The sequence below is a fragment of the Eulemur rufifrons genome, chromosome 6 (genome assembly GCF_041146395.1).
Source record: "Eulemur rufifrons isolate Redbay chromosome 6, OSU_ERuf_1, whole genome shotgun sequence".
Taxonomy (NCBI): Eukaryota; Metazoa; Chordata; class Mammalia; order Primates; family Lemuridae; genus Eulemur; species Eulemur rufifrons.
In genome coordinates, this window is record NC_090988.1 from 88,164,380 (window position 1) to 88,235,812 (window position 71,433).

The 71,433-nt window shown below is 49.2% G+C and overlaps 1 protein-coding gene across 1 annotated transcript; it reads right to left on the bottom strand.

Annotated features, from left to right (window-relative positions):
• Positions 1-1,603: 1,603 nt before the first annotated feature.
• On the bottom strand, positions 1,604-44,035 carry SYT13 (synaptotagmin 13). The gene is made up of 6 exons (XM_069469863.1): positions 43,853-44,035; positions 13,370-13,595; positions 10,627-10,761; positions 8,803-9,104; positions 3,697-3,826; positions 1,604-1,908 (listed from the first exon to the last, which is right to left on the bottom strand). The coding sequence occupies exons 1-6, from the start codon at positions 44,033-44,035 to the stop codon at positions 1,604-1,606; spliced, it is 1,281 nt and encodes a 426-aa protein (XP_069325964.1).
• Between the last annotated feature and the right edge of the window lie 27,398 nt (positions 44,036-71,433).

Sequence of the window (71,433 nt, forward strand, 5' to 3'; positions counted from 1 at the left end):
CTCACTTGGCAGGGGCAGGTCAACCTTCACGATCAAGGTTTCCAATTATCTTTCCCATTAAAGAAGGATTAGATATTTTTTCTGGTTCTTCAGAGGATGGATAGAAGCTACATCTAATGCTTTTCTATTTCTATACAGAAAGGAAAAAGAATGACCAAAGGCTCTAAAGCCCCCGATCATATTTTCAGGGAGAGGCCAAGTATGACTTGCCTTATTGAAGAAAAGAAGCCCTTACCCATCTCATCTAGGGATTCTATCTTAGATCAGGGGACCAGGGTGACAACTGAGGGCCCAGAATTTGGATGTTCATATAGAGGATCCCAAATGCAGAATCTATGGTTCTGAAAATGCCTGGGATGCTTCTGGCCCTTTCTGGACATTCTTGGCTGCCAACTTCAAGTAAAAATAGTAACCTAGCTTCACCATGATCTGCCGGTGGCCTCAGAGTTTGTTTTTAGCCAGGGAGTGCTGACAGCTTTTGAACACTATTTCATTTATCATGCCATTCACGTCTGTTTCCACCTCCATAAAGCCAGATGTAACCAACTAAGTTAATAACTAAATTCCCCCTGAAGTGACCAGAATGCTGAGAAGGGATGGGTCTCTCTTTGAGGGTCACTTTGGTGATGCCGGCAGATGTGACAGCTTGCACTCAGAATCCAGCCCAGTGACTAGCAGGGGATCCCACCTACACTTTGTCAGGGAAGGTCTCCCCAAGGATAATATAAACAGATTTTAAAGATAAAAAAAAGTTCTCCAATAAAAAGCACAAAATCCAGTCCAAGAACTGGATCTGAAAAGCACAAAGTAAAATATTAAGAAGTAAAGGAATTAAATAAAAAAGGGAGGCCCCATTTCACACTGATGGTTGAGGTGTCCAGCACTGGGAATGGCTGCCCCATGGTGTTGGGACCCCCTCAAGGACTGTGGTTGAAAACCTATCTGGAATGTTCTAGAAGGAATTCCTCCAAGTGCAGCGCTTCGAGCTCTCCATCAGACCCACCCAGTGCTCGTTAAAAATGAAGGTTCCTGGGCTTCGACCGGGGAGAGTGACTTGGAATCCTCCAGGGGCCCAGAATCTGCTGGTGACTCTTCACACACCAGTTTGAGAACCACTGGGTGACCGCCTCGCACGGGGAGCTCGCCTTAATGCTGGTGACAGTCCCGTCCCACCCCGACCATCTCTAATTCTAGGAGTTAACCCAGCATACTTTTTATTTTTGTCACCATTTTTGAAAAGCTTATTTTTAAAAGAGCCAAATTCTTCTTTGGATCCATTATTCCCCCAATAAAGCTTTCTCTGCCTCTGGCCTAACCCCACCTGTAAAATGGGCACACGAGTTGCTTTTGGTAAGTGTCTCTCTCGATAGCACAGGTGAGCAAAATGCATTCCTTGGTGTGACCCGAATGTCCCGCTTCTGCACACTGCCCTGCGCTGCCTTGCTTATTTCTTAGAAATGGGAGTGTGGTGACAGGAATCGGGTCCTGGCCTTTGCAAACACGCCTGTCTCTGTCTTCTGGGTGTCAGAATGAGGATAGGGCACAAAGAGCAGGTTGCAGAGGACAGCCGGGCTGCCCGAGAGGGGAGGCGGCGCGCGGCTGGCTACATGTGCAGCTGGTGCCACATGGCGATCTGCCGGCGCGGGTTTTTGAGCATCTCCTCCCAGTGGCTGCGCTCGGAGCCCGAGGTGTGCAGGCCCAGGCTGCAGCGGCCGAGCGCGCAGCTCTGCCCCGCCTCGTCCTGGCCCAGCACCTCCAGCTCCACGCTGGACGCCCGCAGCAGGTCATCCGGCAGCTCGAACATGATCATCTCGTTCCACACGGGGTTGATCTTGTGCTTGGCCCGTTTCGTCTGCTTCTTCTTCAGCTTCTGAGCCTGGTGTTTCAAGGTCACCTTGACAGAGACATCTGGGGAGGGACAGAGGGGAAAAAGAGAGAGAAGAGCCGAGAGTGAGCTTCTGGGGTCTGGCGGGCTGGGGTGATGCTCCCTCCTGGGGCTGGAAAGACGGTGTCTCTGGCTCAAGATTCACACTGAGGATCGCTCTCTGCTCCCCAACCAGGCCACGCATTCATTCATTCAGCAACTATTAAGTGCCGACCCTATGGCGGGAACTGTTTTAGACATAGGGACACAGCAAAAGTTCCTGCCTCTCTAGAACTTACACCGAAGTGTGGGAAACAGACAATCCATAACATAGAAGTCTGGGTCATGTTCAAGTGCCACCAGGGAACCACACTTTGCCACAAGCCCCTCCACGTGACTTATCCCCATATGAATCCAGGTCCAGGGCAACAGCCCAGGGGTCCTGCAGATGGATTTTGCACTCGGACCAGAAAAACGAAGCCAGCTCAAGTCTTCGTCCCCTCAATTCTCTGCCCAGGCATTTTTGTCTATTATGAAAATAGTAGGTCCCCTGCTGGGTGAGTTCTTCTCTTCCGTCCTCCTGTTTTACTTGAGGACCCGGACATCATGTGTGGGAGGGATGCAGGCAGACTCCCTGTCCCTTCACCCCCACCCCGGGGCACTGCACCCGTAGAGCTGTCTCCCAGGAAATCTGCAAACGAGTCACCAGAGGAGCTTTCATGTCACATCACAAGGCTCAGACCCGATTCCTTTTCCATTAGTCAAGGTTCCTGAAGCTAATGTGAGAATAATTGTTACTTTGTATTTATTGCTATCATTGTCACGCCCCGGGGGGTTAGTTTGTTATTTCAGCAGAGATATTTGAGAGACAAAGTGTTGTGCTGTAATTGTCCTGACAGAAGCTATAAAAAAAGAGCAAGAGGCAGAGAAGTGTCTGGAGGGGACAAGGAGGGGACAAGGAAAAAGCACAGAACTCTGACTTGTGGCCCAACTCTTCTGATTGCATTAGCCCCAAATCTTTTGCTCAGAGTCTGAATGAGGTGGCAATTCTTTACTTGTATCCTGCTATAAATAGAGATGTATTTATATCCTGCTGTGAGCACTTGGCTGCCAGCGCAGGTACGGTCTGCTAGCTGAGGCTGCCTCCTGCTCTGCTAGGAGAGCCTGCTTTGGTCCCCAAGACTGGGGACTTGTGCTGGGGTATCCGGAAGGAAAGAATGAGGCCTCCAGGATGTTGAAGAGATGCTTATTCGGGTATATGGGGCACAGATGCCCTAAGCCTCAGGCCTCAGCCCACATACCCACACACCTTCTGCCGTCACCCACATTCAGCTGGCATGGGGGTGGCAGTTGGCAAAGGCTGAGAAGAGAGGAGACTGTGCTGGGTGTGGGGAGCGCAGTGGTGGCTGAGACGGGAGAAGAACAACCTGGGCTTCCTGACACCTGCCCCAGAGGTGGGTCCAGCTGGGTTTTCCCATCAGCCCAGGAACACGACTCCGTAGCTACAGTCTGACCCTCAGCTTCCTGGTCAGACTGGCCTGCCACGGTCAAGACCAATTGTGCTCACAGTGGATGTCCAAGGTAGGGAACCCCAGGTGGCTCATATCTGGGTCCTGGTGAGCAGATTGGCCCAGGAGTGAATGCATATGAGCTCAAGGAAGTGAGGGTGTCTTTCAAAGTTGGTTTGTGAGCTGAGGATGGAGGACACAGCTGAGGAAGACTCCATAAATGTGCTCATGTTCCATCTCCCTGCTCACCTGTCCCCATTTGCTCCCAGGTGCCACGTCCCTCTGCACACATTCCCCGGCTCTCTCCTCTCACACCTCACTCACCCTTCCCCAGCAGCTCCTTGGACTGGTTGGCGTGGAGGTTCTTGGCTTTAATCAGCACCACCAGGAGGCGGTTGGCGGCCGGGAGGTAGCTGATGGAGAGAAGGACCTCTCCAGTTCCCGCAGACGGTTCCTGAAACAGAAGAAGAGGCGTGGGAGGGGAGTGTCACTTAGGGGTGGCTTCTGAACCGTTAACTAATGCTGAGGCTGGGGTCGCACCAGGCTTATATCTAACAGGCACCCTACAAACCATGCACCTGTCAAAGCTGGCTTCTCCGCCCTTGCGGAAGGGAGTGAGGCTCAAAGGAAATATGGGTGCATGTGCTTTGTTTTCCACAAAATGTGATTTTTCACATATCATTTATTCAAACCCAATGTATAAAACAGAGCAAAGAGATGCCACTCAGGATGCGTCAGGGACACAAGGCCAGGAGTCCTCTTCACCCTTCACTGCCACCTCCAAGGCTCCTGGGGAACCTCTGAAACTCTAGGGTTTCAGAGAACACAGTTTGAGAATCACAGCACTGCCCCTTCAGGTTCCCAGGGCGGCGGGAAGTGGTAATTCCCTACTTCCTTGGAAAAGATAATTCCTTCCAGCCCCTGCAGGCTGAAAGAGTCAATAAAGTGGAATGATAACGTGAGCAGAAGCTTCCTTCCCCAACGGAGTGGCCGGCACTGTCAACAAAATGCCGGGGGCATGATGGCAGGAGATGTGGCAGAGGCGACTGGCAGGAACCACCCTCGGGAAGAGGCGCTGATGCCTCGTGAGCATCCAAACACATCTACCCCCTGCATGCAACGTCAGAATATCTCCTCTGAAATTCCTGCAAGAGTTTGTTTGCAATTTCAACAAAGCCACTACGGGACAAAGATGACCAAAAGACTCCTCCCAGGAGGTGGGTGTTTGGCCACAATCTAAGCTCTGGGGAGACCTGGCAGGAAAAGGAGGGGAGCGTGTGGGCAGGGGTCATCTGAAGGCCATAAGTCCCTCCTTCTGAGCAGAAAGCAGATGCCCCTGCGTCCAGACCCCAAGGAGGAGGCAGGCTGTGTGGCCTGCAATGCCAACATGGGGGGTAGGAGTGGGGGGAGGGAATAGGGAAGCTTGTCCCCAGGGTGTCACAACTTTCAGTCCTGTATCACTTCCCTCCAGCTTTGTCATTTTTTCCCCAGCTGTGCAATGAGGGTAATTCGGGAAGGTGTCCCTGGCACCTGGCTGGTCCCTGGCTAATGGCCACCCTAGCTCCCTCCCCTCCTGTCACACTCAGCACACGTGATGGTGTCTGTTCACTTCTTCCCTGGACCGTGAGCCCAGGAGGGTAGGAATCAGTTTTCCTTTGCTCGCTGTGGCCTCCCATGAATTCCTTCATTCGGCAAGCACGCATAAAGCACCTACTATGCTCCAGACACTACAATTAAAGCAGTGAACAAAACACAGCCTACAGGAAGCTTGCAGTCACAGGGAAAGACAGACAGGAGGTGATTCCATATATAACATGGGGTAGCGTTAATACTATGAAGAAATGTATTAATAGATACCAGGGGATTAAATGAGAAAATGCATATAGTAAGTTCTCAGTAAAGGTTATAAATGATAATTTTATTTTATTTATTTATTTATTTATTTTTTTGAGACAGAGTCTCACTCTGTTGCCCGGGCTAGAGTGAGTGCCGTGGCGTCAGTCTAGCTCACAGCAACCTCAAACTCCTGGGCTTAAGTGATCCTACTGCCTCAGCCTCCCGAGTAGCTGGGACTACAGGCATGCGCCACCATGCCCGGCTAATTTTTTGTATATATATATTTTAGTTGTCCATATAATTTCTTTCTAATTTTAGTAGAGACGGGGTCTCACTCTTGCTCAGGCTGGTCTCGAACTCCTGACCTTGAGCGATCCACCCGCCTCGGCCTCCCAGAGTGCTAGGATTACAGGCGTGAGCCACCGCGCCCGGCCTAAATGATAATTTTAATGACAACTGTCCAAACAACAATTATTAATAACCCAGAACAAGCGTAGTGCTAAAAGCATAGATTCTAGAGCCAAACTAAGTGGGTCTGAGTTCCAATCCTACCACTGGAACTGCGTGGCCTTGGGTAAGTTACTCAAGTTTTCCGAGCTTCCATTTTTTCGTGACCCCGAAGAGTCCATGAGCCGTAAGTGACCAGCCATATGACGAAATGATCTGGGGGCCTCAAGGAACCCTGGCGATGACATGAATGGTAGCAGCCACCATTTATTCCACACTGAGCATGTGCCAGATACAATCCCACTGTCTGTCCCATTAGACCGGAAACTCCACAGAAGCATCTGTTCACTTGTGTCCCCAGCATCTGGCACACAGTAGGCACACAATAAATACTTATGGCAGGGGGTGGGGGGGGAGGTGAGACATCCCATGTAATCTTGACAACAACCCCAAGGGGGATACTGACCTCGTTCCCATTTCAGGCATAAGAACCTGAGGCTCAGAGAGGGCGCGTCACTGCCAAAGGTCACATAGGCAGTAAGTGACAAAACTGAGCCTTGGGCAGAGGTCTGGTCCGACAGCAAAGTCCAAGTCCTGCATCCGTTGCTCTCTAGCTGCCTTGGTGGACAGTCCTCCCTGACTCTCTCATCTCACAGTGAAGGGACGGGGGCCGAGGGACGTGTGCCATGCAGCCAGCAGGGCGGCAGCAGAGTTGGGACGGGAACCAGCCTCCTGACTCAAGGCACTGATCAGAGGTCCACACGTGGCCTGGGCGTAGCCACAGGGAGACCAGGTGAGAGGAGCCTGCACCTGTCATCCCTGAAGGGCTCTTCACCTGTGTGTAGGGCGAGGCCCGGACTAGCCCAGCCAGCTGCACCACAGCCAGAGAATTTCTATGGCACCTGCCCCCTCGGCACTGCTGCTGAAAGTACCTTCCAACAAAAATAACTGTCTTCTCCTTCTTCCCCTTGTTTTCTCTCAGGCTCCCAGTGACTCATTCCAGGCTGCCCTCGGAGTGGGTCACTCTGCGGATCCCTGGTGATGCACATGGTGCTTTAGGCCGAATGTCTTCCGGTTAGAACTGAGGCACTGCTGGCACCTCTGTTAACCCCTTGTGGCCCAGCGAAGAAAAACATCTGGGCTGCCATGACCGAGGGCTCCGCTCACCTTGTTCAAATCAGCCCACACCCTCTAGCTGGGGCAAGGGGCTCCCTGGTCCGGCCTCGGGGCTCTTTCCTCCCATACACCCAGTGTCACCTTCTACCTCTGACTCCAGGCCACCCTCTGAGATTGTTCACAGGAGTGGTACACAGGCAGGTTAGAGGAGAGGTGAGAGCACGTTTGCAGAGAGTAATAGCTGCAGAGAGGATGGAGGAGCCGTGAGGGCAGGGCTTCATCTTAATCACCGTTGCCATGTCCCCAGCACGTGGCGTGGTGCCTGGCACATGTAGACACTGGGCAAGGTATTTGCAGAATGAATGGATGGCTGCTGCTCTTCCAGGGGGAGTGGGAGGAGTGGGCTAATGCCTGAGACTCCCGCCTAGACTGGCTGGATTGCAGCCCTTTTGGGGCTAGACCAAAGCCTCGAAGCCCGGCAGGGGAGCCTCTGCAACTCCAGAGAAAGCTGGTTTACTGGCTTAATAAGCCTAAGTGTCGGTTCCTTCTCCCAGGGCCCCCATCGGTGATCACACACGAGTCCCACATCACACACTAATTAGCCAGCGGGCTTTGGCACGGCTCAGTTCCATCTGAGAGTGGTTGTGATGTTGCAGTCAATTTTCCGAGGCTGAGAAAGAGAGAAACCGGGGCGAGGAGGACATGACAGCACAAAGGGCAGGTGGGGAATGGAGTGTACCCCTCCCTCCCGCAGTCCAGGTGTTCACTGGCAAAGGAGCCTGCTGGTCAGGGCTCGTACTTGTCAGGCGCTTGTGCGGCAGGTGAGGGGAGACAGCCCGGCATTTATAGTCAGACTGACCTGGCCCAGCGGCCTGGCTCTGCGGGGTCCTCACTGGGCGACCCCGTGTGGGTTCCTGAACTACCGTAAGCTCCAGTTCCCTCACTGTAAATGCAATGGTCATGGCGTCTCTCTCCCTGGTTGGTTGGGGAAGTGGAAGAACTCAGGAGAAGCCCTAAGCGTAGCGACCGATTTACGGCAGGTGCTCAAAAATAGTGCCCTGTTAATACTTTTTCACTCTCGCGCTAGGGCTGGCAAACGTTTTCTGAAAAGGGCCGGATAGTCCATATGTGGGGCTCTGCAGGCCACACGGTCTTTAGATGAGGCACTGCCCAGCTGGTTGAGAGCCTGGTCATCTAGAAGGTTCCCTCGAGGCACCACAGCGGCAGGCCCTTGGATAGGCTTTGGGCCAGGGGCCTGAATAACTGTACACCATCCTGCAGCCCTGGGCTCTCTGACCCCGCTGCTGTCCTGGCCTGTGGGGACGATGGCTTGTGTCATCTCAGCAGATCCTTCCTTCCCTCGCAGCCTCCCCAGCAGCAGAGACATGGGGAAGTTACCCTGGGGCTGGGGGCTGCATAGACCACTGGGCTCTGGCTCTGTCCCCAGCCCAGATCACTCCTTCAGAGCCCAGCACAAACAGCACTGTGAACCAGGCCTTCTAGAACTCGCCATCAGATCATATTCGTTAGACTCAGATGTCTCAGGAGTCAACACGTGTCAGATATCACCATCACCACCATCATCATTGTCATCATCAGCATCCTTTCTCTGTGCCAATTTGTGCCTTTTTCTGGGCCGTACATTCTGTGAGCGGTGGGCTCTGCCCTGTTCACTCTGTGTTCATCACCCCTGCAGTGCCTGGCACATAGTAGGGGCACAGAGCACAGCTGGGTCTAAATGGGTACAAAGCTGTCATAGCACTAGAGCCAATGCACCCCCGGCATGGCATTTCCGGGGGAGTCCTTGCATGGCAAGTTAGAAGCAGACACCAGTAATCCCAAATCCTGGGCGATGGGTCTGCTCCAGCCCTCTGGCCTATTCAAGACCCAACCTTCCTTTCACCGCCCGAGCTGGGCAGGTCTCTGAGGCCTGTTCCGTGAGCGCTGGCCCAGAGCCGCTGGGAGATGCCAGTTCTGCCGTCCCACGCTCCACTACCACGTTTTGCCTTTCTGGCCCAGAGGGACCCCTACCTTTGCCGCAGTCTTCAGCTCGCCCCACTGGGCAGCCCCCAGAGGCACGGACACTCCGTCCAGGCCCAGGCGGAGCTCCCCAGCCACGCTGTGGCGGGAGAAGCGGTCGCAGGTCCTCAGGGTCAGCGTCAGGGTGGCCGTGGGGAGCTCCTCCTCCGCCAGGGGCAGCGCCAGGCCCTCCTCCCAGGTGGTGTGCAGCTGCCGCTTCTTCAGAGCGGTCTGGGCCTCCACAGAGCCCATCCTGTTGGCCACGCTGCCTTGGACATAGCAGTCACAGCCCCCATCGTGGTCGCTGGTCACAGCTACAAGCGAGGAGAAAGCAACACAGACGTGGGACTTCCCGAGGACAAGGGGAGGGGAGAAGCACGCCCTGCTTAGGGCTGTGGGATCCAGGGTCATGGTCATGATCTCGGGTGTGTGAAACAGCCCTGGGCTGAGCACCCTGGGCACTGTGGAGCCGCCTTTCAGCAAGACATTTAGAAACAGGAGAGCTTCCGAGGGGCCAGGGTCAGCACACACAGGCCCTCCTTGGCGGACAGGGGCAAGACATGCGCTTGCCAGAGCCCTTCCAAACCCGTGATTCTGGCATTTCCCCGGGGCGCCACGCCCACTGCTGATGACTTTATTAGTGTTGCTGCTGAACCTGCAGTTCGTTTGTTCTGCGCTTTAAATATTTACCGTACGACCACGTGCGTAGTAAATGTGAATCACTAGGCTGCTACCTCATGGACACTGTTATTGAACCTTGCTGTTTTTAATGCTTCATGATGTGGATCTACCCAGAAATCTGCACCTGTGGTGCTCTTAGGACTGGCTCTTCCATAATTTGGTAGCTGACATTTCACAGGCAGAGACAAAGACCTGAGACCATATGTCCTAAGAGCAAGAACTTTCTACTGAGATTCAAGGGACTGTTTAGTCCTGGCTCTGTCATCAGTTAGATTGAATGCTCTTAGACAAGTCATATGAGTTGCTAGACCTTAGTTTCCTACTCTGTACAATGGGCCTACTGTGAGGACGAAATGCAATAAATGATACAAAGTGCTTAAACATCTTAAGACAATAAGGAAAACTGCTCAAAAAACAAAATTAAACACAAAATTGATTTGCCTGGCCCCATTGCTAGCCCTGATTCCCTTGCAAAGTCTTAGCTTTCTTTGCTAAGTGAACTGTAAAGTGAACGGTCGGGACATCCTGCCCCCCTCAGAGAGGCTGCCCCATTCTCAGATTGCAGATACTTTTCTGACCATTCAGAACACCCTGTCTAGCTCAAAACTCCATCCAGGGTCAAAGGCACCTACGTCAGAGGTGGCTAGCTGTTCACCAAAAACCCATTTCTTCTTGTTCTTGGGCACCAGCTAGCCCACGTTTCCCAGCCTCCTTTGCAGCTGGGCGTGGCTTTGTGGCTGAGTTACAGCCAATGGGATGCGAGCAGAAGCGATGTCTGCCATGTCCAGGTAGAGGCTATTAAGGAATCATCGTGCCCTCTCCTCCTTCTCTGTCTCCTTTCACCTGCTAGATACAAATGGCAAGGAGGTCTGAGGGGATGATGGAGCCACAGATGGAAGGAGTGTGGTCCTTGAATCACCAACTGGAGGGAAGATGTTTCCCACCCAGGAATCCTCACTTGGAGAAAAGGAGAGAGAGAGAGAGAGAGAGAGAGAGAGAAAATCGGGCCTGAGCATTGTGCATTGATGCATCGTGTGTTTGGGGTCTGGCTGGTTGACTACTGATCCCGCGTTCCCTCCAGCTGCAGATGCCTGCACAGCTCCTCTGGGGCAGAGGGACACACAGAAGCCCGTGCGAGTCAAATAAGAACAGTACCTTCCAGACGCGTCACAAACAATTCTGCCTTCTGCTGGTCATAGTCCAGGCAGTAGTGGAGTTTGGGGGCCTGGTTCCAACTGGCAGCCTTCTCTGGGTTCCAGGTCTCCATGACACAGACATCCTCCACCACCCCTGTCAAGAGAGCCAAAACCGTCACTGCCACCCGCACTGAGGTCCTGTTTTCCTGACCACACCTTTCCTGTCTCGGCCACCTATGCCATGAACCCAAACCCAAATCTTCCTAGCCACCTGCAAAATCATGGCCACCACACCAAGGTAACACGTGTAGACACAGGCATGGCATTTCAGGGATCCTCAGAGCCCAGCAGTCTTTGGTGTTGGACATGGGCGGCTACATCGTAGCTGTGTGACCTCTGGACAAGCTACTTGACTTCTTTGAACCTCAGTTTCCTCATCTTCACAATGGGGGTGGTAACGCTGCCTCTTTCCTGGAATTTCTGTGAGCGTTAAATAAAACAAAGCACGGCAAGTTCTTAGTCCGCAGCCTGGCCCACGGCGAGCTTGCAGTAAGGGAAACTGTCACAGCCTGTGTAGTTCTGCTGACCCTATTTCAGGCAAACCATCCCCACCCCATCTCCAGTTCCACCTCTCCCGCAGAGCCTAGTCCCTGCCCCTGGGAGTTAACTGCTGGAGATAAACATTGAGGAACAAGTCGGGAGTGGGTGCTGGAGGCAAAGTCAGGAGTCCTGGGTTTGACTTTAGTGCATGTTCCATAAAGATTTGCTGAGTGAATGAATGACCTTATCTCTAATCCAGAAGTTCCTAAAGCCCCCAGTATTGCTCACTCCGCCCCTCAGTTGAACAGGGACTTAACATCTGGAAGGTTCTCATGAGTTAAACATAAGAATTAAAAGGATACAGCAGCTGCAGAAGACTCTACTTTCGGCAAACTGGAATTTCATTTCTGACTTTCAGAGCTAATTTAGAGGGTAGAAATATAGAGGATTATTTAATTTCCAAAATGCTTCATTATTAAGTTCCTGCGAATAGTGAAAATTTTCCCTAGTGCGTGTAAGAAAGGAACAGATTGAGCAGGATGCGGCCAATGTATAAAGCGAGACACACGTGTACACGGAACCCACGTGGCTTCCAAAGGCATCACACAGACCACGGCAGCAGTGTCAGCATCAGAACGGGCTTACCTGGCGCCCGGGGTACTCAGCTCTCAGACAGCCTCAGCCTTGTCATCAAAACCAGCCCCCGCTTATCTAAGGTCTCTTATTATGGGTTGGGGTGGGGGAGTTCCGTTCAGGTACAGCATTGGCAAGTTGACTCTGTTACCCTCCTTCCCCGAGAGGGACCCAGGAGCCAGCACCACTTGGAAATGTAGGGGCAGTCTCAGCCTCAAGAAGTGGGGCTTGGAGCTCCACGATGAGTGGAGAGGATCGTCACTGGTGGAGTAGCCACACTTGGCACATAATGGGGACAGAAGCTGAATGATCGGATGTCCTCTCCTACACTCCTTCGCCTCTGGTCAATATTTGCTGAACCTGTCACCCCTTGACAGATTTCTGTGGAATCAGAACTAGGTTGTTGCCTTCTGGGGTGGGGAAGGGAAGGAGGGAACATGAAAGGGAGAAAAGTAACAAGTGTGTCCTGAGTTTTCCAAAGTTCCAGGCACTGGTTTGTTTTCCTGCTGTCCTTGGTGAAAAGTGTCCAGTCCTGGCTTCATCTGATCCTTGAGAAATCTGGGGTTCCCAGAGGAGGGGATTAGGATTAAGATTACTAGCCCCAAGAGTCCTCACACAGATCGTCTCTGCCCCTCAGCCTTAAGCGCTCAAGTCTTAACAGGTCTATTATGACTCCATTTGAAATGTGAACAGGCCAACCTGGATGCTAAAAGCCACCCAGGATTCGTTCATGCACCAGGCCCCCATGAGTGTGCTCCGGAAATGCCAGGCGCATCACTGCAGTCTGGGCCAGGGCAGACGGGCACTGTCCACCGGCCAGCACGGGGTCTGGCTGCATCCAGGCCAGGAGTCGCATTAGGATTGGGGTCAGCATCAGGCGTCCGGCGCCTCCCTCAGCAACCACGCAGAGCAAACCCCCAGGCCACACAACAGTCTGCCCTCCCGGCGGCTTTCTGTTTTGCCTCCCTAAAACGCCTACATGTTCCTCTGGGTTAGGGACTGGTCTCTGCTCACTTATCTGCCCCAGGGCCTGGCACCAGGGCCAAAGGTGTAATATTCGTTATGCTGATGCTGATGAAAAGGAGAACAGAAACAGTAACAATATGTTTTGATTATTCCCTTTGTGAGTTGAGCACTCTGTATGCATTATTTTACCTACACCTTACAACAACCCTATCGGACAGGTAAAAGTGTGATCCTATTTTATAGATGAGCAAACTGAGGCCCAAGGAGGATAGCAGCATGACCAACGCCACACAGCAAGTACACAAAAGGGCAGCAAATTAAGCCCATGACTCTGAGGCCCATGGTTTTAACGATGACTCTATCCGCTGTCCACAGTTGTACACACACGACCTGAAAGGGACTCTCCATTTCCCAGCGCAAAGCTGGAGGTCGGTGGGGAGAAGCAATGTGGCAACACATCAGCAGAAATAAAGGACTGTGATTCCAAGACCCAGTGCCCGCCTGCTTGGACACCGGGGCTCTCCGATGGCCCTCAGCCTGGCCACGCACAGCATCTGCAGAGGCGTTGACAAACCCCACCTGAGTGTGGCCCACAGAAGCGCAAGGGGGCGGGAGACCCCTACCGTTCTGAGGAAGGATGAACAGCTCCTCTGTGACCTGCCTCTTGAGGCGACTGTCCCTCGGGGCCTGGGGGCTGGCAGGGGCGGCAGGCTCCTCGGTGGACCTCAGCGTGTAATCTGCATAGTTGATGACTTCCGGAGCCGTCACCGCCGGCCTGGGTCCATAGATGTCTGGGAACTTGAGGAGGGCTCGGGGCTGTACAGGTTCCGTGGATTTTTTAACATTAAACTGCAAAAACAAATCAGCGATTAGTCCATGAGGGAACCTCCTGCCTCTTTCCCACGCGTGGAAGGGAGAAGCGGCGAGCTGAGCTGGCGTGGGAGGCAGGGGGAGAGGTGTGGCTCCGCTCTGCCCCAAAGAGCACAACCTGGGAAGGTCACGGGTCATCCACAATCCACTGAGAGCTGGGCCCTGTCCAGCCACGCCTTTCTGCACCCATCGGCCCACTCATCCTAGGGCTGTGCCCACGGGCGTCACGCAGGCCTGTGGCGGGAGGTCCTTCCTCTGCCTCTTCATTCTCTCTCCTTCTCTCCCTCCTCCTCGCCACCTCATGGCTCAGAAATGCCAGTGGCTCCCACTGCACTTGGGCCCCAATCCAGACTCTTTGCAGTGACCGTGAGAGCCTGCCTCGCCTGGCCCTGCGCATCTTTCTGAAAGTGCCCCAAATCCTTCTCCCTTCGCCCCCCGCCAGCCTCCCAGTTCCCTGCTTCTCAAATAGGCTCAGTCTCAAACAGTCACATCCAGGCCAGCTGTGCCGGCTCCGGAATCATCAGCTATGCAGACAACACACTGAGGTCCACACTGAAGTCAGCTTCCCCCAAACAACCCACCCCAACCTCCCTCCCCTGCTGTCTGCGTGGCTGGCTCCATCTCACACCTGAAACCTCACCAGAGAGGCCACCTCTGACCCTCCTACCTAAATTAAGTTCCTCTCCCAAGCCTGGCCCTCCCTATCACCACATCCCGCTCTCTGCTTCACAGCACTGGGCCCACCCTATGCTGTCTTGGTCATGGGTTGGCGTGTTTGCGGTCAATCTCTTCCACTAGAATGTAAGATCCATGAGCACATGGATTATGTCTTGTCTTGCTCCTGCTTTGTCCCTGGTGCTTAGCATAGGGTCAGCTCACAGGGAGCATGAAACACGTACCTGTGACTAGGGCTGCCATGTTCAGTGGTATGGCTTGTGCACTGTACAAAGGTGCCTGGATGAGGGCCAAGTGGGAGGCTAAAATGCAGCCTATGTACCATTTGCCCAGTCATGTGCCCTGAGGTAGGGGGGCTCAGGCACTTGGGAAAAAGAGACTCTTTCTTTACACGAAGACCTGCCTGTTTGTCTGGCCTTTACAGGGGGCTGCCTCACACAGAGAGTGCAATATTCTGTCTTTGCCTCCACTGGGCTCTGAGCTCCCTCCTACTTGAGGGATTCAAAGTTATACAACAGGCAGGAAACTGGGGATTGAAGACCAGATCTAGAGCTGGAAATGCTGGCATCCTGGGTGGCCACAAATGACCCTCAGGGTAAGGCAGGCTGGACCCATGGCAGAGTCTCCAGGAAGCCTCCTGCCTTCCACACTGGGCCTCCCCTTTCTGTGGCTCTCTCTGGTGGCCAGCCAGTGGCAGGAGGGACCAGGGCAGGGCAGTGTGGGGTGGGTGGGTGCTGTCTGCAGGGGGAGGCGCTTAGCAGCTTAATACTGTTTCAAAGTTTGTGTTATAACGTTTGCACCTTCTATATTTAATTACCCCAGTATAATTCCTGGACATTCTGCCTGGTTGAGACTCTGTCCCCAACCATTCCTGAGGGAGGCTGGACCTCGGTGGCAGGGGCATTCCTCGATCAGCCTTACTCATCGGACAAAAGGCTGGGGCGTGCACGGGAAGACACGGCAGGGCCCAGAGGAAGAGGAGGAGGAGCGGCCTCACCTGCACACCCCCTTCCTGCTGGTCCCCAGCATTACTGCCTGTATCTTCAGAACTCCCCGAAGAGGCAGAGATTATCCCTCTTGCATAGAAGGGGAAACTGGGGCTCAGAGGGGATGAAACACTCCATTCTCCTCCCGGAAACACCACCCAGCAGATCATAATGCAGCCAAGCACGGCGCTGATCTGTCCGGATCATGCTGCGCATGCCCGGCGCGTACGGGCTTCGAAAGCTTCTCTTACTTCCATGGAGTGAAGCCGCCCAGATCGTGCAGCTGGGGAGGGCAGCAGCAGTAAGCTTCCGGATCAGCTGGGTCCAAAGCCCACTGCCCCTGAGGCTCTCGACGTGCGTCCTGCCTTCCAATCTTCCCCAAGCACGGCACCCCCCATCAGAAACATTTGTCATTATCTTGTCACACATAGGGAACTGGTCGCCCTGGGAGGGACCTGTATGATTTGCAAAGTCAGGCCCCCTGTGCGTCTCCACATCTTCTGAGAGTGACGCTGGGCATCGAGGGGGCTGGCTTCCAGGACCGACCCCACCGCCAGAGCTGGGTGACTTTTGGCAGGTCATTTTGCCTCTCTAGGCTGTCACCTTAAGTGACAGGTGATTTTTAGGCTGATCCCACTTCACATTCTGAGCTGCTTCTGGGGGCTGCAAAGAGGCGGGAGACCGTTGCTTTATTTGCAGGTGCAGGTGAGTTGGGGAGCTGACCACACACAGCAGAAGTAAATAGCAAGTGTATTTGGTGGTTCGGGACCACAGCACAGAAGCAAGTGGGAGGCAGTGTGTGTGAACAGCCCATGGCAGCCGCCCGCGATCCACACAGGGGAGATCACAGAGCCCAGGCCAGGCTTCAGGGAGGGGCCGGGGTGTGAGCTGGACCTTGAGGGAGAGGAGGGTCTGGAAGGCAGAGGGAGGGGCGGGGAGAAAGTCTATGCTCCTGACACCAGGCAGCCCAGGGCCCCGGGAGCAGACACAGAACAATGACTAACGTCCCCATGTCTTTCTATCCTCCACAAAGTCACATCCACCCTCAGTATCTAAACTAAGTCCAAGTTACATTTATTCTATTTCACAATGAGGAAACAGGCTCAGGGAAGCTCAAGATCATAGAACTGATGCGTGGTCTGTATCATTGAGCCTTCAGATGTTTTGACTTCAAATTTCATGTCATTTCCACTGCCCTACAGCTGCTTCTCAAACAAAAGAAAACAAAGCAAAGAAACCCCGGGTTGTCTTGGATGCTGGATTCTAAGTGGCAGCCACAGCACCCTGGGTCTGGCCACTGCCGGCCCCTGCTGTCCGTCAGCACAGAGGAGCTCCCAGAGGCTGCTGGGCCCCAGCCCAGCCATGACTTAGGGTCACCTTGTTTTGTCACTTGTTGGGATACAACGAAGGATGAAGGCTGTTTGGATAGTTGGGGAGCATATTCGTGTTTATATTTGGTTTCATCCCAGTCCAGTCATTTGAGAAGCGGGCTCCGTTTCATTCCCAGCGTGATCCAATCGGGCTGATCTTGCATTTTCAGTGGGAAAACCATCACCAGCTCAGTTCTGAGCGAGGTTCACTCTGTGGTGCCCCAAGTCTCTGAGCACCCTGGGTCTGCATTCCTCTCTCCTCAGTGGGTCTCAATCTGTGGGCCTCTGATGTTCTCAGGAGCCTGTTATAAGTGCTTAAAATGCACCCTTAGAGCAATAGATTGGGGTGTTCCTGGTTGTCCCCCAATATCCGTCCCCTCTCTCCTCTACCTTCGCTGCACACCAGGCTGTCCAGGTGCCACGCCTCCCTGGCTCCCAGGTGAGGTTTGTTTGGTCTGATCCTGCCAGTTCTTGGCAATATCTTGGTGACTGTTTCTGGCCCAGGGGTTGGCACCTGTCCTGGGGAAGCCAACCCCTTACATTCCACGGTAGTTGAAGAGGTTCTCTCTCCCGCTGGGCAGGAAGCATGTGGCCCTGTCTTGTGACCGCAAGGTGAGTCAGCCTTGGGACAACAGAGTGAAGAGACAGGAAGAACCTACGTCCCTGAGGAGAATGTCATTAACCTGCTGAACCAACCAACCCTGCAACCTGTCCTACCTCCGCACTTCACGTTACATGGGTAGTATTGTTCGTGGTGTTTAAGCCTGTTTGATTGGGGTTTGTGCCTTACAGCCAAGAGCAGCGCAAGCCGATGCACTGCATTTTTAACAGACAGTGCATCAGCTTAACAGGGGACTGTGACCCTGGTACAGAGACACTAGGCCTGGGGTACACCGTCCCCTCTTGAATCTCTCTGCGTTCATGCTCTCTTGCTGTTTATCCTTATCCTGCCTTCCCCTGTGTGGCAAATGGCTCCATCAGCACGGAATGATTTATAGCCTTGCCCAGGCCAAGCACAGAGTCTGATGACAGCTACACGAGTCTCTTCAAGCAGCGAGAGCAGCGGCTGATCACCTATCTCCTTCTCTTGTACCATCTTATTCATTGCACTTCAAAAGCCGGGTTCCACCACATCTTTCAAATGCATCTAGTTCCACTTACACAGCTGAAACCTCAGTGCCAGAGAAGCAGAAAAGAGGTTTGGGCGCCGAGGAAGGGAGCCTGGGAGAAGACTACAGGTGACGAACAAGGACGTCTGGGGGAAGGCGGTGCTCAGGGGAGCAGGGCCCCAGAGAGAGAACTGTGCTCCAACCTCACACCGTGGGTGCAGGTGGGGGAGGACTTTGAATCAGGGATTCTCTGTCTACATGGCCCTTGAACCCCAAGAAGAGGACCTGGGAAATACATTTGCAGGATGAGTCAGGGAAAATTTCCAGTGGGGACAAGCATTGAACAATCAGGGAACGGGCGCCCGCTGTGCCTGGTGGTGCGTGCCCATCTAGACAGAAGGCTTTCACCCCCAGATGGTGCTCAGAGCCTTCTGATGCACGTCCTTGGATTCTCCCAGCCTCACCTGTCTCCAGCACCTTTGGCCACTTGCTCCTCCTACCGTGGCCAACTCTGCATGGACTCCAAACTGCTTCCCGTGGGCACAGCCCCACAGGGCCTCACACTGTGCCCAGGCCATCCCCTCTTGCCTCCTGCCCTGGGCTTCTCCATGGCTGCTGAGGTGTGAGACACCAGGGACACACTGTCCACCCAAGAGCAACCTAGATGTGCAAAGAGTTAAAACTCCATGGCGACACTCAACAAAAAAACCAAACACCTGGGTTCAAAAATGGGCAAAGGACTTAGTTCCCCAAAGAAGATGTACAAATGGCCAATAAGCTCAACATCACTAATGGAGAAATGCCAATCAAAACTACAACAAGATACCACCTCCCACCCACTAGGGTGGCTTCTATCAAAAAAACAGAAAATGACAAAGTCAACACTGTTGGTGGGAATGTAAAATGACGCAGCTGCTGTGGAAAACAGAGTTGCTTAAAAAATTAAAAAATGACCATATGATCCAGCAATTCCACTTCTGGGCATATACTCAAAAGAATTGCAAACAGGGTCTCCGAAGGGACATCTGTACACCCACGTTCATTGCAGGGTCAGTCACAGTAGCTCAAAGGTGGAAGCAGCCCAGTGTCCATGAACAGAGGAAAGTATCAACAAAATGTGCTCCATCTATACAATAGAGTATATTATTCAGCCTCAGAAAGGAAAGAAATTCTGACACATGCTACAACTCGAATGAACCGTGAGGACATTATGCTAAGTGAAAAAAGCTAATCACGAAAAGACAAATACTGTATGATTCCGCCTATGCGAGGTACTGAGAGTCATGAAAATCATAGAGACAGAAAGTAGAACGGTGGCTGCCGGGGGCTGGGGGAGGGGAAATGGGGAGTTATTGTTCGCTGGGGACAGCGTTTCAGTTTTACAACAGGAAAAGAATTACGGAGATGGATGGTGGTCATGTTTGCACGACATAATGAACATATTCATTAACACCACTGAACTGTACACTTAAAAATGGTTAAGATGGTAAATTTTATGTTGCGTGTGTTTTAGCACAATAAAAAAAATTGGGAGAAAGAAAACCCCACAACTCCACAGGAGGAACTTGACCTCGTGAGCGGAAAGACAATGAATTCTCCTTCCTCCTCATCACTTTTCTGGGGTCTTCAGTGGCCTTTTGGAAGATGATGACACCTCGAGACCCAGCAGGCTCAGGAATGCACCTGGCCTTGTCCTCCCATCTCCTCTGGCTCCTGCTTCCTGGTGGAGAGCCGCTGGACGCACGCTCTGCCTTCCGGGACCCCAGGCTAAGACAGATGGCAAGGGCGGGGGACGAAGAGGGGTAAGCCCGAACATTCATTTAGTGAACAAATATTTACGGAGCCCTGCTGCAGGCCAGGCCCGGTGCTCAGTGTTAGGAATACAGAAGTGAGAAGACAGATGCTGCCCTTCCCTTACGAGGCTCATGTTGGAAAAACAGAAATTAATCATGTAGTTAATGATCTGTACACAAACGCTTAACCTTACCAGAGACGCTACATGACCTCTTTTGCGACATGATTAATTTTTCACCTAAAGGCTGTTTATTAATTTGGGGTTTCATGCTAGGACAGCCCCCTTAAAGTAGCATTGCACCACCCAGGAAGTTGCAGGTGGAGGACGCAAACCCACCTGCGTCCTTGGTATCCAGGTTGGAAAAGGGGACATCTTTGCCCCTTAAACTTGAACTTTAAAAAACGAGATGGCGGAGAGGACAGAGCTGGGTCTAGAGCATTCAGATAATGCCAAACACAGGCCACCGCTGCTGCTGGTCTGCAGCACAGCTAAGGCCTCCTCAGAGGGGGAGCTGGGCCAGGGAAAAGGGGCCTGCAAGATTCTGTCGCTCTGGGCTCTAACACTGGTGATTACACACACCAGCGTGGGTAGAAGAGTTTAAGTTTGAGGCCGGGTGTGGAAGCTCACGCCTGTAATCCCAGCACTTTGGGAGCCCGAGGTAGGAGGATCACTCGAGGCCAGGAGTCAAGACCAGCCTGAGCAACATGGTGAGACTCTGTCTGTACAAAAAAAAAAAAGAAAAGAAAAATTAGCCGGGCGTGGTGGCACATGCCTGTAGTCCCAGCTACTCGGGAGGCTGAGGCAGGAGGATTGCTTGAGCCTAGGAGTTTGAGGTTGCAGTGAGCTATGATGACACCATTGCACTCTAGCCAGGGCAAAAGAGCTAGACCCTGTCTCAAAAAAAAGAGTTTAAGTTTGAAATATAGTTAACTGGTCAGGTAGTCAAGTTCTAAAACAAGATAGTTTGGTTAGAGTTCAGGCTCTCTCAATTACTTGCTGTGTGACCTTGGGTCTGATTAATTAATCTCTCTGTGCTCAGTTTCTTCATCTGTAAAATAGGGATGCTAATAATAGCATCTATCTCCTGGGGTTGGATTGAAGATTGAATAGGATAGCCGGGTGCTGGGCAAAGTGGGGTCTGGGCATTGGGAAGGATGAACTCTTTTTCACTCATCTGTGATTAAGTATAGAAATTGAGTGTAGGTGTTAGAACAAAACTAAACAAAACTTGTTCCTCTGCCACAGATGGTTTGCGAAGCCTTCTCACACCAGAGCCACTGTGGTTGGGGAATCTATAATGGGTTCTCCCAGGGTCCTGACTCTTGGTATCCAGACCTTGTGTAATTGCCTCCCCTTGAGTGTGGGCTGGTTCTAGTGACTTGCTACTTGCCTCTTTTCTTTTCTTTCTTTTTTTGGGGGAGGGTCTTGCCCAGTCCTCCAGGCTGGAGTGCAGTGGTGTGATCATAGTTCACTGTAACCTTGAATTACTGAGCTCAAGCAATCCTCCTGCCTCAGCCTCCTGAGTAACTGGCACTAAATTTTTTTTTTAAGAGATAGGATCTCGCTATGTTGCCCAGGTTGGTCTCAAACTCCTGGGCTCAAGTGATCCTTCCGCCTTGGCCTCCCAAGGCACTGGGATTTATAGCCATGAGCCACCTTGCCAAACCAAAGCAATTTGCTTCTAATGAACAGAATAGGTAAATGTGAGAGGTCACTTCTGAGATTTAGATTACCAAAAAATTGGATTCCATCTTATTGCTCTCCCTCACCTGCTCCCTCTGGTAAAACAAGCTGCAGTGTTCAGAGCTGCCCTATGGGGTGGCCCACGTGCAAGAAACGGAGGGCAGCCTGGGGCTGAATCCTGCCACCAACCCCGTGAGCGAGCTTGGAAGTAGAGCTTTTCCCAGCCAGGCCCTGAGATGGGCAGGGCCCCAGGCGATGCCTCGACTGCAGCCTGGGACACTCAGCCAACAGACCTGGCCAAGCCATGACCGGATGCCTGGCCCACAGAAACTGCGCGATAATGGGCGTGGTTGCTTTAAATCACCGAGTTTTGGGGCAATTTATTACACAGCAATAGATAGCTAATACAAGCTGTAAAAATACAGGCACTGCTACACACCGACAAGAACGGCTAAAATGAAAAAGGCTGACAACACCAGTGCTGGCGAGGACAGAAACATCTGGATGTTCACCCGTGGCCGGTGGAAGGGAAAATGGCAAACCGCTTTGGAAGGCTGGAAGTTTCTGAGAAGTTGAACATATATCTACCCTAGGACTCAGCAGTTTCACTCCTCCGTATTTACCCAAGAGAAATGAAAACACGAATCCACAGAAAGACTCCCCCGTGGCTACCGACAGCCCTGTTATTCATACGAGCCAAACACTGAAAGCAGCCCTGGCGTCCGTCCACAGGAGAACGGGCAGGTAAACTGTGGCATGTGCTTCCAATGCAAGAGTCCTCGATAACTGAAGGGAATAAGTTTCAGGTGCACGGAACAATAGGGAAGAATCACAAAAGTATGCGGAGCAAAAGGAGGTAGACACATAAGAATACATTCTGCACGGTTCCATTTACATCAGCAGTTCTCAACCGGGGTAATTGTGCCACTCAGGGGACGTCTGCAATGTCTAAAGACATCTTTGGTTGTCACAACTTGGGATGGTGGTGCTGCTACTGACTACTGTCACCATGGGGGGTTGGGAGCTAGTACTGGAGGCCAGGAATGCTGCTAGACGTCCTAAGATGCACACAGGTTGGTCCCCTGTGCTAGTCAGTTTGGGCTGCGGTGTCAAATTACCACCAACTGAGTGGCTCAAACAACAAACACTTATTTCTCACAGTTCTAGAGGCTGGAAGTCCAAGATCAAGGAGCTGGCACATCTGGTGTCTGATGAGGGCCACTTCCTGCTTGTTTTCTCATTGTGTTCTCACAAGGTGGGGAGCAGAGAGCATCTCTCTAGCATCTCTTCTTATAAGGGCGCTAATCCCCTTCATGAAGGCTCCACCCTTACGACCTAATCACCTCCCAAAAGTCTCACCTCCTAAGACCGGAACGTGGAGGGTTAGGATTCCAACACATGGATTTGGGGGTGGGGGACACAAACATTCAGTCCATAACACCCCTACAATAAAGATTTATCAACCCAAAATGTCGGTAGTGCTAAAGCTGAGAAACCCTGATTTATGTGAAGTTCTAGAACAGGTGAAACTCATCAGTGGTGACAGCCATCAGAACAGTGGCTCCTTCTGACTTGGAACCACAGGGAATCGACTGGGAAGAGGCATGGGAGGGGTGGAGCTACAGCCTGAGGGATAAATATTTGCCAAAATCGTTCAAAATTAGATGTGTATATTTCATTGTTTGCAAACTATACTGCAATAAAAATTTAGATAGATAAAGATACACACACACACACACACACACACACACACATATTCACACAGCCCTCTGGGCAGCCTGCTGAATTAGGCTCTCTGGGATGAGTCTAAGAATCTGAATGTTCAGCAAATTTCCCAAGTGACTCCTGCACACAGCCAGCCCAGAACCTATCTGTGGACCTGCATTTCGGATCCTCTGGTGTCTGGACCAGTGTTTCTAGAACTTTCTTTTCAAATAGCTCCAGAGGCACAGGAAGGTAATGAGTACTCTAGGAACAGGAAGTTGTCCAGAGCAATTGGGAATCTTTCTTGAAATCTCCAGTTCTATCTCAGAAATTCATGTTACTTTTTGTATTTGATTCCATATGGCTGTTTAAATATTAAACTGTTTTAAATTACCTCCAGGAAGGAAAAATTTCCCTTGTTTACTTTGTGACTTCCAGGTCTGGTACCACACTTCCTGAACTCCCTCCCAAATGCGCACTCACAGCCACGCTCTCCTCTAGCGGAGAAGCAGGCTTCTCACCAATGTCTGGACAAAAGGCATTCAGTTGATTAGGTCAAACTAGAAGTGGCTGAGAGAGAGAATCATTTTGCCTCCAGGGAAGGAACAACTCTTAGAGGCAGAAGCTTATCAGAGTTTTCCTTCCAACCTTATAGAAAATTCTCCCGCAGAGAATTTGGGAGCAGCCATAGAAGCTTCTAACCAATCCAGGGTTTGATCTCCTCCACCCATTCCTTCTGTAGAGGAAGACACCCAGCTGATTGTGCCCTTGCAGATACCCACAGCTGGTTGAAACTTCATGGCTAGCACCCCACTTGTGAACAGCCTTGTATTAGGGAAGGCCAACCGCTGAACTTCAGCCAGGACACTGAACACAAAAAACGTTGATTTCGCACAGTCTGAAAACGGTCAGGCGGTGGTTCTTCTTCAAACTCAGGGTTCCAGCCTCTTCCATCTTGCGGTTCTGCCCACCTGCACCCTCCATTATGCAAATAAGAGCTCCTTGGCTCCTCAGAACAACCCCATTTTACAGATGAGGACACTGAGGCTGTGGAGAAGTTCAGTCCCATACCCCTAGTCATGCTGCTAGGGGACGGTAGAGGCTCCATTCCAACCCAGGGTGACCACCTGGAGTCCCACGCTGAACCACTTCCAGCCACTTCATCCACCTCCTCCCATTTCCAGTGAGCCTTGACCACTTGCCCATGTTTTTGTGCCCATGTTAAGTGGCAGGTGCCTGGGCCTCTGCGTGATCCCACCACCCCCTCCTCTGCCTCTGCACACCCTTTGGTCAGGGGAACAGGACAGTCTGCACTGGTTTCCATACTCTGTGCATCAGCTTCGCCTGGAGAACGTAAATTCAGGGGAGCCTGTGGAAGCTCCCCAGGGTGGTCCCTGCGCCTCACTGGTGTGGGGGAGGTGCAGATGCCCAGGTGGGGCAGATGTTCCTCTCCTAGGGAGCTGCCGGGACCAGGACACTGCTTCTTGGCTGCTGGTGAAGCAACTTTCCTCTGAGCAAATCCACAGGGTCAGGTCCCGGGGGTGGCGAATTTCAAGCTGCAACGTTGAAATTCACCTTGGAGAGGCAGCTTCTCTTCCCATCCAGGAGCCCCAGTGTTTCCATGGCGACCTTGCCACTATACCATCTTTTGTCATCCCTTCCAACACCTCCTCTTCTGTTTATGCCAAGTCTGTGCCCCCAGTCCTTTCTCAAATCCTCTTCCCTTGAGGACTCACTTCCTCCTGGTCTCTTTTCTCTCTGTGGTTATTTTAAGATCAAAAAAGCAACCCACTCTCTGCCCGCTAGCTGGTGCCTAATGCAACAGACTGGGGCAGCCCTTCTGTCGTGGGGTAAATGCGCCTCTCCCACCCCGGCAGGAATGAGACGCCACTGGGAATGGCAGCCAGCCCCAGGGCAGACCCTTTCTCTGCTGTTCCGAATTCAGTCATTCATTCGTCATTGATCAAACCTCCAGATCTGCGCAGCTGCAGGGACAGCACTGTCCCATCGTGTTCCTCATGGGGTGGACATTTCGAGTGAGGTCAAGAGCAAGACGCCAGTACACCCAAAAAGGCAATTTCAGTCCGGAATAAGTACTGTCAAGACCAGGACAGATGGTAACAAGCTGTGGCGGGAGGGGACGTTGTTTCCACTAAGGATTTGAGGGTCAGGGAAGGTTGCCTGCGCTAAAATTTGAAAAAGCAAAATCTTGTCTAGCATTAACCATGTGTCAGATGCAAATCTAAGCATTTTGCCCACATGGTTTCATTTACACTTCGCAGCCTCGGGAGGAAAGCATTACTGTTATCACCACTTTACAGAGGAAGAAACTGAGGCACGGGGTGGGGGGTTAAGTCTGAAGTCACACTGTAAACAAGGTGCAGAGCTGGTCAGGGAACCCAGGCTCATGACTGGGAGCCCAGTAGGCTTTACTGCTCAGCCCTGTCCTCCCACCTGGGTGACAACAAGGAACCAGACGGCAACGGCCTGTCATCCTTCTAAGGTCTTGGGTAGACACAAGGGGAAGTCAGCTGGAGGGGGCCATCCCACCTCTGTCCTCCTAGCCCGGCCATTCACCCATTCATTCCATCAATTGTCATTTGGTATTGAGAAGCTTTTATGTGACGGAGGCATGGCAGACACTGGACCCCGCACTCACGCGGTCTGTGTGTGTGTGTTGGCGGAGTGGGCAGGTGGGGGGATTATTAGAATAATAACTGCTGTGATGAAGACCAGTAGAAAACCCGACAGAGTATGTAGGAGCAAACCAAACCTTGCCTGGGGAAGGGGAAGGTGGTGTGGGGCAAGAGCAAGGCAAGGAAGACATGTACGAGGATTCACAGAGATCCCGACTTTGGGTTGGGCGCCCCCGCCACGTGGGCGGCAGCCGGACACCGACAGGTGCAGGCGACGGAGGGGGCATCCTGGCCAAGGCGGGGGCAGGAAAGTTTGCAGCGTGTTCAGAGAAGAGTGAGTCCGCAGGTGCGATGCAGCTGAAGCAGTGCGAGGAGGAGGCCAACGCGTGTTGCCAGAATCCCAACATTTCTGCAGGAAACGGAACTTAAAAACAGAATTAAAAAAAGCCCCAACACTCCGTGGGATGGAAACCACACAATGGCAAGATCCTACCTAGAGATTTCTTTCCCGTGGGCGGCCCCTGCATTGATTTCAGCAGTCACATCCCAGCACCCTTTAGGCCACCGTCTCTTTAACACTTCCTGTGTACCAGACGCTCTACGAAGCACCACACAAACTTTACTGCATTTAATCTTCACACAACCCTACAGGCAAGTGCCTAATATTTTCTCTAACATGCCCTAATATTAATAAAGAAAAATAAAGACAACCTAATTATTTTCTCGACAGAGCTGGAAAGTGAGGCTCAGGGAGACTGAAACTTGTCCAAGGTCACGTGATTAACATACGAGAACACTGGGCTTTGAACCCAAGTCCACTCCAAAGTCAGTCCTGTCAACCTCTGCACTACAGGTGTAGGTCCTTGAGGCTGTGTCCTAATCGTTGCTTTTGATTTCCTGGCAGGAGCCGCGTCATTAGACTGACGGCCCCATCCCTACCTCCCCACCAGTGGTCTGGCTGTGAGGGCCCCATCCCTACCTCCCCGCCAGTGGTCTGGCTGTGAGGGCCCCATCCCTACCTCCCCGCCAGTGGTCTGGCTGTGACGGCCCCATCCCTACCTCCCCGCCAGTGGTCTGGCTGTGAGGGCCCCATCCCTACCTCCCCGCCAGTGGTCTGGCTGTGAGGGCCCCATCCCTACCTCCCCGCCAGTGGTCTGGCTGTGAGGGCCCCATCCCTACCTCCCCGCCAGTGGTCTGGCTGTGACGGCCCCATCCCTACCACCCCGCCAGTGGTCTGGCTGTTTCCCTGAACTGCCTGGATGCAGGCATCCGCTTCGCTACTGCTCTCGCTTCCGAATTGGGGTTTGACGTTCTTTGCGCAGAAAGTGCGTTTCACCTGGACCTGAGCAAAGACAATGTCAAGACTGTGTTGCAACCTCATCAACACTCAGCCTTTAAATTCCAAAATTTCTACTTGGCCCCTCCCCCAGCCCACAGCACTGGTTTACAGTAGACTCAAGGTCTTTCTGTTACACCGAGTCTGTGTCTAGGAGGAGGACCTCAGCCCCGCATCAGCGATAACTTTGCAAGACAGGAACACACGTGTTTAATATTGGTCTCTGTGGCCTTAACCAACAGTGTCCACTTGAATCCTTTAGACCTTTTTTTCTGTTTCTCATTGGTGGTGGTCATATTTTTAACGTTTGTTTTCCGAAGAAAGTCATTTCGGTATTAAAAGCTGAAATGTTTGGTTATATGCCAATTTCCTTGACATCGAATTTAAGGTATTCTTCCAGAGTAGCTACAAGATTTTTTGATTCTATGGTGCTCAGAGAATTGAGCAACTAAGGCAATTATTTTAACCCTGTTATTGTGCCAATATATTACAAACAATAAAGGGCTAAACTTGGATTTTTTTACTCACCTAAAAATTGACTAGAGCACACTCAGGGTTACTCTTACAATATTACCACTCTTGTACATTTGCATTCTGATAAGCTTTTTCTAGTGGGAGAGAAAGGAGATAAATTCTGCATAATCCTTCGAACCCCTGTGACTATCATCCATCAAAGGGGATACCGTGTGGGAAAAAGTAGAGAGAAGCACTAATCTAAGACATCTATCCACTTAAGTGTAGAAGTTGGAAAGCACATCAGTGTCTAACCTGGAAGTTTAAAAAACAGCCCAGTTGTAAAGTGTGGCTTCAAAACCAGGACAGGGGTTGTTTTAACTAGATCCTCCTTATATTTTGGTTTTAAGCCAAAACGCTCCATGTCAGATTGTCATCCAATTAAACAGATATCAGCACACACTTGTTGCCCGCTGACTATGTATTCTCCCTCCCTACGTACCACGGAAGATACGTGAATAAGCCCCTGACCCCGGGGAGTCTACCATCCGATGGTGAAGACTAGATAGTCCGTAAATGGGAAATATGAGGTGCTTATGCTACCATTCTCCTACCCTATGCTCATGGCAGACATGGCTAATCGATCAAAGCATTCTTTCCTGCTGAGCTCAGACACAGGGTATGCAGCTTAGGGCTCCAGGAAGCCACTATCTATCAGCAGGAACTGATATGGAAAATGAAAGATATTTGCTATTCTTCCGATTCAAACTTATAAAAAGATAGGTAAGTATGGAAGGCTGTCTTCTAAGGCCAAATGTCTGGACTGTGTGCTACAGAAGGCTCACGGAGGAGCTCCTCATTGTTGATGTGATCAGAGAAAACTTCCTGCAGGAGGGACTTGGACCCAGCATTCAAGGATGATTAATCATGGGAGAGCCCGAGGCTTCTCCACGGGGAGAATGGCAGCAGCCTGTGTCCAAAGGGAGCACACTTAGGGCATGGTATGTCAGCAGGAGAGGAACGTTGGGTTTGGAGAAACGGAGTTGGAAAGGAATGGCAAGGCCAGGCCAGAAGGGGCCTTGAATGCCGAGTTAAAGATTTTGAATTCTGTCTTATGAATAGCGGAGAGACGCTGACAGTTTGTGAGTAGGAGAATAACATGAATTTTCAACAAATCAAACCAGCAGGTGCATGCAGGAGTGACTGATGCAGATGAAAGGCGACGAGAAGGCCAGCCTGTGGACGGACACGGAGGGAGGACACGAGGGGCCTAGCCAGGGTGTTGCTGTGAAGGGTCAGGATGGAAGAAGGAAGGCAGTGATGCATGAGACTTCTCCAGGGAAGATTTGGCAGTTTAGGGGTGGAACCAGGTGGTAGGGAAAGGGAGGAATTTGAGGGCGCTGCATCAAAGAAAAGCAACAACGAAAAAAGAACTTCCATTATTACTTCTCAAGTCTCCCTTTCTGAAAAGGCAGAATCCCTAGAATGTCATTGGAAGTCTACAGCCACAGCAGTGTCTGGGCAACACATTGGTTCTTCTGTGTGACTTTAACGACCGGTCAGCAAGCAGATTTCAAGAGCTGGCCTTTGGGTGCTGCTTCCGACATTCCCCTTCCAGCTGCCATTTGGGCAGATTCAAAACTAGTCAGTACCATCCATAGTTGTAGCTCTTTCTTCTTTTAAACAAGTTGCACACTTAAGACATGCCCCATCTGTGTCACATGGGCTGACATAGTCTACAAAATGTCATAAAATAGTATTTGATCATGGAAGGTCAGTGATACCAGAGTATTTGGCTCCAAGTTACTATAAATATGAAATATTTTTCCTCAGCTCATTTCAAGCTTTCTGAAATAAGAATAACAACCACAAACCTTTCTACCCGCAGATGTGCCTGTTTGGCAAGCATGTATTGAAAGCTGAGAGATGCACACAGCACCACGCTAGATGTTAGATCAGATGACAAAGTGAAAGCAGCTTCTAAACACTTCAACCTGTGCAAAGAGAGGGTGTTATCATTGCTGGTCCCAATCTTTGCTAATTTCACTGGCACACTTTCTCGGACCCACAGATTCTTCCTTTATTATTACTAATTATTAGGGTTGGTAATTTATAGCTAACACGGATTGAGTACCCTATCAATAAAGGTTTTGGCAGGACACATGGCACATTCAAACTGGGTAACTGAGGTGAGTTTCATAAAGCAGATATTTGCAAAGGTGTGGAGGGTTAAGGAAACCAACAGGAACGGTGAATGTCCTGGGCCAGGAATACATGGGAACTGCTAACCTCCCCAGGCATGGAGGGACAAGAAGCAGGAGGGGTCACCAGAAACAGGACAGGATGCCGAATGGAGAAGGTGGCCTGGCAGGAGGTAGCAGCTTCCAGCAACTTGCACTATCCTTACTGTGTTACCTGATTTAATCCCCACGACAACTGAGCAATGACAACGCTGTTAACAGGTGGCCAAATGGGGCGTGGCAAGGTTGAGTTACCAGCTGGTGGTCACACTTCGAGGCAGGGGCGGATTGGAACTGGAACCCAAAGCCCAGTACCTCACCCCTTCCACTCATCCAACGTGTGAAGTCAAATCATTTTACAGCAGTCGACTAATGACAACTCAATTAATAACACTATTTATTAATCCAATTACCGTTTCATTTACTGTTGCAATCAGTGCAGGTTCCCAGAGGCCGCTTGGAGGAGTCACATGAGCCGGGATTTTCGGCACAGCTTCAGCAGCCAGAGCCGCCTTGCTCTGCCTCCACCAGGGACACTCTGTGGGGCTGCACAGTGCCTGGGTCTCAGGCAGGGGGGCAACACGCTCTTCCAGACTCTGAGCCACCAGCACAGCAGGCACCAGCCTGGGAGCGTCCCGCCTGACCCTTTCATTGGCTTCAGAGGTTGCAGATTCAAGGTGCTCCCTCTTCTGAGGGAATCTCGTATTTTCCTAAAATAAAGAACAATTCCAGAAACACCCCATGGCACGCTGACTGCTGACTTCACAGGCTACTGACTCATCTGCCCATCGACAGCTTGTTCTTCTTCATAACAACTGCAGATACATCAGTTATTCACTCTGACACTGCCCCTTGCCCCCGACCCCCACCTGTCTTGTTGGGGAACAAAAGGATGGTCCTGGCACCTCTGACCCTGGTGGGCATCTTGCTCCCAGGACCTGCGTGGAGCATGGCCACCTCGGCCACAGCCTGCCCTCATTCCAGCCTCTGGCTGAGCCCCTCTGACATCTGCTCTTCCCCAGCTAAGACCAGGGAGCCCCGACTCTCTCTTCTCTTTCTCCAACTTCCTCGAATGAGTCCATGGTCCATCGCTCCAACAACACCTTCTTAGAGTCTAAAGACCCCCCCTGCCTCCCCGTCCTTTCCCTGATGCCATCTGGCAAAACTTCAACACTGGACCAGCCCAGCTGTCTTGTGAAGGCTGCCTCCTGCCGGAGGGTCACTCAACAGGGCAGAGGTGCCACAGCAAAGTCATGTCACCCACCTCAAATAGGCTCTCCATCCTGCCGGGCGAGCCTACTGTTCCCTGAACTCCTCCAGGCCCACATTTTAGAATTCCTCTACTGTCCTCAGACTTCCCTCCCAGAGACAAAGGAAAAGGAACTAAGGGAGCGGAGGCCTCCTCGTCTCCCTGAACACTCCTGCCTGGTCATGAGATGTCGGTGTCCACCAGGCCTTGCTCCGAGGCGCTCCTCCCTCCCTCCGTGGCCCGGGACCTGCGCAGGGCTGTGACTGCTACTCCTGCAGACAGCTGTCCCGTGTGCACCGCCAGCGGCCCTGTGCTGCGCTCTCCGGACTTGCAGAACCACCGGCACAACTGGTATCTCTGTGGTGATATCTCAAAGACCCCCCTCATTCTCCTTGCATAGTGAACTCGGGACTTGCAGTCTGTGACCTCATCCTTTCAGAGTACTCCCTGCTGGACTACATGCTGTCACCGTCCCCCTGGATACGTGGGAGACTCAGGTGTCCTCCCCAACGCCTCTCTGCTCCTGAAGCCCACACCCAGCCCCTCGGTGAAGTCAGTCTCTTTCCCAAACACCTCTCCAAACCACTGCCACCACCCTGGCCCAAGCCACCATGGTCTCTCCCCAGGGCTCCCCCTGGTCTTCCCACTTCTGCACTTCGCCCAGCTAATCTGTTCTCCACACAGCGGCTGGAAGGATCTTTTCACAACCCCAACCCCACCATGTCATAGCTTGCCGAGACCTTTCGATACCTCCCATTGCGCTTGGTATAAGGACCCAAATACTTACAATGGCCCAGAAGGCCCTGGGAGGCGCTGCCTGGCCTCACCCACCCCTCGCTTCTCCTCACTCTCTCCTGCGCTCTCTGTGCTCACCTTCTTTGACCTTCTTTCAGTCCCTCCTAAGTGATAGTTCTTTCCACAGGGCCTTTGCACATGCCCCATGCCTAGAATATTTCAGACCCTCATCCGCAGTGCCTTTTCCTAGTAAACGCCACTAACTGTATGCCACAGAGGTATGCAAGATAGTCCAGTTAGGGTATAGGAGAAAATAACAGAATTTCACTTTATGATTTATTATCTTACTGTTTTAAAGAGGTCTATTTTTGTGCATGCTTCATTGTGTTCATGATGTATCAGTACAATGATATATATTATATATAAGCCTACATATGCTTTATAAAGAATGAAATATGCATATCTAAGGGGAAAGTACTCAAGAGGTTTTCACTGAAAGGGGTCTCCAAAGAGGTTGAGAATCAGAACATTAATCAGCTATCACTTCCTTGGGAGGCCCGCTGAGCTCCCTTTCCACACCTACCACAGTCATAAATTTATATTTACGTACACGACTGTGTGATGGACATCGCTCTCCCTGGAATACTAGTTGCATGAGCTCAACTCGTGCGATACTAGTCACACGAGGGATGCTGTCTGCCTTGTCAGTACAGTGTCCCCAGTGCCAGCTCACTGCCTTGCACATAGTAGGTGATCAAGAAATATTTATTGAATGAATGAATACCCTAGAAGTGGGATATTAGTGCTCCCCTTTTGATGCTTATAGAAACGTTTCATTTTTTTCCCATCTGGAATACTCTTTATGGACTCTGTTTTTCCTATATAGTGAACACACAGAAAAGTCATTGCTTTGGTATAAGGTCAATATGAAAATCATTCAGATTCTGAAAAATATCCTTTGAGCTGTGGCCAGGTGCTGAGTCTGCTGGGTGCTTTCCTAAGTGTTATCTCATTCGTTCTTTAATATTACCTTAGAGAACCTTAATTCAATCTGTTTTACAGATGAGCAAAGTGGATTCAGAATAGCCGTGGTGATTTAGCTAGAAAATGGTAGAATCTGAATTCAAACTCAGGTTTTTAAGTCTTATTGGCTTAAGTATAACTCAGTATCTTGATCATAAAATGAACATTTTCATTCTAAGAGTCAATTTCCTCTTTTGGGTGGTCCCAAAGATTGTTACCTAAAACCAGTTATAGTGGGTATCCAAAATCCAGTGCAAGGCTCCAGTGTGGTGGCATTAGGCTAAAACACCTAATCTCATGCCCATTCCTTGTTGTTCTTTGTCTCCACACCTTTTACATTGAGGCCGTTGAGCAAAGCGTGACTGACAGTCATGTTGCCGCTTAAAGGATTTGTTCCATTTGTTAGTAAAATGAGCTCATTAGATGATTCATTCGCAAGGAATGTGCAACAAACCCTTCGAATCATGTGGATGTTTTCTCTTGACGTCACGTCACTGCCTTCACTGTATCTCTCTGTGATAGCTTACCCTTTCTTCTATGTGCATTGACTGTGCTGGAAATGAAAGTGTATTTTAAGATGCCTGGTGATGTGCTATGAGAAAGGAGGAGGGAATCAGAAACGTAGAATGAGCTTAGAGCTAACAGAGGCTATTTTACACTTGCAGCTGTTTCAATCAGCTTTTCCAGAGGCCACACCAAACTGCTTTTCCCCCAAAATACCTTCCTCCTCTCCAAAACATTCTTCTCGATTCTATTTGAAAAGCAGAGTCTTCGCAATCCTGCCTCAATAAACCTACATCCTCAGCAGCGCATCCAACCCGTGCGGTTTATGCTTTCCCAAATCAAACACGCTCTCCGTGGGTAGCATCTCATTGGGTCTGCAGCTTCCCAATGTCGGCCAAACGAACGGAGACCCACAGGGAGGGAAACCAGTGGAAAGTAAAGCTGCCACACACTCCACGCCTGCCTTGATTCCCTGGCATGTCACTAAAGGCAAGCACAGGCATTCTCCAGGCCGCCCTGCCCCCCCGGGCTTGTGATTTTTCTTTTGGCTGCAAGCAGAGGTGGCAGCCCCCCCAGTCTCGCCTCCTCGCCCGCTGCCCATCCTTTCCCCAGCGCACTCGGTCATTCAGCCTTCCTCTTCACTGCTCCTTTGCTATCTGCTAAGCCCTGCTCAGTTTTCTATGAAAGAGAAGTATGTCTTGGACTTCATGGCGGTGAGGAGGAGCCAGTGAAATATGTCAAAATGCTCCAGGGTTTGTAAGATGGACTAAGATGTGCTCACAGAATCCCCTTTATTCCCACTCACATTCACAGATGCGGCCTCCCCATCATCTGACTCTGGGCTGTTCCTGGGAACATGTTGAGGCAAATTCCAGAAAGCAGGAACTTGTACTCCATGATTTCAATGGTAGAAATGATAATGCACTCCAAGTCCACCCCAAAACCCCAATCAACGTTCCAAAATATCACTATAACACCCTTAAGCCCTATGTAAAAATCTCCCAGGATTTTTCTGTACTGTAAAGCAATTAAACCCCCTTTTACCTAAGGAGTTAGCACTTAGCACACCCCTCGGTGGGAAGGCCTGCTGTGTGTGCAGCTCGGTGGCGCTGGAGAGGACCAAGGCTCCTCTGGGCATCCCACCGGCCTGGCAGCATCAATACATAAGGAAATGATATTGAAAGATACTAAATCCTGCCTCAGTTGCACCTGGGTTAGGAGGGCCCCCAGGTGTCTGGGTGAAGCAGATTGGGACCTAGGAGAGGCTAAAGTTTGGGGGGAAAGGATGGGGAAGATGACAGTGGTAAAGTGCAACCTATTTAAAGGACAGAGCAGCAGGTTCAAAGCTGCTGGGAGAAGAGGGAAGCCAAGCCTGCCACACACTCCATTCCTTTTGGGAGATCCGAGAGCAACGAGGTGTTTTCACAGGTGTGTCATGTGCATTCATCATAATGGACTTTCAGTTCAGACACCAAATGTCTGTTACAAACTCTGCCAGTTACTGATGAATATTTTAAAAATGAGTGTTTGGTTTCTTTTAATTTTAAACGTTTGGAAAACACCACAATGAGATATTACTTAGCACATACTAGGGTGGCTATAATTTTAAAAAAAGGAAAATAACCACTGCTCACAAGGAGGTGGAGAAATTGGAACCCTTGTACAGGGCTGGTGGGAATTAAAACGGTGCAGCCGCTGTGGAAGTAAGTTTGGCGGTTCCTCAACATGTTAAATATAGAATTGCCGTAGGACCCAGCAATCCACTCCTAGGTATATACTGAGAAGAAGTAAAAACAGACACTCAAATACTTGTACAGGAATGCACACAGCAGCACTAGTCACGATAGCAAAAGGGTAGAATCAACCCAAATGTCTACCAATGGATGAATGGATGAGCAAAATGGGGTATATACACACCATGGGATCTTTTTCAGCCATAAAGAGAAATAAAATGCTGATACATGCTACAGTGTGGATGAACTTGCTAAGTGAAAGAAACCAGCACAAAAGACCACATATTAGATGATTTAATTTATATGAAACGTTCAGAATAGGCAAACCCATAAAGACAGAAAACAGAGTGGTAGGTGCCAGGGGTTGGAGACGAGGAACAGTGACTGCTTAATGGGTGCGGGCGTTTTCTTCCGGGGTGATGAAACTGTTCTAGATCAAGGTGAAGGTGATGCTGCACAAGGATATGAATGTACTAAATGGCACCGATTCATTTACTGTAAACTGGTTAATTTTATGTGAATTTCACTTCAATAAAAAAAGCTTTGAAAGGAACTGTAGCCTTCATATCATGAATACATAGCTCAATGCCCCTCATAGAGGCATTAAGAAATGCCTGATGCATTTGCATGAATGAATCTGCCTATGGTCTACAACGCCCTGTTCGCTCAGGCCCCTGACGACTTCCTCAGCCTCATCGTATACCTGGCTCCCCCTTGCTCTCTGTTCTCCATGTGCGCTGGCCTTTCCCTAGGCCCTTCTAAATGTTAGGCTTCCTCCTGCCGGGGACCTTTGCACAGGCTCTTTCCTCTGCATGAAGCTCCCAACACCCTCCCTACTGGCCTGGTTAACTTCCCCTCCAACTCCAGCTTTCAGCTTGGCCATCACTCTTCAGCAAAGCCTTCCCTGACCTCCCTGACTGGGCTGGTTTCACCTTCCACTCTCACAGCACCAGAATCTTCTCTCAGGGCACTTACCACCAGCACACATTTCCATTTATTTGTGCTCTTCTCCTATTAACTCTGGTCTCCCGCATTATACCATAACTTTTATGAGGGCTGAGAGTGAGTCACCGTGTCATTGGGGAGGGAACAGTTACTACTGTATCCCCACCCTCTGGCACAATATGTGGCACATAGTATATGCTCAATAAACATAGTTAAGGGAGGAAGAGAAGGAGGAACATATCCCTTTCATCTGTTTTCCTTAAGAATTCTATGAACATACAATTTCTTATCAAATTGATTATAGGGGGCCCTTTGCATGCATACACGTGTTGACTCTGATAAATATATATAGAGTCCCTTAGTTCTTAAAACTTGTCTCTAAGATGAAGCTATTGTCTATCCTCAAAGCAGGGTTTCCCGATGTTTGTTAGCAAGAAATAAGCTCTGGAGGTACTGAACACAGAACTATGAAGGTGTAAGGGGGAGGTGAGCTGCCACTGGTTATCGGGAAATTGTAGGTCCAACAGCACGGACAGTATGGGGACCACCTCCAAGTGTGCTGGTTTCTCCCACTGGTCTCTGACTCTGGGACAGTCGTGTCTTTATCTTTCTCCTTTGCCTTCTGGGTCTGAGGCTTCCCTATCCTGCTGGTCTCTTCTCTCCCTTCTGCCTTTGCTCAAGCCCCTCTGATTTGTCTCTCCTGTGTTTCCTTCATCGTGAGCCAGTGGCTTCTCTATTCCTCCTCCTGCATCCCAGGTACTTGCCCATAATCCGGCCAGGATCTGAACGTCTGAAAAGAATGCAGCAATGTTTTCTGCTGGAGTTGACAAAAGGTGCTAGTGAACCATCAGCTCCACGAAGAGAGGCAGTATCCGAATTATCTACAAGCCGGACCAACAGGAGAAATGGGGGAAGGAAAGATGTGCCAGGTCAGACCTGCCATCGGAAAAGGACTGAGGGACCCAGACATGAGGGTCGGCATCGTGAGTTCTTCGAAGGGCCTAGTGTTTCCAGCGGGCGTGTGCTCATCTCCCTGAAAGAATCTATGCTAATTTCTTGATGAAAAATTCATACTGTCTTCTAGGTTGCTAAGCAACCAGCCCAAACATGTCTACTGTGTAAAATCTCTCTGGAGGGCCCTGGGCTGCACCCAGCCCCTGACGCATGATGGAGACGCAAAGCGATCCAAAGCCCCAGAAATGTTTCTGGTGCTGACCCGCCAAGATGCATTTGCATGCACACTTTTATGCCACAGCTGGGGAAACATACCGGCTCAAATAAAACTTCGACTACTTTTTCTGCTAATCTCCAGCTTGGTGGTCAAAAGTGTGGTCTCTGGAGCTCGACTTCCTAAATCTGATTCCCAGCCCTGCCACTGAAGACGTTCCTTAAGCTCTGGGTTTCACTTTTCTTACCTTTAAAATGGAAATGGTAATTATGCATATTTCATAGGGTTATTGTGAGAATTAAAATTAATATGGTTAAAGTGCTTAGAACACTGACTGGCACATATAAAGAACTTGATAAATATTAGCTGTTCTTACTCTATGCAAATAATCTATTGTTCTTTATAAGAGAATCCATGAAGGTCAGACCTTGCCGCAGCCCAGAGTGGAATCAGTCCCAGGAGTGCGGTTAGCAATTCACGGGGCCTCCCACGGTCACTGAGGTACAGCGGAGAGTTCAAGAGAGCAACCAGCCTGCACTGGAGAAAGTTCTACTTTGGGCTGACGGGGAGGGGGGGGGATGCCCCTCCGAAAGGTTTCCATGACCCCCTGCACGTCCCCCATCACGCTGCACTGTGACAGGCCTCATGACAACGGCTTGTCTCACTGTCCGTCTCCCCACTTACCAGGAAGAGCACACGCCTGTCTCTCCCTAGCAGTATCACAGGGCCCAGGGCGTGCCCCCTCACCTTTAATGAATTAACTAATTAACTAATGAAACGCAGTGAAGGAAATCAGAAAGCTATTTCTTTGACATATTTTGAGACGGCTGCCACGGAAGTACCCCTGCAAAGCTGGGGGGAATTTGCAACTGTAGAGAATCTCCATAAATGCAGCCAGGTCCCTCCGGAGACTCTGACACCTTTCGGGAAACACTCACCATCTACCCTGTCTGAGGGCAGCTCCCAGCAAGGGTTCATTTACACAAGACCACCTCTGCCAGCTGGCCCAGCCTCTTCCTTTCTCCCTCCCCAAACCTGCTTTGCTATAATCCAAGGCCCTTTCTTTAAAAACCTCAGTACCTACACTGAGTTGTTTTCATTCTGAAGGCTCCCCTGCGTACACATTAAAATAAATGTGAATGTCATTTTCTTCCAATTAATCAATCTGCCTCATGTCAGTGATTTTTCAGCAAACATTTATGGGGGACCAAGGGACTGGTTCCCTGCAGCAGCATCTGTCTGTCCTCTTATAAGTGTGAATTAGGACACGTGATCCGAGAGGGTGTTGCTCTTGAGGTCTAAGAGAATGAGTGGGAGGGTTAATAGGGTCACACAGATGGCCTTGAGGTCCCAAACTCAAAGGACTCTTTTATGCCACAGGAGAAACATCGGAAAGCAGAGAGCACTAGGTAAGTAGCACACAATAGACCGTGAGAGACTGTATCGCTCCAATATAGTCCCAAAGCCCTCCTGGTAATAAAAGTACTGGCCTGATAATTAACATCCAAAAACATTATGTCACAATATGACAATTTTTTTTTTGGAGTTAGGGTCTCAATCTGTTGCCTGGGCCTAAGGGCAGTGGCATCATCATAGCTCACAGCAGCCTCAAACTCCCTGGCTCAAGTGATCCTCCTGCCTCCGCCTCCCAAGTATCAGTTTGTGACCATAGGGTCTACAGGCACACGCTACGATGCCTGGCTAATTTTTGTATTTTTTTTGTATGGATGGGGTCTCCTTATGTTGCTCAGGCTGGTCTCGAACATGTGACCTAAAGCAATCATCCCACCTCGGCCTCCCAAAGTGCTAGGATTACAGGCGTGAGCCACCGCCTGACAATAATTTTTAATAAAAATCTTACTGACATATAACTACCTACAGGAGAGTACACAAATCATAAATGTAGAGCCAGGTGGATTTTCACAAAGTGAACACATCCCTGTAGCCAGCACCCAGGTCAAGAGGCAGAGCATGAACAAAGCCCCAGAAGCTCCCCAAGCCTGCCCCAGTTGTTACCTGGCTGTATGTAACACATACATAAACCAGGCTTGGTTTCAAATCTTATGTGTAAATAGAACCTTAACAGTGTGTACTCCCTCATGTCTTCCCTTTCTTATCCTTGTTAAATTACAACATGACGATTTAATTCAAAACAGACACTGAAGGGTTGTCACATGCCAGCATCACATCAGACATTGACAGGGATAGAAAGAAAGACACGTTCTCTGACCTTGGAGAGAAGGGACTCCACTACATATACATTGTCTGATACAAATTCACCACTCGTTTATATTATTTTGCAAAAACCTGGAATCAGTCTATTAGGGTTTCATCAAAAGCCACTTTGGTGTCCCCGGCTCTGTTGCAAGGAGGGTAGGATTTTATAATTTGGTAGCATGTGGCAGTGGGAGGCAGGGGATGTGGCTAGAAGAGGTGTGGGGACCCCTGCTGGGGGCCAAGCAATTTTGCTAAAGCCTTTGACGGTCTGTTAGCTTCCAGGAGACAGCCCTGGGGTTCACCTGGGGGACCTGTCAGGCATTTGAGAAGATTCACTTAAGTGCACCACGATGTGAGTGTAAGTCCCAGGTGGGAGAAACCAGGACACTAAAATGCAAGCTTTGTGAAAGCAGGACCCAGGTACCCGCCACGTGGTTGGTGTCCCGGGGGAAAGGGCAGTTCTCTCTCTGCGCTGTAGTTCTTTAGGCAAAACGTGGGTTTCCTCCAAAAGGCCCCAGAAGTGGGCTGAGTGGCGGCCTGTGCAGATGAGCGTGAAGAGAAATTCAGAGGAAGGAGCCCATGGGTCTCACTAACAGATGCAGCTGCCCTGTCTCCTCACGCAAGCTGCCAGGTCACTGCATAGTGACCAGGCTTCCAGAGCTGGCTGATGACAGGGTGGTCCCAGGTGACCGCTCAGACCAGGAGAGGGCAGCGTAGTAAAAATGAATTCCTTGCATCCCCCAAAGGGCTGCAGGTGAGTAAGGACGAGGGATTGTCTAAGAAGACAGGATAAAGGGTCCAGAGTGTGTATTTTGAAAAAGCAAAGAACTGAGAGGAAGCCGGCTGGAGGCCAGGAGAGTAGTGAATGGCCCAGGGCGCCCCGCTCCGCACTGGGCAGGGCTTCTCGGCCTCTTTTGTTCTAGGGATTCTTTTAGCCATCCAGAGAAGCCTGCGGACACTGCCTCTGAATGTCCGGAAAAGCAGAAAATAAAAGACACAGGGCTACAGAGGAACAGCTAATAAAATCAATCTGTGCAATATCAATACGTGTGCTTCTTTATTAATTCATTAAGTAACAGAATCTTGCAGGAGATTAATAATTAGAATGAGAGATGAGCATAAATGCTATTGCGAAGTATCTGCAACAGCTGTGGTGTGCTCTGAAACCATTTGTGATTTCCCTTGGGGACAAAGTCACAGATACTGATAATACCGCTATAGTTAGTTGTTTATATTCCTACTTACACGAAGTGCTGTTACAGTGAGAGGTAAGTAAAAATAAAGATGTAAATTTTTCCTATTCAAGACCATGAACCTCTTAAACTTCATCTATAGCCCCCTTGGTCGGAGGGGTCTGTGGACCCAGTTTAAGAACCCCTGGGAAAACTTCAAAGTTCCTTTCAAAATCACAAGAAACTTCAACTTCATCCAGCCATTCAGGGTCAGAAATCAGATTCCCAGGCATGGTCTTGAATCCCAGGAATTTTTCCAGCAACTGCAACCAGTGAGTTATGGAGACGAGGGCAGTAACTGTATCCTACAAGCATCCCAGTTGCACACGAGACCTATTATGCCTCAGAAATCTCTGTGGGGGCTACAGAAATCTAGAACCCCACTCCCCAGCCCCCATGCTCTCTCTCTTCAAGAAACATCTTCAGAGAGCCTTTCCCGAGTCTTGCCATCCTTGTCAACATGTGCCATGCACATCACCCTGCTGTCACCTGCCATGCTTAACACCGCCTCCTTTGCTTTCTTTGAAATGTCAATTGATTGTCTTTTCTCTGTTGACTTTATCTGGGTCAGTGGCTGAATGAGTCTAGCACAATGGCAACCACCAAGCCATGGTGAGATCCCAGCCTCAGCACATTCACACCTATAGATTCAGCCCCCAGCCTGCCCAAATCCTTGTCACCCAGGGAACCAGGTCAGGGACTGTGGATAGGCAGGAATCATGTAGCAACAAATGTATCAACAAATATTTATCCTACCCCTACTGAGCTGGCACTGGGTTGCAAAGACATGGCCCATGCACCCACATCTGAAGAATAACTCAGATGATAATCCCAGCTGGCTGGATGCTGGGATGCCTTTCTTTGGCAACAATTTCTTATTGGGCACCTACCAGTTTCCAGGTGCTAAGTAAGTGCTCGGAATAAATAGCATACAAGTAACTGAATATGAAAGATCACACCCAATTGTAAGAAGGGCTATAAAAGAATTTAGAAGGAACAATATGAGAGAGGATAATGGGGGTACTTTGTTTCATGGTCAGTAAACAAAATCCTCCCTGACATTTAGAGGGAAAGAGAGCTGAGGAGAAGGAGCCGTCCATGTGAAAAGCCAGAGAAAAACCGGAGTGGGCAGGAAAGGGCTTGGTGTCTTATAAGACTGATCATAAATCCAGAGGGGACGAGACTGACAAGAAGGGGGAGCCTGGCACGAGCTAGGCTGGAGAGGGGGCACCTGCCGTACCACGCAGCTGAGGGAGCGGAGTGCACTGGCTACAGCACGCACTCCAGAATCAGACCAGCTCACCTAGAATCCGGCTCTGAAACTGCTCTAGCTGTGTGGCCTTGGGCAAGTCACTTACCTTCTCTGAGTCTCAGCTTCCTCATCTTTAAGTTAGGATCATCATACGCTCCTCTGTGGGGTTGTTCAGTGCACACACACTTAGAACAGTGCCTGGCACTGGGTGTGTGCCGTGTTACGGTTTGCCATGACCTATTCTAATGAGAAGTTGTGGAGGATTTTAAGCAGGGGGGAGGCACGATCTGGTTTGTCTTAAGCAGATTTTCAGCCATTCGGTGTGCTACTGGCTGTCAATAAGACAGAGTTGGAAGGGATCTTAGAGGTCATTTACACCAACTGTTTCCCCAGTGGTCCTCCTGGGGCAGGGGAGGGTAGGAACAGTGTCTGGAGAGCCACCACTGAGAGGCAGAAGAGTGGCCGTCCCTCAGGTGTGCTGGCTGGAAGAGACGGTGGAGAGGCCGCCAGCCGCTGCTTCTGGAGAAGAGCCCAGCCAACCCGCCCATGGAGGGCCCACTACTCCCATTTCCAGATCATTCCAGGGCCCACATCCTGCCGTGCAGCTGGCTGCTATTTAGCCAGTGTCAATGTCACTGCTCTTGGATTGTGAGTGCCTCAAGGACAGCAGCCATTTCCTTTACACTCCCACTATACAGTGACTGACACAGGGCCCACACAGCTGGGTCCTCTGAGCTTTTGAATTATTGATTGGAAAAAGGAAGGTGGAATCATAACACATCAATGCCACTCCTGGAACTAGAAGATCTATATGAAATCTAGAGGACCTTAGGAGGTCATTTAAGTCATCCCTCTGCCCCAAGGCCAGCCTTCCTCAAATCACTCAGGCAAGACTCTTTTTTTCCTGCTTGTCCAGAGAACATTCTGCACTCTCTACTTTGGAAACGCATCCTGGAGGTCACAGCCTGTGCAGGGAAATCCTTCCGCCCCTTCTGCTGCACTGTACAAAGGGAACACAGCCCATTTCTCGCCCAAAGGGACTTCTGGGGACAAGAGAATGTGTGGGATAAAAGCCCTCCTGTCTCTGGGGACATCTTCAGAGACATCTTGGGAGAGGACACAGCAAGCCCCTCTGCCTGGCTGGCTGGAGTTGCGAGCTGCTGGGAGGGGGGCTCCTGCTGCCTCTCCAGACCCCAGGCCTCCCTGCCCAGCTGTCCCCTAGCTCCCCAGCTCCTGGGGGACAGCAGCCACCTCTCCTGTGGTTCTGCGAGTTACTCCTCAGCTCTGTCAGTGTTTGCCCTCCCACAGTTACCCCCTTCCCTCTCACAGCTCCATTCCTCTTCCCCTCCAATTCTGCAAGGTTCTCATTCTCCACAATTCCTCTCAAAGTCGCCCCCAAACTCCCTCCCCCTCCCACGTTTCTCTCTGAGGGCCCTTCCCTTCCCAGCCTCCCCTCATCTCACTCCTCCCAGGCCCACACCCCCCAGCCCCACACCCCCCCTCCCAGCTCCCCACCCCCCCCCAGCCCCACACCCTGCTCCCAGCTCCCCACACCCCCCAGCCCCACACCCCTCTCCCAGCTCCCCACACCCCCAGCCCCACACCCCCCTCCCAGCTCCCCACACCCCCAGCCCCACACCCCCCTCCCAGCTCCCCACACCCCCCAGCCCCACACCCCTCTCCCAGCTCCCCACACCCCCCAGCCCCCGACACCCCCCAGCCTCACATCCCCCAGCCCACACTCCCCTCCCAGCTCCCCACACCCCCCAGCCCCACACCCCGCTCCCAGCTCCCCACACCCCCCAGCCTCACATCCCCCTCCCGGCTCCCCACACCCCTAGCCTCACATCCCCTAGCCCACACTCTCGTCCCAGCCCCAATTCCAATCCAAGTCCCCTTCCCCATCCCCTCCGTTTAACCCTCCCTGCTGCCCCCCCATTCCTCTCTCAGTCCCCTCAAGCCCCTCACCCCCAATTATCCCTCACATCCCTGTCCCATCCCCCAGGGCTCTCCCATCCCCCACGCCTTTCCGACTCCTGGGCCGGTCCTGGAGCACGTTCCTTGTGCCCCCTCCCCTCCCAGCTTTGTAGCGCAGAGGAGAACCGCGACCGCCCCCCTGCCCCATTCCCCCTCGGCGCAGCTCGGGCGACCCCGCTGGCCCGGGAAGGGTCGAGGCGCCGCCCCCGCTCACCTGTTGGGCTGGCCGGAGCACGCCGGGCCTCGCCTTCTCGGGGTCGGGGTCGCGGTCCCGCGGCAGCAGCCCCTTCTTGGGGTGCATGTGCCGGCACAGGCAGGTGACCCCGCACAGCGCGAGGATGCTGGTGGCCGTGCCCAGCGTGGCGCCCAGCGCGATCACGGGCACCGACAGCACCATGGTGCCCGCCGCCGCGCACCCAGCCCGGCCCGGCCCGCCGCGCAGCTCCGGGATCCCGGCGAGCCAGCAGCGATCCCGCCACCAGGAGGGCGGGGAGGAGCGAGGGAGGGAGGACGGCTGCGAGGACGTCAGAGGAGGAGGCCGGCCCGGGCCGCGTCAATCGGCACCCCCTCCCCCAGCACGTGACCGGACCCCCACCCCAGCAGCAGCCAGAGCCTGTCGGTGGAAGTAATCCTAGGGTTGTTTCAGGCCATTCTTAACGTTTTACGTGCAAACGGGGACAGAGGGCCCAAGAAGGGCTGGAGCTCGCGAGGTCACTCTGTTAGCAGGCAAACCAAGCATGCAACCCTGGCCTGCGACTTCATCAGCGCAGGGTGTCACTTTGTCACTTTACCAGAATACTAACCCTTTGCTCACCCTCTTCCTCCCCCAGGGGCTGGACAAGGAGGCTGTAAAATCGGGTCCTCCAGGAGCCTTTCAAACACGCAAACACACAAAGCTGGCGACTTCCCACCTCCCGAACCTGGGGGATGTTTTCTGCGGGGAAAGGCGCAGGCAGCAGGTGGACGGAATCCATGTGGCCTCTGGGGCTGAGACTCTGCCAGTGTCCCCTGAGGATGGCCATTAGTACCTAATTTGATCCACAGATACTCTCTTTTTTATATACAGAGGAGGAAGCTGAGCCTCAGATAGGACAGGGCAGCTAGAAAAATCATCCTGAAGTCAAACTCCTGTTTGCAGATTCCCAGTCCACACCCAAAAGGAGGACGTGTCTTAGGAGGACAAAGAGTATCAAATGCAGCCTTTGGCTGTGCACACTTGATTCCCAGACGGTGAGAATAAAGGTATGCTTAGAGCGAGTGGGAATTAGAATTCCGGGCATGAGGAGGGCTGCCTTAGATCAAGAAAACAGTGACTTTTCAGTGTTCTTCATTATGTGGAGTGTTTAACTTAGTTCAGCAAACATACGCTGTGGGTCAGCTGTGCTCTAGGCGTGCTGGACATGTGTAGGAGAAGGGGTGTAGGTGATCTCCTCCACAACAGGGCTTTCAAATTTCCACGATGCTGATGACTCCCAATCTCTGACCTCTCCAGCCAGATCTTTTCTGCTGAGCTGCAGCCACAACCACCACCTGGTAGCTCCCACTTTTTCAGTTACCTACACCTGCATAAAAACCCACCCATGACTTAGTGGCTTAGATCAATTATTTTGTTACTTATGATGATCTTGTGGGTTGGCTAGGCTCAGCTGGGTGGTTTTCCTATTCCACATAATGTCTCCTGGGACTACGGTCATCTGGGAGTTCAGCTGGGCTGGAACATCCAAGATGGCGCACTCACATGGGGAGCAGTTGGTGCTGGCTGCAGCTGGGATGGCAGTGGCACTGTCAACCGGTGCATTTTGGTTCTCTTCCATTTGGCCTCTCCATGATGCTGGAGCTGCTGACAGCATGGTGACCAGGTTCCAAGAGGAAGGAAGCAGAAACTGCCAGTTCTCTTAAGGCTGGTGATCAGAATTTCTAGAACATCATTTCTTTGGTCAAAGCAATAGTCACCCTGTAATTCTTTTTCTCCAGTGCATCAAAAAGGAGGTTTCTGAAATCCAAAGCTGACCTGTGCTGTCACTCACATGAGTAATAATTTCCAAAGGTTCTCCAGGGATAAACCCAAGAGACTCAACTTAGATCCAAAACCCTTCATGAATGTGGTGCCTGCTAACCCCTCCAGACTACGCTCCACACACTTCCCAACATGTCCTTAAACTCCAGCCACCCCCAGGGACTTGGGATTCCTTCAGCCAGCTAACATATTTAGAGCCTCCATGCTATCACCCATGGATGCATACAGCAGGCACTCAATAACTGTTGATGACTCACATGATCATTTCATGCAGGATTTCCAGTAGCTTAGAAGGAATCCCATTTGTGATGTGAGCTCCATTTTATTAAATTGGCTCTGCCGCAAGTATTTATTTTGTGCCTGCTGTATGCCAGATAGATTTTCCTACTGAGCCCCAGTTGCTGCCAGCTGTGGAGCTGAAGCGGCTCAGGCCCTGGTGTTAGACTTAGCAGTCTCTTAGCATAAGAGCTTCCCTGGGAGGTTTTCTTGCTCCTGGGCCTGGCAATGCAAAATGTTCTGGTGAAATAAGAGGTTTAATTAACACTGTCAGCTCCAGGACTCTCATGCCTGAGCTGCTCCCCTGGGACATCCTTGATGCCATTACTCCTACTAGGATCTGGGGTGGGGTGGGGTGGGGAGGAAAGATGAGGAACACTTAATATCAGAACATGTCTGATGGGGATGAGCACCTGTCATGTGGTCCATTGTTACTATGGTTACTGGTATGACAGAAGCTGCGGTGGCCTTTATTTGTAACAGGAGGGACCCCAGCCCAAGGAGAAGAGCCTGTCTTTTGCCTCCTCGTTCACACACAATGAACCTGTGGCAGAGCTAGGAATAGACCCCAGGAGATTTGAAACCCGGTTGAGTCATCAGGGCTCTGGGCTACCATTGCTACCCAACGAGTCACCCTCATACATCTCATCAAAGATGCAACATTTGCTTCTTGGTTGCTGAGACTCAGGCAGTGGCTTTTAATGACAGCTCGCTAAGAAAAGGCATCATTGGGTTCCTTTAAAAAATGCGCCTTTGTCTACTAAGAAAGGCAGTTGACAGAGTCAGCTGAGTGGAACGGCAGAGACAGTCTGAGGATGAGATCTGTGAATAATTGGAAACGCCGGGGCTGCCAGGCTGCCGAGGGCAGACAGAGCCAGGTGCTTGGCATCTGCAAGGCTGAGGGATAGAGCTCTGAAGGTTCCCCAGCCCCTTGATGAAATGTCACCATTGTTATTTTGATCAATATTGTACATGCTAGATGTTTAAATATTCTGAGTAATCACTCTGAACTTCTAAGTTATTAAAATGCTTTTATCTGGGAGAAAGGATTTCAAATATAGAAGCTTCTCTTATTTAGCAAACACCTGTCATGTCTGCATAGGGTGCCAGGCAGGCGGAAGGAAAATGTATAAGCAGAACAACAGAATTTTAACGTTGGAAGGATTTCAGACATCACCTTGTGGAATCCTTTTATTTTTACCAATAAGGAAACTGAGGCTTAGAGGTACTGTGGTTTGCCCAAAGGGCAGAAGGAGTTCATGAAAGCTGGGAAGGTGTTTTGGGTGAGGGTAGGTTAGGTTCTGCTCTAGTAAACAAACCCCAAACCTCAGGGGTTAATTCAATAAAAGTATAATATGTCTCCCTCGTCTCTCAGTTCAAGGAGAGTAAAGTGACTCATCTGGGCAGCTCTGCTCTGATCAGTGACTCAGGAATCTGGGCTACTCCTTCATTTCCAGCCATGCAGAGGAAAAGAGAAAGAGCCTTGAGGATCACATGTGATCTTTTAGAGGCTGTGGCTGGAAACAGAGCACACAGAGTTCCCCGTTCCACTGGCCAAAACCGGATAACAGGACAAACGTGACAACAAGGGAGGCTGGGAAACATAGAGTCGAGTGTGGAGACACGTGAGCAATAGTATCTCTGCCACCGCAGCCAAGGCTTAGGACTCTTTGTCTGGTGCGTATTTTGCTAATTCATTCATTCATTCAGCAGATGTTGTCAGTTTCTACTGCCAGGCACTGTGCCAGGTGATAGAGCAAAGATAGTGCGCAAAAATCAGGCATGGACTCTCTCGCCATGGAGAGTTTACGTTCCCGTGGGAAAGACAGACAATGACCATTCATCACACAGATAAAACTACAGATGTGATACAAGCTAAGAAGAAAAGGTTTATGGCAGGGATTTGACTTACTCAGAGACATCGAGGGAGGCTTCCCAGAAGAAGTAGCAGTTGAGCTGAGGCAGGGTTAGAGTTAGCTCAGCAAAGAAAGAAGACAGTATTCCAGGCAGAACAGTAGCACGTGCAAAGGCCCTGTGACAGAATGGCACAGTGGACTGAACAACCCACTCTCCAGAATTAAAAAAAATTCTGATTTTGAGCATTTGTTGATTTCTCTGGTGTAAAGTATTCCCAGCATGGTTGATTTCCAGCTACCCACAAATTCCTCAATATTTAACCACTGGCTCTTGTGAGCAGGTAGGGGTTGGCTCCAGCGCACAACTTGGAGAAGCTCAGTATGAAATGAGCCTGAAGGGAGAAGCAGGGGCCAGGCAACAGGGCTTCTAGGCCATAATGGAAAGCCTCCGGGTGATTTTAGGCAGGGGAGCATGATCGGATCAGATTCGTGTTTTGGAAAGACCCCTCTGGCTGAAGTGCTGAGAACAGATTGGGGAGGGGCAAAGTGGATGCTGGTGAATGGAAGAGATGGCCACGGGAAGCATGCAGGGGAGGGGTGCGAGCTTCCATGCAGACGTGGGTTGTGACGGCTGGCTGAAATTGTTCATGGCACGAGGAGAGGGCAGGTACTGTATGACCAAGTCACATTTCCTCTCTGGCCCCCAGTTTTCAGCTATGTGTCATTACTTCTCTCGTTCGATGCCTTTGTGGTTCTGCAAGCTGGACCACCGCTAGCTGGAAGTTTCTCAAGCCCAGGTCCCTTACCAAGGGTGGGATGTGCAGGAGGAAGCTGCCTGGGAGAAAGGTTGGAGATTCTGGGCCCCACACACAGCAGGGTCTTGCAGAGCCCAGGAGAGCTGAGACGCTGGCGGCCCAGGCATGAGGCCCACTCCCAGCACTCCGGCTGCTGACTGAGCAATTCTGGCATCACATCCTGAAGCAGAAAGGAGGAAGGGGGTGGGCCTGGGGGCCCCTGATCCAGAAATCCAAGTCTGCAAAGGGTAGAGAAATAATCTGGAGTTGGAGCGAATGGCAGCATCACGCTGTTGACCACTACCTGTCGTCAGCTGCCCGGGCAGGGCATTTTCCAGGATGCAGGATGTTTGCAGACCCCGCTTCCAGCTCAGCACAAAAGGAAGCAACATATTCTGACGCCCAGAGCCACAGCGCCTCGATTCCCTCCCTTGTTTTTTTTTTTGAGCTAACCTAATGTCTTCCTTTCTTTCTGGCTTTCTGGAATATACGAAGATGATTGTCTGGAGGGTTTGGGCTGCCATTGGGAGGAAGGGCAGCACTTTTCCAGAAATGTGGTGTGTAACCTTGCGGAGGTCACAGACTCCTTTGAGAATCTAATAAAAGCTATTTCCTTTTTCAGAAAAAATGCTTGAATGTAATATATATCATCAGAATTTATATGTAACTCTAAATTGTTCAAGGGTCATATGATGTTTTTTAGAAGTCATGGGCCCAAGGTTAGGAGTCTCTAGCATGGCTGAGAGAATAGTGGATTTGAAATCAGAAGAAATGTGGTCAAATCCTTTGTCTTTACGTGCACTAGGCTGTGTGATCCATTGGCAAATAACCTGACTATTTTGGAGCCTTAGTTTCCTTATCTGTAAAATGGGGACAGTCATCTCTATTTTACAGGGATGCTGTGAGGATGACCTAAAGCATGGTGCTGTGTAAATAATAGAGGATTCCCAACTAATGTTAATTTTAAAATAAAAAGTATCCCATTTGCTCCTGAGCCTTTAATTTCTCAATAAAGCAGCTTAGCCTGGTGAAAAGAGTAGGTGTCAAAGTCCTGTGGGCATGCGTTATTCTAGCCCTGTTGCTGACTAGCTGGGAGTCTGTGGATGGACAAGTGAGCTTCACCTGCTTGAGCTTCAGTTTCTTCACTTGTAAAAACGGTGTGATAAGTAGTTTGGAGAGATGGCTGCAGTTATTCCCTTTGCATTGTGACTTTGCAAAGAGGTGGAGTCTATTGATCCACCCTTTAATCTGGGCTGACCTTGCGACTTGATCTGGCTAATCGACTGTGGTAGAGATGCCATTTTGCCAATTCTAAGCCTAAGCCTCAAGAGACCCTGGAAGCTTCCATTCTCCATCATTGAATCCTGCTCAGCCACCATGTGAAGAAGCCCAGTCTATCCTGTGGGAGGATGAGAGATCAAGCGACCTAGTTATTGCCGTGACCCAACCTACAGTAAGCCGATTCCTAGAAGCAGAGCTGTGAAGCTGGCTGGGAGCTCATCACATGACTGAGCCCAGCTGAAACTAGAAGAACCACCCCACTGAACCCAGCCAAAGTGCCAACACATAAAATTATACACTAAATTAAAATTAGGACTCATTACTAGGCACATAACCTCCACCAGACTTCTAGGGAAATAAAGGAATGGAATGTGAGAGGGGAGCAAAGGTCCCTGCTGATAAGGAAGTGGACTGAGAAAATATGCTGTTTTGCTAAACAAGTAACCCATGCTGGAGTCGCAGGATGTGACTGACGCAGGTCCCAGAAACTAGCTGTTTGATGAGAATTCATTACATTGGCTGCTCTGGCCCAGTTACTCTACTCCCCCTGGAAAAACCCTCTATAAAACCCAAGACTCTTCCTTTCCTCATGTGGACGCTGTTTTTGGCCTCCACCCATCTGCACCCAGATGTTCAAGTAAACCGCATTTTGCTACATCATGGGCTTTGTGTGTCTCCCTTTTGGCTCCAGACCTAACAATTACAAGCTGCTAAGTTTTGGAGTGTTAGTTACACATCAAGAGCTGATGTAAATGGGGAGATGATAGTCTATCCTTGACAAGATTGCTGCGAAGATATGTAGTGCTAACTTTTGTAAGGCACCTAGCATAGGGCCTGGCACATGGAAGTTACGTAATAAATGGCTTTGATGATTCTTCCAGGTTCCCAAAGGCAGCCTTATCAAGCACTTCCAGCAATGCCTGATGGGTCGACCAGCCCATTAACAGTTGTATCAGAGTCAATCTTGTAGACCCCAGCACTTAAGAAGGACACAATATGAGCTCTCTGAACCTACTTCCACTGAGCCAACTTTCCAGATTGGCCCAAGCTCTGCACTCCTTCTGGAGAACTTGCCACTGGATGCCCAGAGCCTGTTTTCTCATTAACCTTTTCTCCCCCTCTGATCTAGTTGAATACTCATTTAGAGTTGTGTTTGCCTCAAAATCTTTTTGTGCCAGTTGATCTCATTATTGCATTATGCACTTTAAGTAACTGATACGTCCACTAATGACACAGAAGTATAAAGGAATGTCAGTTCTATGAGAACTAAGGTGAGTGCTTTGCAAAGACCCATATAGGTGAGCTGCTTTTAGAACTGCTATTAAAATAGGTATGAGTGAGTTATCTGTAAAAGGTTGAGAAAACTCACAAAATTCTAGAAGGGTTGTGCCACCAGATTCCTAGGAAAGTGTCTCCAAGTTCTTCCTCCACTATAAAGATGGTGAGACTGGAAATCATAAATGAGGCGCCGTGAGTATGCACAAGAGGTGATGGTGCTAACGTCTATCAAGTGCTTCCTACACGTGAGGCATGGCTGTGAGCATTTGGTTTGTACTAATGCATTTAATAAATTTTAAGAGAGTTGACACAGAGTTCTAATCATCAAAAGGTGGGGAAATAATGCAAACTATGATTTAGATTGAAATCAGTGTTTAAGGTGGGTGTGTTGTTTTGCACTTGCTGTTGAAGTATAACCTACAGATGAAACGTGCACAGGTTATACGTATAGCTTGGAGGATTTTCACAAAATGAACTCACCTGTTTATCCAACACCTACATCAAGAAACAGAACCATACTCACACGCCCCATATTCTTCAAGTATTATTTCTAGGATTCCCCATTTTAGCTGGCATTATTAGGGAGACCGAGCAGGGTTATGCCTCAAGCGCCAAGAAGAGGAACCACCTGTGCTGCCCCACGAACGGGAAGATGCTGCCACCTAGAGGACATGGGGGGAAATGACCCCTCCCCTAGGTCTTGACTCTTAGCATCACCTATACCTTCTCTCCATACCAGGCCTTCTCTGCCCCTCATCTAAAATTACCAGCTCTCCACCCTTTGTACAATCACTGCCTGTTCCCCTTCCCTGCCTTACTTTTCCAAACCCTTAGCACTCGTCATTATTTAATATTCCGTGTAATTCTTCTTCCCTAATTTGTCTTAATGGTCTGAGTCCCCCTTTTGGAATACAGGCCCCAGGAAGCAGGTAGGGGGGCCTGGTGGGGAGGTTTGTGTTGTGCACTGATGCATCTCCAGCCCTGGAACAGTGCCGGGCACAGCACAGCACAGCACCTCAGTAAGTATGTTGAGTGGACAGACGGGAGCCCTGTCCTACAGCCCTGCCCCGTGGGCCTTAACCCGAGCCCTGAGGCTCTGCTGCACCTTCATGCACAGCCCCTAGCAAGTTCACTCCGCTGCTCCCATCCCCCACCCTCACCTCTGCCTCCACCCAAGGGACGGTCTAGCCCACCCCACCTCCTGCTCTGGTTAAACTGCTCCAGGGCTGAAAGGGGAGGAACTGTGGCCACAGCAGCTGGACATTCTGGCCTGTGTCACAGCCTGGGCTAGCAGTCAGGCAACAGGACAAGTCTTACTGTGTCCTGGTCAAGCCAGAGGGCTGTGGCACCAGCCTACCCTGCAGCGAATTTGGGTTCCATGAGGGATCCAGCTGGGTGGCCTCGGACAAAGCACTTTATGTCAGTGAGGCTCAGTTTTGACATCCATGAAATGGAGAGAATGGGGTGATATATTGGGCATGAAGTGCTTGGCCCAAAGCCTGACTCGTGATTAGCACTGGAAATTATCACCACGATTTTGAAATGTCAGGGCTGACAGGAAAACTAAAGGGCATATGGTTCAGAAGCAGCACTGGTCATTGTTGTTATTTGCAAACGTTTCCCCCCAACAGCTTTATGTGGGAATTTGAAACAAAAGACAAGCTGCTCTGGTGGGAGGGGCTGGGAGAAGGATCCCCTGCACCCCAAGCCCCTCTCCCCACCCCATACACCTTGCACCCCTAAGGAGCGCTAAGGCTGCTCCAAAGCACCGTGAAACCACTGGTGGTGGGCCACGCCCTCATTTTATAGATGGGGACCCCAAGGTACAGAGAGGACGTGGCTGGGCTGGCCCCAGGCCTTCGGACTCCATGTCAGGGTCACCCCAGGCTCTCTGCTACCTCCCAAACCTTTTGTGGGGTTATTTGTGGGCTGACGAGTGAAGGGCCCAAGGGGAAAGTGATCTCCTTTCGCCCCACTCAAATCAGGGTGGGCTTCTAGGTGGAGCTGGAGGAATTTGGGAGACTTTTGAAGGAGACTTAACAGCATATTAGAGAAGAAATCTCAGAGGCAAAATGAAGGTGGCAAATTTGAGGGGCTCTGTGGGCAAAACCAGGGCCAATGTAGTGTCACCGAGCAAAGACACCAGAGGGGGCTGGGGACTTATTGTGAAAATAGAACCAAATATATTAATGAAAAGTTGTTTGAAAATTGCTAAGTGCTAAATAAGAGACAAGATGCACAATCTATATCATCATTGCACTTTATATTAATCAACAGGCCTGAGTGTGATTCTAATTGGGTGAAGAATTATTAATAAGACTATGACTAAAACACTATGAATAAAAATTACCTGGTGTGTTCTGCAAAATGCTGACTCTGGGCCACACCTGGGGAGAGGCTGATTCAGGGGTCACCCGTGGGCCCGGAGTTGAAGATTAATGGAATCCGTGCCTTCTGCTGCAGCTCATAAGTGAAAGGCCCCCCATCCTTTGCTCCAGTTCCATCATGAAATAGTTACTTATTCATTGCTTATAACACTAATTACCTTTCAGGTTTGGCCTCAAAATTTCAAGTGTTCATAACTAACCTAAGTGTCTCAGGAATGAATAAAGGCGATGTCTCCTCTCTCTGACAACTAAAGTAGGAGCAAGGTCTCTTTTTTTCCCCAAATAGTCTGATTTGATATGGTGTAAAACTGAGATCATTTGTGAGAATATCAATCCTTGTTTCCGTGCAATATGGAGACATGTGAGATGTGGCTGGTGGTCTCCAAGGGTGACTGCCAATTCCTCCCTCCCTTTAAGAGCATGCTGCCCCCACATTGAGAGGTGGGGTCCGGTTTCCCTCACTTCAGTGTGAGCTGGCCTTGATGATCTGCTGGGCCAACAGAGAGTGGAAGAAGTGACGTTCTGAGATTTGCACGGCTAGTTCGTAGGAAGCCTCCCAGCTTCTTCCTGGGCCCCTTGGAATGCTCACTCTGGGTGTTCCCTCTCAGAACTCAGCTTCTATGTTCCATGAAGGGCAAGCATGTGAAGAAGTCATGTATAGAAGTTCCAGTAGACAGCCCCAGCTGAGCACGTAGCCAGCAACCCACACCAACTGCTTCGGGAATGAGCCGGCTGGGACACCCAGCCCGGCTGAGCCTTTGGACGACACCACCCCCGGCCACTGAATGCAACTGTCCGAGAGACTCCAGGCGAGAACTGCCCAGATGAGCCCAGTCAACCATCAGAATCATGAGATAATTATAAATTATTGCTGAAAGCCACTAAGTTTGGGGGTGGCTTGTTCCGCAGCAATAGGTAACCAGAACATGTTAGTATTTGTGTACCTGTTGCCAGTTTATTCTGTTTCCTGTTAATATAAATCTATCTGCAGCAGTGTAATCTGAACAAAAAGGTCTTGCCAAACTCCTAAGACTTTAGCGATTTTTGCTATGTCCTGTGAAAATAAACTTCAAAGAAAAACCTGCCATTCTGACTGGCGATTTCTCTGGTGATGATGCTGTTATGGACGCCTCTGTATTCCTAAAAAGTAGAGATGCTTATATGATGTCCTGTCAAATCAGGACAAGACTGTTGGACTTTCTTCTTCTTCCATATACATAATGGGAAAAAAAAAAAAAGGCTTTGACTCTGTTAGATTTCTTATTTTAACAGATAAATGAAGTCTTTTGTCATTTAAATTAACATGGGAAATAGACATTTTTCAGCAAACTCCCCAGGTAGAGATGGTGTGAGTGGTCCATGGACCACGGTTTGAAAAACATCAGTAACTTGGCTGTGACTTGCATTCTTTTCATGTTGTCTTCCTACCACCCCCTCCCACCTCCCCCAGCCAACTCTCAAGCTATATGGACCTGCCCCCCCCCCCCCCCGCCCCGCCCCGAAACTCCTCCTGCTGAACTCAGAGGCCACGTCCTGTGCGCAGGAACCCGAACCTGCCCTGTCTCTGCAGATCAGACTCCCTGCAGGACCTCAGGCAATGCCATTTCCCCTTGGTAGGGGTGGGGGGAAGCCCTAATCCTGTTAGTTAACCCCACGGGGCTTTTGTAAGGATTAAATGAATTACAAGCAAAGTGCTCAGGACAGCAGCCTTTGCCTATGAAAGGGCCTATGATTACTAGTTGTTATTATTGTCGTTATTAATCACAGTTTCTCCAGCTTTCCCACCATATCCAGTAGGGGCCTGAGAGCACACAGAGACAGCGGTAAGCATGCATTTTCTTGCACGTCTGTATAGTTTCACCATAAAGAAAGGAATATGATGTTGCATTCTTGTCCACCACAGATTTTTATTGGCCCTGAAATAAAGTGTTTTAAGTCACACCAAGAAGAGAAACAAAAGCTGGTCCCGGGTTTTTTCTATGGCTTCTGTTACTGGCTCAACACCACAATTCGAAAAGCTCAGCTTTAAATTGCATCTCTCTCTGTATATAGTCTTCCCTGTGCTTTCCGATCAACGATCCCATTGCAGCTTCCCGGCACCCTGGGGGCACAGGTGAGGCAAGCACACCTGCAGAGTTACACGGTGCACAGTGGTCAACAGAGCTGGGGCTGGACTCAGACTGCCTGGGTTCCAATCCCAGCCACTCCACTTAATAGTGGGGGCAAATTGCTGAATGGCTTTTAAGTCTCAGTTTCCTCTTCTGTAATATGGGGGAAGGACGGGGGTGGTTGTGTCATAAGGAATAAACTAGGTAATCTGTACACAGTGTCTATCAACAAAATAATGTTAACTACTGTACACAAGACAGCTCCAACCCACCAACAAAGACTTTTCCAGCCCCAAATGTCAATAGTGCCAAGGTTAAGAAACCCTGCCCTAGTTAGAATATAAACTCCATGAGGGCAGGGCCCACTATTTCTTTTGTTCACTGCTGTATCCCCAGACCACAGCAGAGTGTGTAGTCTTCTATAAATGCTTGCTGAGTGAATAAATGATCAATGTGAATGAATGACAATCCAGGTTCTTAGGAGGGATGTAAGTGCACTCCATTCAGACTACGACTCCAGGCTGGCTAAAGGAAAGCCTTTAGCTTTCAGTATGCTTTTGGCTTGTTCTGGCTTAAAAGTTTAGAATTAACCTGCTGCTCACTTACACAGCAGCCAGACACAGGATTAGAAAATGACCTGGAAAAAAGAACAGATCAAGAGTCGGGAACAGGCCAGCCGCAGACAGCTGATGACAAGATCCACCAGACAACCTACTGTTTGCGGATAACCATTGAGCAAGTCACGCTGACTTGCACGAAGCTTGCTTTCTGCCACCAGCCCCTTTGCCCCTTCCCTTTACAAGTTGCTCGGTAAGCAGAGGAGATGAGACGGTGTTTGAGACAATGGTCCGCCATCTCCTCAGGCTGCCGGCACCTGAATAAACCACTTTTCCTTCACCACCACTTGCCTCTCGTGTTTGGGTCCGGGTGGCGGGTGGCCGGACCTGCGCGCAGCAACAGATAAGAGACATCTGTGGAGCTGGGTGAGCACGTGGTTTGTCTGCAGACCCGTTCCCCTCCCTGAGGGTCACCAAACCTGGGAGAGAGGATCTCGAGGCTGAGTGGAGGGAGGGCTGGAGTAGGGTGAGCTCAGGGATGCAGAGCCTCTCTGGGGGCTGGATGGCGGATTGCAGGTTCAGGCGGTCTGCACCAGGCGTACCATTCCAGGAAAGCAATCAGAAAACCCTCAGCCAGCAGCTGTCAAGGGTGGGGACTCCCTTCAATGTCTCTTGGGGGCAGGGTACATGGGAGCCCTCTAGACTGCAGGCACCTGGGAGACCTGTCAGGATGGTTTGTCGTCAGCAATTTGGAGTCATTCTGGTGGGGGCTGCAGGCGTGGCTAGGGTTGCTTCTCGAAACACTTAGGGATCTGTTGACTCCTACAAGTCCCCTGCACCTTCTTTTCTAAAATGATCATTTCTTGCCCTGGAAAATGCTACCTCTCTGCACTTCTGCAATTTTGAAAGAAAAAGGACCATATCAGCAAATTCCAGCAACCCCCTAACTCTGGCCCATCGCCCAGCATCCACTTCGTGGAACTGTGCAGATGCAATGGCTAGATCCTTCTAGTCCCAGCGTCTTCCTTTCTCGAGATCAAGATATATGTGCATTTTTTCACACGGTGGTAATATTCTCCAGGGATTAGGGGGTTGGAAGGGTAAACTCACAACTGATGGACACGGTGTGCATTGTAGAGGGGAAGTTGCAAGCCTCTAAACCTCACCTGGGTGAGGCAAAGACATAAAATGTAACAACAACGTTTGTACCCTCATAATATCTTGAAATAAAAAACGGATATATGTGCATTTTTTTCTTAAATTTAGAAAGTACTAAATTTAATTTTACTTGAATTTAACAGAAGAAAATGAAACTGAGGTTACAATAAATGAATTTCTGAACTTCAGATAAATGTTCTTTTCTATAGTTATTAATTTGAAAGATTCCTTTAAGGTTAATTAAGAGATTAGAGTCATGATTGTTTTTTTTAAAAACTCCATGTTTTCATTTGAGGCAGACAAGATTGGTGCCCTGCTGAGAAAGAGAAGGAAATGAACATCCTTGCGAATGTTCCCACCTTCCTTACCCCATCTCCGAATATTATTATTTTTACTTTGTCAAAGTTTATAGCACTGACATTCTGTTCTGACACCGCAAAGCATTTTGTGGCAGAAGTTGTTCACCAAATCACTCGCCCTTTTTCTCTGCGCACAGCTGGACCACACTTTCCAGCCCCTTTGTGGTCGGATACACCTGCCCTCCAGACAGCGGCCAGGGAGCAGAAGTGTTGAGTGCCACTTGCTGGCCTGGCCATGGAGGCTGCAGTGGGTGATCCTCTGTGCTCTTTCCCTTCCCATTGACTGGATGCGTGAGATCCAGCGACCTGTACGCCCACGCTGAGTGTTGTGATGGAAGATGAATCGCCAATCGGAGGAGAGCTGCCTACCAATCAGGAAACAACCATTTTGGGTTTATGCGACCCAGAAATAAAGCTCTATCATGTTTGAACCCTTATATATTTTGGGTGTGTTTGTTAAAATAGTTAACATTACCCTGGGCTGCACTTTTGTTCTACAATTAAATGAACACAGTGATCACTATTGTTTCTACAATTCTGTGTTTTTAAATTTGTCTTTTAATTGGTTGGATTTATCAACAAGCGTCCATAAGAATAATAATGGCAAAAATTTACTGAGCTCTTACTATGTGACAAAGACTATGCCAATCACTTTAAATGTATTGATTCATGCAATTTTTGCAACAGTCCTATGAGGTATTATTATCAGCCCCACTATACCGATGAGTACCCTGAAGCACAGAGAGGTCATGTAAGATCACACAGCTCATAAGCTCCAGAGCTGGAAGTTCAGGCAGTCCGTCTCTGAGCTCAATCTCTTTTCCTCTATATTTAACCTCTCAGGGGTTTGAAATCCCTAAGTTCTTGTTTGGTTGATTGCCTTGCTTTTTACTGTGCACTGATTGCCTATAATACCCTTTTATGTGGTACCAAATTCTCTGAATACATAAAATCTCTCAAATCACTATTTTTCCGGATAGCTTCCTCTTGGAATCCTTCATCTCCTTCTTTCCAACTGGATTTTCCCTCCAGGCCTGTTCTCACAGCTAGAGTCCCCCATCTTCCCTTAATCACTTTCCTAGGTCGTATGCTACATTTTTCTTTTTCTTAGTTTAGTCCAAAAAAGACGACTTTATTTGCTGGAGCACAACCTCAAGTAACTTCCTCCGAAAAGGTGTGTGGGGACAAAAATGGTCTGAGTCCTGGTAAATCTGCAAATGCCTTTTTTCTTACCTTCAGAGCCTATTAAACTCTGCTCATCACTTGGACATGAAATTCTAGATTGAAATCATTTCTCTCACAATTTAAAGACTTTGCTCCATTATTTTTCTAGTGCCCAGTGTTTCTGGTGCCACTCTGAAATTTTTTCCTTTGATAGCAACTTTCTTTTTTTTGTTTCTATGTGGAAGTTTCTAAGATATTCCTTTTATCATTGGTGTTTGGAAATTTCACCCCAATATGTGTGAGAGGTTTTTTATTCATTGCGTTGGGCGCTCTGTGGGCCCTTTCAACCTAAATACCTGTGTCCCTCAGCCCTGGAGAATGTTTTTGTTCTCTTCATTTTCCCAGTTCTTTCTAGAATTCCTATTAGATGTTGTGCCTCCTAGATCTATCTTTCTTATTGATTGATCTTATTTTTCTCATATTTTCCATGTCTTTCTACCTTTGTTCTACCTTCTGGGAGATTTCCTTGACCTTAGATTTCAACCTTTTAATTTAATTTTTAATTTTGGCAATCATCCTTTTACTTTGCAAGTGCTCTATGTTGTTCTATCTTCATGGCATCTCTTGGTTTCCTTGGTTGTAACGTCTTCTCAAAGCTTTCTGAAGAAGCCTGGAGAGCTGTTGCCTGCTGCCTGAACTGGCTTCATTTCCTTTATGGTCAATTTTACCATTTATTTCTCTTTCTCTTCCATGTTGCAAGTTTTTTTTTTCCCACTTTTCTCCCTGAGGGCTCACTCATTTTGGGTGGTAAAGCAATGAAAAGCTGATGGGGAGCTGTCATAGTGGTTAGATTTAGGTGTGAACTTGACTGGATTACGGGATACCCAGATAGTGGGTAAAGCATTATTTCTGGGTGTGTCTGTGAGGGTGTGCTATGATCTGAATGTGTACCCAAAATGTGTGTGTTCAAACCTTGATCCTCAGTGTGGCAGTGTTGGGAGACGGGGCCTTTGTGGGGTGTTTAGGTCATGAGGGCTCTGCCCTCTTGAACGGGTTAATGCCTTTATACAAAGGGCCTGCAGAAGTGGGCTAGCTCTCTGTCACTCCTCCGCCGCGTGAGGACACAGCATTCCTCCCCGCCGGGGGATGCAGCTTTCCAGGTGCCGTCTCGGAAGCTGACAGCAGCGCTCACCAGGTGCGAGCTGGACTTCCCAGCCTCCAGGACTGTGAGAAGTGAATTTCTCTTCTTTATAGATTAAAGTCTCAGGTATTTCCTTATAGCAGCACAAGCACACTGCGACAGGGCGTTTCTGGAAGAGACTGGCATTTGAGCCGGTGGACTGAGTGGGAAAGGTCTGCCCTCACCCAGCGTGGGTGGGCACGGTCCCGTCAGCCGGACCTGATAGCGCAGAAGGGCGGAGGAAATGCACATCTGCCGTCTCTCCTGGAGGGGAGACACCGTCGTCTCCAGAAGGCTGGGACATCCTCCAGCGTCTGTGCTCTGGGATGTGCACCAGTGTGCCACCCACCCCCTGCCCGCACTCCTCAGTTCCTCAGGCTGACAGCTACACCATCAGCTTCCCTGGTCCTGAGGCCTTGGGACTCGTCCTGAACCACGCCACTGCCTTCCCTCGTCCTCCAGCTCGCAGGTGGCCTGCCACACGACTGCTCAGTCTCCGTAACCACTTAGCGATTGGCGAGCCTGGCCTCACCGTCAAGGGGCGAGGACGTGGTCATTTCGCTGGCAGACTCCTAAGTGCCAGGTGACAGAGCCCAGCAACTTCAGGAGCAGCCACAGTCTCAACTAACGCAACTCACCAGTTACCTGCTGTCCCTCCGCCCTTTGAACCTCAGTTTCCTCATCTGCATACTGAGGGTGATGTTTCCTGCCTCCTCCAAGGATTGTGGTGAGGACCTAGTGAGAGAAGGAAGACAATGAGTGTGATTGTGCTTCAAAAATTGTGGAATGCTATAAAATTTAAGCAATGGATATTGTAATGATCCATCCTTTTATTTAACCCCTTTGGTGGGGCAGGTTTTTCTTTTTCTTTTTTTCTGAGCAAAAGAATCGCTAAAGCCTTGTTTCTTCGAAAACCCAAAACGAACAAAACCAAACCAGACTAACTTGGGCCTTGCTGCTCCTGTGGTCAGGAAGAGCTCGGGTCATGGTATTTGGTGGAGGCACTTCTAGGGACGTGGGTGGCACGGACGGCTTCTTACTTAGTGTTCGCTTAGTGCTTTGGGCCCACGGAGGGCCATGGAGTCTCTGCGTTTAATTGTTATGGATGTTTAGTGAGCCATAAACCCCAATTTCCTGCCTGCACCCCGGGCCATAAAATTACCGTTTGCAGCAGCCTATAACACCTCTTGGTCACCAGGCTGCGTCCCTCGTGCCTTCGGGGCTGGCTAATGAGCGGAAAAGCAAAGGCCTCCCAGACTGCACTGTCCTCCCCTCCGTCCTCCCTCCCTGGCTGCCCCAACCTGCCCCCCAGGTGTGACCGGGACACCTGGCTTCCCCACTGAGCAGCGGCCAGTGCCACAGCCTCGGCCCCCAGGAAAAGCTGAGGCTCTGGGCTTGGAGCCGGCGGTATCAAGGGCCCGGCGTGCTTGCCCCTGACAACATAGCGTCAACCCTCTCCCGTCACCATGCAACGCTCAAGGGGGCCCATCGAAGGCAGGGGCAGCACTGTGCTGAGGGCCTGTTGGGCGCAGGGATTCCAGCGGGACCAAGATCCTTCTTCTGTCTCTCTACATTTTGCCTTGACCTTCTGTTCCTTCCAAATCCTCTGGCGGCTCTCGGGGAGGCCTATCCTAAAGCTTATGATTTAACAGGAAAGAAAGTTCTTCTCTTTCCCAACATCTATCTGTGAAATTCTAGGGAAGGTGCCTGGTAGGCCCAGCTTGGACCGCATACCCCGCCTTGGGCCGGCCGCTGGGGCCTGAGGCAGGTGGAGGAGCAGGTGGCCTCCGCGTGAGAACCGTGCCGGGTGGTGGCGGAGCCGGACTCAAAGGGAGGGCCGTGTGCCTCCACCAGACAGAGGGGACAAGAGGTGGCGAGGGGACGAGAGCACCAGACAAGCCCCAGGAGCACCTGTGAGGATGCTGTGCGGGGACTGTGGCCAGGAGGGAGGGGCCTCGACAGGCGTAAGCCCCCTTCAGCCCTCAGAGTCTAGAGTCGCTTGAGGGGTCAGGCCCCCTGTCCGCCGACTTCACATGTGGGCCGAGTCTGCCCCTCAGCCCAGGGCCTAGGGCAGGCCAGGTGTCGGTGGCCAGACGGGTGGCCAGAGGGCTGTGCTTGCGTCATGGCCAGAGGGGAGGTGGGAAGCCGGCTGTGAAGCAGCTCCACCTGATCCCTAGGGGTCTTCACAGCCCCGAGAGTGCAGTCCACAGAAGTTGGTCTGTGCCTGCCCGGGGCGTAGGCCCGGTGCAAAGGAGCCGGAGCTCTGCAGAAGCAGAGGTTCCCGCGGGGGCAGGGCCCTGCACGTCCCCCGGGCACTGCCCACCTCGTGGGGTGTGGAAAGGAAGCTCAGAGCCTGCCCCGCTGCACACAACAGCCCTGCTCAGTGGAACCCCCAGCCTTCTGGCTGAGGCGACTCCCCGGGACCCTGCGGGCCTCTCCTTTGCTCTAGAGCCAACAGTGTGGCAAAGTCAGTGAACTCGTTCTCTCCGGTTCTCTTTCTCAAGACCTCATGCTGGCAAGTGGACGGACTCTTACAAGGCTGAGGTGGTCGATGGATAATTTGCATCTACAGACAAGCAGGTGGTCGGGCCAGGACTCACGCTCCTGTCCTCGTCAAACAGAGCATGTCGTACATCCAACCTTTCAAGCTGCATTTGTGAGTCTTGCAAACCGATGTGTGGCTATTTCTGCTGCCTGGATGTAGTGCACTGTGTGTCTCATGGCCCCCCACCAAGGCATCTATACAGACACAGAGCTGCCCGGGGCGGGCTTTCCTTACACACACACTCCCTCGCCAACCGAAGGTCTCAAGGTGGTGCTAGGAACACCCTAAATCTCTGCCCCCCAGTGGGCTCAGACTGAACCAATAACTCCTGCAAGGCGGGGAGCCAGCAGTGACAAAGGCTAGCGTGACCTTAGGTGTTCCCCCATGAGACCTACAGTCTTAGCTCCTGGTAACCTCCTTTAACCTGGCATCTGAGACACTCCTGTCTTGCTCTCAAGTTCAGCTCTGCACACCCTGAAGAGGGGAAGAGGGCATCGTCGTCTAGCATTCTTTGGAGAGGGGACAGAACTCGAATGGGAGTTCAGGCCACCATGTTGACCAGAGGTCTCTCCAATCACTTCTCCATGGACAGGCACAGTGATTTTTAAAAATTTCTTTCTTTCTTTCTTTTTTTTTTTTTTTTTATTGAGGCATGGGTTATATACAGTAAAATTCATCCTTTTTGGTAAGGCAATTCTGTGAGTTTTGAGAAATGCATCCCGTGGTGTAGCCAGCCCCTCCCGCAATCTCCAAAATGCTCCCCTGGGCCCCTTTGTAATCACCTTCTCCCTCTGCCCTCAACCCCTGGCCACCACTGGCCTGTTTTCCGTCCCTATAGTTTGGTCATTTCCAGAATGTCGCATTCATGGAATCATACAGAATGAATCCCTTTGCCTCCAACTTCCTTCTTAGCAAAACGCATCTGAGGTGGATCCACATGGCTGCTTACAGCAGTAGGTTTTGTTCATTTTATCTGTTGTGTGTGTGTGCTATGGAGTATTTGTTTACTCACCCACTGAAGGACATTTGGATTGTTTCCAGTGCTTAGCGATTATGAACAAAAGAATCACGTGCAGGACTTTGTGTGAACATAAGCCTTCAATCCTCTTGGGTCATGTGGCAAGTGTGTGTTTAACTTTATAAGAAGCTGCCAAGCTGTTTTCCAGAGCGGCTGTGCCATTCTGCTTTCCCGCCGTCAGTGGGGGAGGGTTCTACTTGCTCTGCATCCTGGCTACTGCTTGGTGTTGTGAACTTCTAAAGACACAAATCTGATTATGTCAGAATGATTGAATGCCCTTTGATTGCTTTGGGTGTCCAAGGAGGCCTTGCAGGGCCTCATTCTGCCCCTCCCAGCTTCCTCTCGCCTCCGCCCGTGTGGCCTGTGCCCGGGGCCACCACCCCAACCCGGCACCTCCAAGGCGCCTTCCCCTCTCCCCTGCTCTTTGCTGTGTTATGGCTTCTTCCCTTCAAACTGCAGCTCTAAAGCTCCTCCCTTGGCGAATTTTCCTATTCTGAACTTGATCCGGGTGACGTGACTGCATGCTCCCTCGCAGCACCCTGTGGTTTTCCTTCCAAGCACTTATCACAACCTGGAAACACATATCTATTTCCGTGATCATGAGACTAAGGCCCATCTCCCCACCAGCCAGTCATCTTGGATGGCAGGAGCCAAGGCTGTTTCGCTTGCTATTGTTTCTCTACTTTCTTGGGCACGTAGTGAGTAGGCAACGAATAGTTGTCATAATATTGAATAAATGATCGGGCGGCAAGTCCCTGTAGCTGGGATGTTCCAGGAAAGGACTTCAGACTTTCCATGACCTCTGGCAGGCGTCTGAGCTGTGACACAGGACAAGGTTCCCACAATCCCCAAGACTCTTGCTGGCCATTGTCGTGTCCATCAGAGACCCCCTCTAGATGAAGGGTGTGTGCTTGGCGCCCCTTCCTGGAGCCCCCATGCTACCCAACGTGGGACCAGCCACCCGGGAGCACTGTCCCTGTTCCCTGCACAGTGGGCCCAGTCTCTGGCATTTATAGGTAGCATTACTTGTTTTCTCCCAGGCTTTGTATTTTATGTGCCTCATTTTTTTATTATGAAATATTTTGACATAAAAACAGTATGGAGGATAATATAATGAGCATCTGGGTTTCCAGCACCCAGAATAAAAGAGAAACCATGACAGATACAGTTTAAAGTCCTCCTCTCTGCCATCCTTCTCTTCTTGTTAGAAGCAACCTGCAAAGTCTGGGATTTAGTGGTTGTCATTTTCATGTGCATTTTTGTGTTTTTCGTACATCATGTGTGCATTTTATTTACTGTGTTTTTCATATTTTAAATTCTCTATAAATATTATTATATTGTATGAATTTTTTATTAACTTAGTTTTCTTCCCAATTATGTTTGTGAGATTAATCCATGTTGTACATACAACTCTGATTCATCATTTCCACCGGTTTATAGTATGCTCTTGTTCAACCGTACCATAAGTAGTTGTCTGTTCTCCTGCTGATGGGCAATGAAGTTTCCAGTTTATACCATAATAAACAATGTTGAATTGAGGATTCGTGTATGTCTTCTTTCTGCACAAGTTGCTCCAGAATCTACCCAGGCACGGACAGCAAGGTTGTAAGAGATGCACACTTTAATTTATCGTGAAATGACTGTCCAACCTGCTTGCACCCTCTAGCACTGAAAGAGCATTTTCATTGTCTTTCATCTTTGTCATCACTTACTTGGTGTTGTCTAACATTTAACTCTTGCCAATAATGGGGGTAAAATAAAAACTCGTAATGAGATTCATTTGCATTTCCCTAATTACCAGCAAGACTGATCCCAGCCTTTTCCTAGATGCCTTTCATGCCGCTGCTTCTGAGAGCTGCCTTCTCCTGGGTTTGCCCATTTTACCACCGTTTGTCTTTCCTTACTGCTTCACAGAAACTCCTTATCTATCACTGACCCTAACTCTGTGTCTGTCGTCTATGTGGAAGATTTCCTCTCCCAATTACAGACTCATTTCTCCATTTTGTTTATGGTGACTTTGGTACACGCACACTTTTTATGTTAAGAGAGTCAGTTACCAATTTTCTCTTTCACGGTTGTGCTTTTTGTGTTTTGCTTAATAAAAATATTCACCTATATTTTATTCTGAAAGTTTTAAACTTTGGGTTTTTGGTATTAAGTCATTAATCCACCTGCGATTTTTCTGTGTGTAGTTGGGGGTGGGGATCTAATTTTATTTTTTCCATAAAGATAATCAATTGTCTGTACATGGTAGATTGACTAGTCCATCCATTTTACATTGATTTGCAATGCCACCTTTGACAAGTATAAAGTTTCCTTATTCGTGTGGGAATACAATGTGTTCATCTATGTTTCTGACTCCATTCTGTTCCGCTAATTCACATGTCCACCTTGCTCCCATAGCAAAAACTGTCTTTACTCCACTGGCTGCTATATTAAGTCTTAATACCTGCCAAGACAAGCTCCACTAACTTCAAAACTGTCTTGCCTATTCTTGCTCTTCCATACATATATTTAGAATCCACTTATCAAGTTCAATGAAAAACCCTTTGGGAATTTGGATAGGAATTGAATTGGATTTAGAAATTGATTTGAGAGAAATTGTCATATTTATGAGGTTGAATCTTCCCAATTATGAACATAGCTTTTCTCTCCACATGTGGCCTTCTTGAATGTCTTTCAATAAAGGTTTGTTGTTTGCCACATAGAGATCTCATATATCTGTTGTTAGATTTATTTTTGTTTACTTATTTTTGTTGCTATATTTAAATAAAATATTTAAAAAATTACTTTTTCTAGCTGTATGATGCCAGGATATAGAAATGCATTTTATCTTTGCTTATGTATCTTCTATGCAGCAACCTTGCCAAGTTCTCTTAATTATAATTCGTCTATAGATTCTCTTGGAACTTCTATGTGAATAATTTTGGTTTTTTCTGTCCAATCCTTATTCATTTCTTTTTCTTATATTCCTGTATGACTAGGAGCTCCAATTCAATATTGAATAAAAACAGATACCAGATGTTCTCTAGTGATGCAGTTTCTTTAAAGGAGTCTATTTGGATTTTCTATTCCTTTTTTCCTTCTTTATATTTTATTTTACAAATTTTCTATAATTGGCATGTGTTACATTTATTTTTTCTTTTATTTTCTTCAGAAAAAATTCAAGCTCCTAGAAGAGTTAAAAGAATAATATGATTAACACCCACGTACCTCTTTACCTACAAACCTTTAACATTTTGCCACACTGGGTCCATCTCTCTCTCTCTCTTTCTCTTTAAATACACACATACTTCCTCTTGCTAAGTCATATGAAAGTAATCTACAAACATCATGGTCTTCACCCCGACACACTTCAATGTGCATCTCCCAAGAATTAAGACATTTTCCTACACAGCCTCATCATTATTGCTATACCTAAGAACATCAACATTTATTCAATAACTTCATCCAATATGTAGTCCATGGACAGATTTCTCCAATTATCCCCAACACATATTTTATAGCTTTAAAAAAATCAATTTCCCTCACTGCACTTGGTTATTATGTCTCTTTGGTCTCCCCCAATCTAGAACATTTTCTCCCATCTTCTTTCGTTCTTGATTTGGCTCCTTTCAAATGAGCATTATATTGTGGATTTTATCCATGCTATTGTATGTAGCAAGAGTTCATTTATTCTCATTGCAGTGTAATATTTTATGGTGTGTGAATCAATCACAATTTATTCACTCCTTCTTCTGTTGGAGGGTATCTGGGTAATCTCCAGTATTTTATTTTTATTAATAGTGCTGTTAATGAACGTGCTCGTACACGTCTCTTGGTGAACGTATGTTTGTACCTAGGAGGGGCACCATTGCTGGGTCACTGGATAGGCGCATGCTCAGCTCTAGTAGAGACAGAGTTGTCCAAAGTAGCTCCGTTAGTTTAGTTTCCCACTATCAATGTATGGACGTTCTGGTTGTTCCAGTGTGTACCGTCTGCCTTTTTAATTCTGATCATTCTGGTGAGTTATAGTTTCTTATTGTGCTTTTATTTTACATTCCCTAATGATGAATAAAAGTTGAACACTTTTTCACATGTCTGTGGATCAAGTTGGGAAAAATTAACATTCTTGGCAATCCTTAGATCTTCTTTAATTTAAAATTACAATATTTTATAGTTTTCAGCAAAGAGGTCTTGCACAATTTTCATCAAATTTATTTCTAGATATTCGATGTTCTGTAGTGCTAATGTAAAACGTTTCACTTTAACATTTTAGTTTTCTATGTGGTATTGTCAGAACATAGAAATAAACTTAGGTTTTTATATTGGCTTTGAATCTAGTGACCTTGCTAAACTTGCTTAATTCCAATCATTTACCTGTCGATTATTTAGAATTATCTATAAAAATAATCATATCCCTTACAAATAATGACAGTTTTCTTTCTTCTCTAACACATTATTTATTTCATTTACTTGCCTTTTACCATTGGCCAGAACCTCCAGTATAATGTTGAATAGAAGTCATTTTAGTGTGTGTCCTTGTCTTATTCCCAATCTCAGAAAGGGGAGTTTTCAATAATTCAGCATTAAGTATAATATTTGCTGTCCGTTTTTGGAGACTTTTTTTCTTTTATCAAATGAAGAAAGTTCCCTTCCATTCCTAGTTCGCTAAGGGTTTTCTTTTTTACTATAAATCGGTATAAATTTTTATCAAATAGTTTTTAATGCATCAAAGTAATCATATGATTTTTTCCTTTCATCTGTCAATGTGGTGAATTACATTAATTAATTTTTTATGCTAAACCAACCTTGCATACTTATATATGCCCCCCTTGTAACAGGGAATGCCTTGGAAAGGAAAAAAAAAAAAGCAGCAAGAATATTTTCTGTCTCATTGAAGCTTCCCCCACTTTTATTTGAGAACTTGGAGCCTGCATCCCTGGCTAGGCGAGTGGCAGGGAGGAGCAGGGAGAGGGCCTCTTGCTCTTATCCCGGGTGGCCCCCAGCCCCCAGGTGGGCAGCTGGCTGAGTTCACAGGCTTTGTCTTTGGCAGAGATGGGACCATTAGAATAGTTAACCACAGTAATTGCCTGAAGCTGAGAAATCATCCTTTAAAAGGTCTGTATTTCTGCTTATGTTGGGGGGGGTGGGGGAGAATTTGGATTTTGAGACACTACTCTGCCTTTTTCCTCCCTTTGCTGGCAAAGGTAATAAATCTCTTTCCTCCTCCCCAAAGACACTTATCCTTCTTCTGATTCGGCCGTGGACAAGTGCTGAGTCTTTGGTAACACCCTCTCTAGTAACACTTCTCCTTGTAAAGTATGCTTTGTCTGATATGTCTGATACACAGTCTTTGATGTCTAGTTACATCAGTTTTTACCTGGGTTGTATTTGCATAGCGTATCATTTTCCATCCTTTTACATTTAACGTTGCTATCTTCTTACGTTTAAAGTATGTTTTAGATCACATGCTCCCTTTTGGAATTTCGGCTTCACGTGCAGATCTCTGGGGCAAACTCCCTGTTGCTTGGGTTCCAGCTCTGTGTCCTGTCCTTCGAGTCTCTTATACTGTTAAAATCGGGTTTCTGGCCACCAGGGATGGAAAGGTGTTTTTAGAGCAAACATCAACTCCAGCAATGGCTTAATCCTTCTAGTGAACATTTCTTGTCGTTTCTGCCCTGACTTTATTGCCAGGTCCGTCACGCTTTTGAAAATATTTTACTTATATTCTCTCAAGCATTTCTAGATCTTTCTGTGCTGAGAAGGGTTTCTTGGAAAACTCATTCCAAAATATTTCAGAAAATGGAAGTCTCTTCTTTGTTCCCCAACTGGGCTGTTTGTCATTTTCTTATCAATTTATATTACTAAGGTCTCTTTATGCTAGGGATCTTACCCTTTTACCCATCGTGTGTGTTATACTACATCATTCCCAAGTAGTGTTTGTCTTTTGACTTTATTTATGCCAGCATTTTTAGAGAGAAAATTTTAATACTTATGAAATTAAATCTGCCCATATTTTTTTGATGGCTGCTGTTGTCATACCTTACCTAATAAGGTATTTCCCTCTCCTATATTTTATTTTATCTTTTTAAAGTTTCAGTTGTCATATTAAATCTTTAATCCATATGGAAGTTATTATTATTGCAAATACTGTATAGAAAGAATCTAACTTTATTCAATCCAGGTGCAGGGCCAATTATACTGGTAACATTTAGTAAATAAACTACGCAACCTGCTGAACTGAAATGTCACCTTATTCTGTATCACATTCTCACATATTTTGGGTCTATTTTTGTACTCTCTGTTCCTGGCCAGAGATCTATTTGTGTATCTTGGTGCCAAAATCAGACTTATTTTTAATTCTATTAATAGCACCTTTGGACCAAAGTTTTAATTTTGCTGGGACAAGTTCCTCCTCACTACTACTTTTTAAAAATTTTCATGGCAATTCTTGAGTATTTATTCTTCCATCTGAACTTTTAAATTATTTTTCCTATTCCAATGGGAATTATATTGCCCTATTATATTTTTGTATTACAATTTATGTCAATTTGGCCTTTTTTCTTTCCATTCCCTCTTAAAAAAATTTTTTTGCTACGCACATAGAGTTGAAATTGCAGAACTAATATGCAACCTGCTGAGTCCTCTGTACATTGTTTCATGTAATTATCTGTGACGGGATTAGCGATAGCCCCACTTTAGGTGAAGAAAGAGAAGGACAGAAATGAGGTCATGTGCCCAAGATCACCAGTGAAGAGCAGCCAGAGTTTTGTTGTTGTTGTTGTTGTTAATTTCTTGGGTTTTTTTTTTTCTTATCTTTTTCTTTTTTCTTTTATTTACTTACTTTGTGTTCCCTGGAAAACAGCCAGGGGTTTTAGCCCGGGGCTTCCACGTGCCATGCCCAAAAGGTGATGTGGGCACCTGAGGCTCATTTCCAAGATTCTGGATCCCTTCCCAGCCTCACATTTTCTTGTTTGAGTCTTTGAGTTACTAAATGAGCAATAGTCAAATACCCACTTTGTGTAAAATAAAAGATCTGCTTTTACTCCTCACGGGACACGGATTTCTTCTCAACGCCTGGCCCAACTGCCTGCGGGGCCGGACCATTCATTCTTTCTCTCCCTCCCCCAGCAGCTATGTGTGGGGCGCCCACTGCTTGCAACTGCTCTTCATCTATCACGGTGCGGGCACGGTCAGAGATCGAGGAAGAGGAACTAGGCTGTGTCCCAGTGAACCTGCAGTACATTCGAGGAGCCGTGAATGCACAGAGAGAGGTAAAGACTAAAACATCAAACCCTGGCCTTGTCTCTCGGGTTCCAGGTCAGACCTCAGGTCGGCCCCTGGCAGGTGTAGTGTCTACCTGCAGAGGGAAGGAGCGAATGAAATCAACATCATAGAAGGCTGAGGGACAAAAAGGATGACCCAGGTCTATTTTACACATCAATGGAGAACAATTCTCTCAACTAGAAGAAGAAACCCAATTAGGTATAAACCCCGCTGAGGTCGTATTCTGTAAAATCACCTTTGAAATAAAGGAAAGATCTTTTATAACAATACTCTTGAGAAGATGAAAGGAGCTGCCGTTCTGGAGCCCTGGGAAGAGACAAAAGCATTTTGTGTCCGCTCTTTTTGACTCACCTGCCTTGCCAGATTCCTGCTTGAGAAGAGGACATTGTTCTGGGGCGGGACCCCAGGAAAGGAGTCAGGGACACGTGGGCTCCTTCTTGCTCTGCCCCAGCTGGGCGGCCTCCTTCTGCCGCCTGTCGGACTGCTACTCCGGGGTCTGCACTCATGTTTGTCTGGTTCAGCAACTGGCCCATTTGTCTTATAATGAG

What these genes read in the sequence shown, in the direction of transcription:
- SYT13 (XM_069469863.1), bottom strand. Translation starts at nt 44,035, where the DNA reads ATGGTGCTGTCGGTGCCCGTGATCGCGCTGGGCGCCACGCTGGGCACG. An exon ending in TGCTCCGGCCAGCCCAACAG is followed by an intron (nt 13,596 to 43,852) that starts GTGAGCGGGGGC and finishes TTGTTTTTGCAG; the next exon opens with TTTAATGTTAAAAAATCCAC. An exon ending in CAAGGAGCTGCTGGGGAAGG is followed by an intron (nt 1,909 to 3,696) that starts GTGAGTGAGGTG and finishes GTCCCTCCCCAG; the next exon opens with ATGTCTCTGTCAAGGTGACC.